This window comes from Pteronotus mesoamericanus, unplaced genomic scaffold (assembly GCF_021234165.1).
Source record: "Pteronotus mesoamericanus isolate MK-2021 breed Mesoamerican mustached bat unplaced genomic scaffold, CSHL_Meso_final scaffold_36, whole genome shotgun sequence".
NCBI classification, from domain to species: Eukaryota; Metazoa; Chordata; class Mammalia; order Chiroptera; family Mormoopidae; genus Pteronotus; species Pteronotus mesoamericanus.
In genome coordinates this window covers 22,683,741-22,736,900 of record NW_026555313.1, presented here as the reverse complement: position 1 = coordinate 22,736,900, position 53,160 = coordinate 22,683,741, and the positions used below count along the sequence as shown (strand labels likewise).

At 45.1% G+C, this 53,160-nt stretch overlaps 1 protein-coding gene across 1 annotated transcript; it reads right to left on the bottom strand.

Moving 5' to 3' along the window:
• Positions 1-15,979: 15,979 nt before the first annotated feature.
• Positions 15,980-39,113, bottom strand: TMPRSS4 (transmembrane serine protease 4). Its single transcript, XM_054592621.1, has 13 exons — positions 39,105-39,113; positions 37,476-37,509; positions 33,956-34,069; positions 30,978-31,133; positions 26,716-26,845; positions 23,829-23,915; positions 22,837-22,877; positions 20,473-20,632; positions 19,028-19,194; positions 18,163-18,261; positions 17,834-17,976; positions 16,465-16,614; positions 15,980-16,031 (listed from the first exon to the last, which is right to left on the bottom strand). The coding sequence occupies exons 1-13, from the start codon at positions 39,111-39,113 to the stop codon at positions 16,020-16,022; spliced, it is 1,302 nt and encodes a 433-aa protein (XP_054448596.1). The 3' UTR covers positions 15,980-16,019.
• Between the last annotated feature and the right edge of the window lie 14,047 nt (positions 39,114-53,160).

Sequence of the window (53,160 nt, the reverse complement as noted above, 5' to 3'; positions counted from 1 at the left end):
CAGGGTTAAATGCAGGTGGGGAAGAGATACTGGAGTGGGAAAGGCTGTGGTAGCTGAGAGAGAATCAAGTGCCCTTTGGATAGATATGAGAGGATGAGATCCAGAGGCCAAGTGGAATGATTGGCTTTAGACAGGTGGGGTCGTACCTCTGCCACTGCAAGAAGGAAAGGAGGTCAAGGGGAAATGAATGTGGTCATATCTGCAGGGGGTTTAGGGCACAAGACTGAAAGACTTGGCCTCATGGTCTCTGGTTCTTACTCCATTATTAGACTGTTTGTAGAGCAGAGTTAGGATTGAAGCCAGAGTCAGCTCAACACTTTCCCAATTTAGGGCCCCAAATGCTCCCACTTCCTTAGGCAGATGGCCAGTCTCTTTCCAGCATTCTAATTGTACATATACACACTGTGACAGGAAGAGCCCAAGCAGCAGGAGGAAGGCGTCTGTCGCAGTTCATTAATTAAACAAAAGCATCGACCTGTGCTAACAGCTGAGTGCAGGTATGGGAAAGAACAATCCTAGAGGGGTCTGGGTTCAAGTTCTCACTCTATCATTTGTCAGCGAAATGGCCTTGGGCATACCACCCCCACTTTCTGAGCCTCAGCTCCCTAAGCTGCAAATGGGGACGGTTATACCAAATACTGGTGTTCTTCTGAGGATCTCATGAGACAGTAGGAATTAAATACTCTAAAACTCCAAAGTGCTGGCCATAAATGTGAGTAGTTGCTAAGCCAGGTAACAGCTTGCACAAACGTTTCAGTACTTAAAAGGGACTGTCCGAGGCAAAGCACCACTGAGGCACTGCCAGTGGGCCTGGAGGCAAGCCCAGGTGTGGCCTTCACTGAGTGCTTACCCTCCTGTTCCTGCCCAGGAGAGGATGTCAGCCGAGTGGAGAGACCTGTGAAGGGAGTGGTGTGTGTGTTGAAATGATTTCCTTGCAGACATGGTTAAGTCAATTGTTTAAAACTAGACTCATGGTCTTGCCTCTGAAGCAAGAGATAGTCAGGAAGGAGGAAACTCCAGAGGTGTCCCAAGGCTGGGATGCAGAACATGGATAAAGGGCTGCGACCCTGTTCTAAGACTGGTAGTTCTTGCTTTCTGGAAAAGCATTGAATCCTAGTGAATCAGGAATGCACCTGTGCAGAAGATGCTACCTGACCCCTGCTTCATTATAATAGCATCATAATAAATTAGCATTGTGGGACCCCCTTCCCGGTAGCCAATCAAGGAAATCATGGGAGACCCACCCTAAAGGAATAAAAGCCCTCTTGCCCCTGAGGTTGGGGCTGTTAGGCTCTGCTCTGCTCTTTACTCCACTCTGCTCAGAGTTGGCCTGCTCCCATGTTCTGTGTGGCTTAATAAGTCTGCTTTCTCTCACCTTCTGCTATAAACTCTGTGTGTTTCGTTCAATTTTTTTGTCTGCAATCACCAAGAACCTGGTTACCTGTGCACACTTGTGGCAATTCCATCCCCAAACCTGCTCCTCCCCAGTCTTTCTTGTTCTCTCAGTCATTCAGGCCAAAAACAGTAGAGTCTACCATGACTTATTTTCTCTCACACCTGAATCCCTTTTATCAGCAAATCTCATCAGTTGTGTGTTCAAAACACATCCTGACCTCAAATACCCCTCAGCCCCACCTTCCCTGCAATCCTGGACCAGGTCACCATTGGCCTTCACCAGGATTACTGCAATAGCTTCTACTGGATTTCCACAGTTGCCATTGCCCATTCTTAATGTAGTCTCCACTGTGACCCTTGAAAATAGAATTAGATGATATCAACTCTGCCTCTGGCCAAGATGGGGATCATTTACTCTTATACCACAAACAACAACAACAACAACAAAAAGGAAAAAAGTATATGACAGTGTTTTTTCAGATATAGGACAATAGGGAGTGGAGGAGGATGAGCTGGCCCTGAGAGGGAGAATCAAATGAGATGAGCCTTACTACTGGCCCAGCCAGGCTGCAGTGCAGGGAGGAGAGCCCAGACTAAGCCCAGAGCATCTCTGAGTTGATGAGAGGTGCTGAGAATCTGGGAAGCCTAAGGCAGTTAGAATTCTCAGGCCCAGAGACCTGCAGAGGATCTCCTGGGTCTCTTGTACTGCTATTTGGGTGTGTAAGAAAACTACCTGAGGTCATGGAAAAAATCACCAGAAAGGATTAGAGGGAACAACCCCTGGAAGTGACACAGGGCAGCCTTTCATCTAGGGCTGATTGCACCCTGCTACTGAGGCAATTCCCTTTGAATACACCTCCTCATCTCCCATGAATTATGAAATTTTCCATTCTAGTTGGTGACAATGTTCCTATTCCTGCGTCTGTATGAACTCCATTGATTGCTTGTGCCTATCCTTTCCAATTGTTCTTCCTTAGCCTCTGATGGTTTCATCACATGTCTACGTTGATTAGAAGCCAAACATCTGAGGCACCCTCTGTAGCTCACTAAGCTCTCTCTCTGTGAAAGTATTCTCCAGGGTTTTGCAAGGTCAGCCTCCCTGACTTCCTACCTCCATCTCCTTGATTCCAGGAAGTTGCCAGGCTCTGCCCTTCCTGTACTGTAGCAGGTCACTGTTCTGTGCTGCCTGATATCCTATGTCTGAAGAACACTAACAACATTTCCTCCAGCTTTTTAGTTGTTTTGGATAGGAGAGTAAATTCATTTCCTATTACTCCATCTTTGTAAGAAATAATTCACAAAAACTTGTTTACATAAAAACCTGTACACAAATGTATACAGAGGCTTTATTTTGTCATACCAAAACCAAGAAACTGTAATGGGTGCATGTGAAAGGAGGTTCAGAACATGGCGTAGGCTGAGAAGCCCCAAAACCCCCCACAAGCCTGGTTTAGAGGCTGGGAAGAGCAGCAGCACAGTGATTGAGAGTCACTTTGCCTATCAGTAACAGCAGGCCAGCTTCATAGTAATGCTGAATAGATTGCCTGGGCCTGGAGATGGGCATGACTTTGACCCCTGATGTAGCTGGGAGGCACCTCCCCCATTTAACTATGGCAGCCAAGAAAGTCAGAAAATAAGGTAGTGCTAGATTTTGGGAGGAAGCAGAAATAGAGTTATAGAGAAGGACACAGGCTGGGACTTAAACAAAAAGTTGAGCCATGGCCCTAGCTGGTGTGGCTCAGTGGATTGAACACCTGCCTGTGAACCAAAGGGTCACTGGTTCAGTTCCCAGTGTGGGGCACATGCCTGGGCTGCAGGCCAGGTCTCCAGCAGGGGGTGTGCAAGATGCAACCATACATTGATGTTTCTTTCTTTTTTACAAACATTTTTAATATATATTTTATTGATTATGCCATTACAGTCGTTCCATTTTTTTCTCCCCTTTATTCCCCTCAGTGCTGCACTACCCCACCTCCCCAACATTCTCCCCACCTTAGTTTATGTCCATGTGTTATACACGTAAGTTCTTTGGCTTCTCCATTTCTTAACCTCCCCCTGTATAATTGTACCTACTATTTAATGCTGCTTATTCCCTGTATCTTTTCCCCATTCTTCCCCTTCCCTCTGCCCTCTGTTTTACTGTTCATAGTTTTTGACCTTTTTCTTAGGTGAGTCCCTTTAACATTTTATGTAATAAGGGCTTGGTGATGATGAACTCCATTAACTTGACCTTATCCGGGAAGCATTTTATCTGTCCTTCTATTCTAAATGATAGCCTTGCCGTACAGAGTAATCCTGGATGTAGGTCCTTGCCTTTCATGACTTTGAATACTTCTTTTCAGCCCCTTCTTGCCTGAAAGGTTTCTTTTGAGAAATAAGCTGATAGTCTTATGGGAACTCCTTTGTAAGTATGCTCTCCTTTTCTCCTGATTACCAGTGTTTAGAACTATGCAACTGAAAGGCTGGCTATCTGTTCATCGTTTAGTTCTATTTTTGGAGCTTTGATTTGTTCTTTCCTTTGGGCCATATTTCCTTGTCTCAGCATGCCTGTTGTGTTGGGAGGGGTGGAGCCTTAGGTATTCACCAGGGTGGGGCAACCCAGGTAGCTGAATTGTGACACTGTGTGTGGGGGAGGAGGCCGAGAGGGAACAATGCTGTTCGCTTGGCTCCCAGCGGGCTTTTTTAGTCATTTTCCCTGTCACCCACAAGCAAAATGTGCCCTCCTAGTCTCAGATGGGTGGGTTTGTGTACGTTCTAGGACCCTGTGGGTCTCTCCAATGGACTCCCCGGTGAGGCTGGGAGTTTCTCCTGCTGCTGCAACCCCCACAGATTTTTACCTCCAGAGGTTTTGAGGCTTCATTTTCCTGCACTGGAAACTTGGATTGTGCAGTCTGTCTTGCTCCCCAGTTGTTCCTCCAGTTTATCTGCATACAAATGTGGAACTACCTGGTCTGCCAGCTACCACCTTGCCACGTGGCCTCTCTGCCTTGGCTGCCCGTCTCCGCCCCTAATGCTGGTCTGGATGAATGTTTCTTCTTTAGCTCCTTGGTTGTCAGACTTCCATACAGTTTGATTTTATGGCAGTTCTGGTTATTTTTGTTTTTAAATTTGTTGTTGTCCTTTTATTGGTTGTGTGAGGAGGCAGAGTGTATCTACCTACACCTCCATCTTGGCGGGAAGTCCCACATCGATGTTTCTCTCCCTCTCTTTCTCCCTCCCTTCCCCTCTCTGAAAATAAATAAATAAAATCTTAAAACAAAAACAAAAACAAAAATACCCAAAAAGTCAGGCTGCCATGTGGGAGGGGACAATGCAGGTCCTTTCAAGACCATGCAGGTCAAAAGGGGGTGAAAGGACTCTCACCAGCCAGCCATGAGAGGGTGCCATGTGGTTTTGGATTAAGAACTGGAGATGGCGGCGACACAGCTGATGGTGCTGGGAACTGGGGGAGGCCTGCCCAGCTGAGCACAGATTACTGGGAGGAACCAGGAGAAGTGAGCAGCAGACTCTTCTTTTTTGTTTTTCTTCTGGAAGGCAGTTCTTCTGACTGGCATGCTCTGAGACTGGCCTGACTGAGCCCAGGGGGAGGGCAGGACTGTGTGTGTTTATGGGTTTCCAAAGGGAATGAGACTTAATGGCAAAATTCTGCCATTACTCTAAACCTGTATAACTTTTAATTAAATAATTCCTTTCTCTTTTACCAAACTCTGGCATTGAGAGCCACAGTTTTTAGAGCTGACAGGCAAAAAGAACCCAGAACAAAAGACCCACGGGTGGTTTCTGTTTCAAAACTACCTAAATGTCCTTCAACTGGTGAATAGGTGAACAAACTCTTGTACATTCCTACTGTGGAATATAATGAAAGTTCCATGTGTCAACGTGGATAAATCTCAAATGCATTGTGTGAAGTGAAGGAATTCAGACTAAAAAATGCACCTATTACGCAGCTCCATTTATATGAAATCCTGAAAAAAAAAAAAAAACAACTATAGTGACACAAAACAGATCAGTGGCTGCCAGGTGTTATAGGTGTGGGTGAGGGGACTACAAAGGGCAAGGGGGACTTTTGGAGGTGATTGAGTTGTGGTTGCATGCTTGTACACATTTGTCAAAATTGGAATAACTCTGCACAAAAAATGGTGAATTTTACTGTAGATAAATGACATCTTAAAAAATTACAAAAAAATAGATTTTATCATTCTTTTGCTCAGAACTCTCCAGTTTATCTCATTTATACCTCACAGTTGCCCAGAAGGCCTTATTGTTCCAGCCTCTGTTGATATCTTCTTTTTCTAACACTCTTGTTTTGCTCAGTCATTCCACTTTTTATTTTCTCATTGTTCTCTTTGCTTTTGCTCAAAATATCAGCCTCCTCCTGTCTCAGGGCTTTTTGCATATGCTTTTTCTCTACTAGAATTCTTTTCTTCCAGATATTCACAATGTTCATTCTCCTATTTCAATCCAGTTTCTGCTCAAATGCCATCTCCTTAGAAAAGATTTCCCTAGCCTCCTATTTATAATAACACCTTCCACAAGCTCAGACACTTTCTTCTCATCCTAATTTATTTTTTTTCAAAGCATTTATCTCTAGAAACATATTTATTTACTTGTTTATTGTACATCTGCTCTAACTAGAATATAAACACCAAGGTGTCAACCGATGGTAGATAGTCCTTGGTGCCAATTCAATGCCATCAGGAATCCTCAATTTAGGGTGCAGTAAAGAAGAAGAAAGAAAACTTTATTTAGTGCAAAACAGCTCCATTGTGATACAGCATGGCGGTGAGGCAGCCCTGAAGCCAAGCCTCTCTGGCCAGACAGTCCTGCTCTGCTCTGGTTTGCTTTGCCCTCCTCTGGTATGCTCCACTTTGTTCTGGCCAGACATTTTTGGTATTTCAGCTCAGCCAGGGAGACCTAGTTTTAAGCCCTCAATGGAAGGGGAAAGCACACCTGCCGTACTAATGGGCTGGGGCTACATTTTCTTCACCTCCTTCTCCCATGCCGTTCCTAGTACTTGGCCCAAGTTTGCACTCAGAGCTCTATCACAGTGTAATGGCTGGCATTTAGGTGAAGACCTTATTATGGAGAGAGCTCTGGACCCAGAGCTGCTACAGCTAGGCCCATGTTCTGGCTTATCTTGTGGGATTCAGCTCCCTCCTTTCCTTGTGGAGAGGGGGATGATCTTTAGCCACCAAACTTCTCTCCATACCCTCCCTTCCAGATATAATGAGGGTCTGCTCTGAGAATCTCTGCTTTAGTCATAATATACTGCCTTGTTCCCTCTTGGCCACTCCAGTGTAATCACTTATGTCCTGATTATGGAATGCAAGGATAGGCCAGGCCCATCTTAGCACAAGCCCAGATCCCAAAACAGCACAAGCACTTCAAGTATAGCTGCTGAACATCACCCTAAAGCATTCCATGGGAATGTTTTAAAGTAAGTATCTATCTATTTATCTATCTATCTATCTATCTATCTATCTATCTATCTATCTATCTATCTATCTTATATACAAGGTCTGTCCAGAAAAAGTCCGTCCATTGTTAATAAAATGACAATGGTTTGCATGGCATCAGTGTAACCTGGCAGGCAAGGAGAGTAGATTACAATGTGTGTCTGTGAACAATGATGACTTCACTGTACTAGTCAATGGGGGTGGTAGATGTTGTTGAGAGAGTATGTGTACTACATGGCTGTGGCATTCAAAGTGACTGAGCAAGTAGAGCAACGAATCTGCATCAGATTTTATGCTAAGGTTCAACATTCCTCCATGGAAACTATTTGGATGATACAGAAGGCCACAGCCTATGGGGAACTGGTGATTGGCAGCTTCATCACGACAATGCACCCATTCATGTATCATGTCTCATGCAGAGTGTTTTGGCAAAACATCAAATCGCCCAGGTGACAGTCCCCCCATATAGCCCAGATTTGGATCCCTGCAACTTCTGGCTTGTCCCAAAACTAAAATCACTTTTGAAAGGGAAGAGATTTCAGACCATTGATAAGATTTAGCAAAATATGAGGGGGCAGCTGTTGGCAATTGGGACAACTCTGTGAGGTCCCAAGGTGCCTACTTTGAAGGGGACTGAGGTGTCATTGTCCTACGTACAATGTTTTTCGTATTTTATATCTTTTGCAATAAATGTCTCTATTTTTCATATTACATGTATGGGTACCTTCTGGACAGACCTTGTATATCACTTTATGTTAAGTAAATTTTTCTTCATAATTTCTCTTTTTGACCTATAAATTACTTAGAAGTGTTTTTAACATCACGTATATCTTTATACTTTAAAAACTATTGTTTGTGATTGACTTATAACTTAATAGCAGTACAATCAGAGAGCTTAGTCTGTTTGATAGTCTTAGCTCAGGTTTCTTAGAAAACTTAAGTATTCTAAGTTAAACTTACTTTTTTTTAAAGAAGCATTTTGTTTTAATTTCAGTGCCTAGAAAATAATTCAGGTTCATATTACATAATATTTGACACTGATGTATTAAGGACATATGCAACATGACAAGAAATGAAGAAGACAGAAGAAAACATTTAAGCAATTTATAGATAAAGGGGCAAAGATACAATGGATTGCTGCTCTAATATTTTCTACTCCTGAAGCCTGAGCTTCAAACAAAGAATGATAGTAAGAAATCATCCATACTTTCCTCAATGTGGAGACAAGAAGAGGACATCAGGACTGGCATATAAGTCTCTGCCATACTTTCCTCTCTATTGCAAATTTAACGTCTAAACACTTTATTACAAGGCTCAATCCCAGGGAAGCAGGAGTAAAGGGGAAGGGCTGCCTTGCAGGGACAGAGAGAAAGCAAACATAAGGCCATGTGATACTGCACTGACCACAACTCCATAAGCAACTAACTGGTTGCTGAATCACAAGGACTGTCTCTGGGGAACCAGGGCTGCTCTGAATAGTTCCATCCTGGGAAAGAAGAATAAATAATTTATCTGTTGGCTCTCTCCCTCCTCTTGTCTTTCACTAATCAACATTTGTTCCATTAGGCAACAATTTCCAGGCAGCCCTGTGGAAACAAGAACTCTGTGAGTACAGCTGCTGGCTCTGGGTGCATGATCTACTGTGGTTCCCACCATGATGGGTGTGATGAAGACCACTCCAGCCAAAGCCCAGCCCTGTTTCCAGGGAAGGTGCAGATCAGTGTGGTGTTAGGAGAAGAGGTGATGGTAGTTGCTACAGTTTTAGAACCAGAGAAACGAAAGGGGCCAGGGCTGGGTCTCCCCAAAGCAGGAAATCAGGCGAGTGACTATAGCCTAGAGGTGGGAGAATGGGGGATACAGGCAAGGTTGTGTGAAAATTGATGGAAGCAACAAACTGGGTCTGGTGGGTGCTCGCACTATTTTTGAAATGGGTTGAGCCATACTTGATGAACTAGTAAGTAGTTCATACTGATTAGCTACATTTTTCTGCAAAGAGGAACTTTCTTCCTTACCACCTTGAGCCAACTTGTTACTTGGTAGTAGATTTCTATGGCAAAGAAGAATGCTTACTGTGTTTTTCTTAAAAACCATTTCAGAGTAGGAAGTTGGTTTGATAGCCAATGCCAGTGGTGACAAAGGGATTGTATTTTCTTTTTTATTCTTTTTTTCCTTCTTTTTGTTTACAAGTTTTAACTTATTTTCTTCCAGGTGAATTGAACTTTTTATGGTTATGTAGTGACTCTTTATCTTAAAGGAATTTTTGCCTTTTTGTCCTAAATCTCTATTTAAAAAAATGTTTATAAAGCTTTGCCAGCTTAAATTTGGTTGGGTAGTTGCTTTCTATATCTTTTTCAACATTTTTAGTTTTAATGGTTCTGTAATCTGATGTTTTGAGTGTGTCTCATAAATAAAAGGCAATTTGATTTTACATTTGTATCCATTTTGATTATATATGTTAGTTTAACATTTATTGTGATTTATTGATTGGTTGATTATTTGTGCTTTTGTTTTTACTATCCTACTTCGTACATTTTATCTGTTTCATTTTTCTGTGCTTTCTCTTCTCCTTCTGTTGAGTTTGTTTGATTTTTAGTTTTTCCTTAATCTATTCCTTGTTATTATTGTTTTGGAAGTTAAACATTACTTCCATTCTTCTGATCACTTAGAATACTGTACCTACACTTTATATAACATAACTCTAATCAACACTTAAACTTCCTTATTGAGCAACATAAGCACTTTAGAATATTTTAACAACTAAGCTCCTACCTGACTTATATGCTATTGTTATCCTGGATTTTAGTTAGATTTTTAAAAATTAACCCACAAAATAGATATTATTTTATGTAGATGAAGTTTGTTTAGATTTATCTACATTTTTTACAGATTGCTTGACTATTCCTTCTTGTATCTCAGTTCTTCCTTTTAGGATCATCTTTCTTTTTCCTAAAGCACATACTTTATATGTTCCTTTAGAGAAGATCTGTTGGTATTAAATGCTAAGTTTTTTTTCTAAAAATGCCTTTATTTTTTAAAAAAGATTTTATTTATTTTTAAAGAAGAGGAAGGGAGGGAGAAAGAGGAGAGAGAAGAGGGAGGCGTAGGTAGATACACTTTGCCTTCTCACACAACCAAAAGGACAATTTAAAAACAAAAAATAATCAGAACTGCCAGAAAATCGAACTGTTTGGAAGGCCAACATCCAAGGAGTTAAAGAAGAAACATCCATCCAGACTGGTAGCGGGGGCAGAGATGGGCAGCCGAGGTGGAAAGGCCATGTGGCAAGGCGGCAGCTGAAGGACCAGGTGGTCCCACATTTGTATGCAGATAAACCATGAGGAACAGTTGGGAAGCAAGGTAGACTGTGCAATCCAGGGTTCCAGCGCAGGAAAAGAATGCCTCAAAACTTCTGGAGGTAAAAACCTGTGGGGGGTTGCAGCAGCAGGAGAAACTCCCAGCCTCACAGGAGAATCTGTTGGAGAGACCCACAGGGTCCTAGAACATACACAAACCCACCTGCCTGGGAATCAGGACCAGAGGGGCCCAGTTTGCTTCTGTGTAATGGGGAAAGTGACTGAAAGCTGGCTGAGAGCCAAGCAAGCGGCACTGTTCCCTCTTGGACCCCTCCCTCACCTTCAGTGTCACAGCCCAGTGATGTGGGTTGCCCCACTCTGGTGAATACCTTAGGCTTCACCCCTTCCAATGTAACAGGTGTGCCAATACAAAGAAATATGGCCCAAATAAAAGAACAGATCAAAGCTCCAAGAATAGAACTAAGCAATGAAGAGACAGCCAATCTATCAGATGTGCAGTTCAAAACATTGGTAATTAATATGCTCACAGAAATGGTTGAGTATGGTTGCATAATGGAGGAAAAAGTGAAGGCTATGCAAAGTGAAATAAAGAAAAATGTACAGGGAACCAACAGTGAAGGGAAGGAAACTGGGACTCAAATCAATGATTTGGAGAAGAAGGAGGAAATAAACATTGATCCAGAACAGAATGAACAAATAAGAATTCAGAAACATGAAGAGAGGATTAGGAACCTCTGGGACGACTTTAAATGCTACAACATCTGAATCATAGGGGTGCCAGAAGGAGAAGAGGAAGAGCAAGAAACTGAAAACTTATTTGAAAAAATAATGAAGGAGAATTTCCCCAATCTGGCCAAGGAAATAGACTTCCAGGAGATCCAGGAAGCTTAGAGAGTCCCAAAGAAGTTGGACCCAAGGAAGCATACACCAAAGCACATCATAATTAAGTTACCCAAGATTAAAGATAAGGAGAGAATCTTAAAAGCAGCAAGAGAAAAGGAGACAGTTACCTACAAAGGAGTTCTCATAAGACTATCAGCTTAGCTCTCAAAAGAAACCTTGCAGACAAGAAGGGGCTGGAAAGAAGTATTCAAAGAAATGAAAGGCAAGGGCCTACACCCAAGATTACTGTCTCCAGCAAAGCTATCATTCAGAATGGAAGGGCAGATAAAGTGCTTCCCAGATAAGTTAAAGTTAAAGGAGTTCATCACCACCAAGCCTTTATTATATGAAATGTTAAAGGGACTTATCTAAGGAAAAAAAGAAAGCAAAAACACTGAACAGTAAGAAGACAACAAACTCATAACTGTCAACAACTGAACCTAAAAAAACAAAACAAAAACAAACTAAGCAAACAACTAGAACAGAAACAGAAACACAGAAATGGAGATCAGAGGGGATGGGGAATGGGGGAAAATGTACAGGGAATAAGATGCATAAATAGTAGGTTCAAAATAGACAGGGGGAGGTTAAGAATAGTATAGGAGATGGAGAAGCCTAAGAACTTATATGTACGACCCATGGACGTGAGCTAAGGGGGTGGGAATGCTGGTGGGAGGTGGTGTGCAGGACAGAGGGGAACAAAGGGAAGAAAAAAAATGGGACAACTGTAATAGCATAACCAATAAAATCTGTATAAAATAAAAGAAAACAAACACTTTAAATACAACAACAAAAAAAGAAAAAGAGAGGAAGAGAAACCTGGATGTATGACAGAAATATTAATCGGTTGCTTCTTGTACACCCACAACGAAGGTCCTGGCCCACAACTCAGGCTTGTGCCCTGACAGGGAATTGAACTTGAGACTTTTCGGTTTGCAGTATAATGTCCGACCCACTGAGCCACACCAGTCAGGGCAATGTGTTTATTCTTGAAAGATTGTTTTGTAGAGTTCGCAATTCTTGATTGACAGTTATCTCTTGGCACACTGAAGATAAAATTCCACTGTCTTCTAGTTCCTTTCTTGCTGTGGGGAAGTCTCCTGTTAGTCTAATTGTGGTACATTAGTGGTACTGTAGGTGATCTTCATTTTCTCTCTTGATGCTTTAGAGTTCTTTACCCCTGTTGTGGTGTTTTGAAGTTTTACTACAATGTGCTTAGGTGAGGGCTTCTTTTAATGTTTCCATCTTGTTAGCATGGGTGTACATATACTCTGGTGGCATATGCTGTATCTGTACATTTATGCCTTTAATCAGTTCTGAAATCTCAGCTGTTACGTCTTGGGATATTGTCTCTTTCATTCTTTTTATTCCCTCTCTCTGGGTCTCTAACTAGATATGTTAGACCTTATCGTTTTAGCTTCTATTGTTCCTAGCCTTGTATTCACATTTTTTATCTCATCATCTCTTTCTGCTGCAAATCTAGTAGTTTTTTCAGTTTGATTCCCATTCAGGATGCATACCTTGGTTGTGGGTTTGATCCCTGATTGGGGTGCATAAGGAAGGCAATCAATCGATCTTTCTGTCTCACATTGAGGCTTCTCTCTCTCTGTCTCTGCCTCTCTCTCAAATCAATAAAAACATATTCTCAGATGAGAATTTAAAAATCACATTTTTTATTTCTAAGAGCTCTATTTGGTTTTTCAAATCTGTCATTTTTTGTCGATTATTAAAATATCCACTTTTAAACAGAAACTAACAAGTGTTGATGAGGACGTGAACATTGAGGACACTATTCTAAGTGAAATAAGCTAGGGACAAAAGGCAAATTCTGTATGATTCCACTTATGAGGTGCCTACAGTAGCCATATTCGTAGAGACAGAAAGTAAAACTGTGGTTTCTTGAGGCTGGGGGTGGTGAGATGTGGGGAATTATTGAATGGTTATAGAGTATCAGTTTTGCCAGGTAAAAATAGTTCTGCAGATGAATAGTGATGATGGTGCACAAAAATGTGAACAAACTTAATATCTTCAAACCAAATGCTTAAAAAAGGTTAAGATGGCAAGTTTTATGTTACGAAGGGGGACCATAAAAACTGGAATTATCTTCTGGAGGGTAGGTCCCTTGTAGAACAGGCTTCCCTTGCTAGATAAATGTTCTAGGAACACATCTGTATCACTGTACTGGCTGGGTTTGTGAGAGGCTGCGCTTGGCTTCAGTGAATTTTTTATTTTTAGGACTCAAAAGATTTGCCCATTTCATAATGGGTGATTTATGAGCTCACCTGCCCACACAATGCTGAACGTTCAGCAGGTTTTGTCCAGAAACGATGTGACCTCCATGTCCTATCCTCCTTATTCACCCAGTCTCACGAGCGACTATTTTTTGTTTTCTCAGATGAAAAAAGTCATCACAGGGAAACATTTTACTGATGGGGAAGAGATGAAACAAAAAAAAGGCAGAAGCACGAAAAGGCATCAAAATTGACGAGTTCAAAAACTGTTTTGAACAAGGGGAAGAAAGTCTCGATAGGTGTATTGCATCAAATGGAGAGTGCTTTGAAGGTGACTGAACTTTAAACATGCAAGAATAATTACACCCTTTTTAATAAATAAATTCTGGTTTTTGGGTCCCCCCTCGTATGTGTATTTTACCACAATTAAAAATAATTTTTTAATGTGGAAAAATCTGCTTTTAATTTATTAAAAAATTTCATAAATTATCATCATAGTGGAGGCCCTATAGTTGATCGTTTATAACATCAACTCTGGAATCAGAATGCTCATGTTCAGTTTAGCAGTATCTAACTTTAGGCAAGGTATTTAACCTCTTGTGTTTTAGTTTTCTTATCCATAAAATGGGGATAAGCGTAATACTTATCTCACAGTTTTGTGTGAATATTAAATGAATCAGTATACAATGAAGCACTTGAAATAGTGTCTGGTAGAGAAAAATATTCTGTAGTTTTAGTAATTATAATAATTATTTGATAATTCTAATATCTGAAGTCCTCGGGATTCTAAATTTCCTATTTTAGTGATCTCTATTCATGGTGGTTTTTTTCTTTTTAAAAAAAACTTGGCAGATCTTTGATTGTGAACTCATATTTGGAGGGTCTTTGTGAATCCCAAGTCTGTAAATTTGAAATATTTTCCTTTCTTATTAGATTTGCTACGTGTGACCACATCTGTTTCCTTTAGTTGTCTCTATTTCATGTGGCATCCTAGGTGCAGCTCTCTTCTCTTCAGTGGGTCTGGGTTTAGTTCTGTTCTCAGTCTTCCTGTAGGTCTTTGTCCCTAAGGCAACACAAAACTTCAGTCAGCTGTTGCTCCCAGATCTCTACCTTAGTTCCAGCTCACGATTCTGATGTATTTACTTATTTATCTGTCTTCGAGGATTTCTATTATTTCCTAAGAACCTAGTAAGGCATTAACAAGTATATTTTATCTAGGATCTGAGTCAGCTATAGAAAGAGGATCCTCAGAATACTGGGGTCTTGCTCTGACTGGAGTGGATCACTGGGCTGGGCATCCTCTTGCAAACCCAGTGGCCGGTTTGGTTCCCAGTCAGGGCACATGCCTGCATTGCAGGCCAGGTCCCTGGTTGGGAGCAAACACGAAGGAACCAATTGAAATTTCTCCCACAAACTGATGTTTCTGTCTCTCCCTCTCTCTCCCTCCTTTCCCTTCTCTCTAAAACAAACAAACAAACAAACAAACAAACAAACAAGCAAACAACCCCAAAACTGGAACCTCCATACAGTGGTCAGAGAAATCCATTGGGGCTTGTTTTTTTGAGTGCAGGAGTTTATATTCCTAGAACCCATCTTGGGGATCACCTCATACCTGGCTGGTGATAAATGACCTTTTATATATATATATATATTTTAGTTTTTTAAAATTTTTATTTTTTGTTCAAATGCATTTGTTTCCACCTTCCTGCCACCACTTTCCCCTGCACCTCTCCCTAAATGACCTTTTTTAAAAAATAAATGATAAAAACCACACCCAGGGCTCGCTAGGTACATAGAAGTTAGGACTCAGAGGTACATTGTTTTTTCCCAGCCACTTGAAGAGACATAACTTAACCTCATCTTTGAATGCCTAAATCATCACCCTCCTGAGCCACAGGTTATCTCTGTCCCATGGCTGATGCCACAGCCAGTAGGAAGGGAGGACGGCAATGGGAGACAGCCTGAGTGGGAAATAGACCTGCTCACTGTGGTTTCCCCAGCCTGCAGCTCACTATTGCTCCCATTCAGCAGCTCTGGTCTCTCTGTTTCCTTTTCTCTAAGCCTCTACTCTGAGAATTAGTTGTCTCCCCAAGGTCTGTCCCTACCCAGGTCAAAGGAGAAAGATTGTGGTTCAATAGCCCTAACTCAGTCCTTATTAAGCAATCCAGTCAGACTACGTCAAAGACTTCACATACCTGTTTAATAAAAGTGGCCATATAGGTAACAGTAGCAAAAACAGTAAATGTGGGTAGTTGTGACAATAGCAGGACAGTGCATTTCACATTACAACTGGTTTCTTGTCCAGATAGACTTGGGGATGGGTGGAGAAAGAGAAGGCTGGTTCAGACCCTTTCCTCCCTCCATTCTAGCTCTTGGTGATCTGGGCTTTCACCAGAGAGTCTACTTCTATTTAGTAGAGCGGGGATGTTCCTTTGAGCTCAGCAATGCCTTCTGAGACCTTGGCTCAGAGACTAGCCAGTTCAGTGGACTGTGTCTCTCTCCTTGGGATACTGGGAGCACCAGGGATCAGCTGTACTGGGCCTGCTGACTTCCTCTTGAGAGTGTGGGCTACAAGATCTCTTTCAGGAATGGAGGCCCTTTGCTACACCAAGAAATGCTGAAGCTGTGGATGGAGAGGTGTGCCCAAGGGGGCTCTTTCTCTGTGTCTGACTTCTAGGAGATCCCCAGCTGGTCACGACAAGGGGGGAAGAAGTTTCCAGCACTGTGGAGGGGCAGCGGCATCATGGCTCAGACTAAAATAAGAGAACAACAAAGAGAGAATCATGATTTGAAAGTGGACAAAGCAGTGATGTGTGTACAATTAATCTTCCTTTCCTGAGCTCTTTGCTCCTCTGCCCTGTAGGGAAGCCTCATAAGCCTTTCTTCCCTTCTTCTCATCAGAATCCATTCTCTGGGACTTACCAGATAGTATCATTTTGTCAGAAAGTACACAATGATAAGGCTGGGTGTGTCCCATATTCTAAAGTATTTGCATTTAATGGGGATTACTGATCTAAGGAATTTCAGCTCTTAATGGTGGAAGCCCAGGCTGTTACTTTCTGGTAGGGAAAATTATTTGGGATATGAATGGTCTCAGAGCCACTGAAATTAAACCTAAGGATGACTGAGTGTCCTAAGAGTAGAGGAAGGAAGGGAGGGCACAATAGGTAGGGCAAACGTGCTCACCTTCCGGACACTGTAGATCCAGTTGAGATAGGCTGTGACTTTGGTGTATACTCCTGGGGTGCTTGGGCCCCCACAGCCATGGCCCCAGCTCACGATGCCCACAACTTGCCACAGGTCAGAGTGATACATCAGGGGCCCACCGCTGTCACCCTGTGAGAGGGCAGAGCAGGGACTGCTGGGTAGGGCAGATGGGGTGAGGTGGAGGGGTGGGCTTCTCCTTCCTCCCCTCCCTGCACTGGCCCATCTGTTTTCCTGCACTGCCCCAGCTCCGTCTGCTGGCCTGCCTTGCTCCCCCTGCTCAGACTGTTCCTGCAGCCTAGAATATCCTCTTTCGGGGCAGAAGCGTTCTGTTACAGGTCAAGTAAGTCATGGGTATGCCCATAGCCCCTCTTGTAATCCACAACTCACACCAACCGACTGAAGGCTCTAAGGGGTTCTGCAGCAAGAAGTCTGGTTTTCTTTGTTTAATATCATATTTCCCAAATGTGTTTAACCACCTATGGAGTGCCTATTTCATGCTAGGCAGTGTTCTAGATAACTGGGTTCAATCAATGAAAAGAACAAAGCTCTCTGTCTTCAGGAAGCTTATAATCAATTGGAGGAGAGAAGGGGAGAGAGAAAGAAAGAGTGAGAGGGGGATAAACAATCACACAAGACAGATAAAAAAATTTCAGATAGTAGAAAGTGTACTTATTTGGGCATCTATCTTTCCAGCTCCTATAGCCCTTGAGGCCTCTTCCCTCAAAACCCAACAACACAGTGGTCAGACTGCTGTTTCTGCACCTCTGTTCCCCACGGTGAGCTCCCTGAGGGAAGGCACTGTCTCCAAGCCCAGCACTTACCTGGCATTCGAGACACAACTAAGAGATGTTGCCTGAGTAAAAGAACTGAATGACTGAGACTGGAGGTGGGAATAGGTTCAGGGGTTTCATGAGAATGTCTCAGAAGATCCTCTGGGGTGGGTCAGAGGACATAGAACCAGGACTCATCCAGCATGAGATAAGTTTTCTCTAGTGCAGTTCAGTAGCTTAAAGGCAGTTACAGAGAAAATGACCTGGAATTCTTATCCTCAAGAGGCTCATATTCCTCTAGATGATGGGGGAATGAGGGTGGGTGGGGAGAGTAACATCGCCTTTGTATGTGAAATACATATATACACTTTAAATCTTTTGCTTGTCTCTGCCCATCTATCCCTATCTGTAGCTGATATAATTCTTCTTCCCTGTTTCTCTTCCTTCCTCCCTTCATTACACATTGAGTGCCAATCATATGCAAGACTTCATGAGGGGCATTCAGCTTTTGGACTTTTGTCTCTCTAGGACCTACTTCCTTACCCATAGGATTCCCTCATGACTGTTGGAGGCCTCACCTGGCAGGTGTCCGTGCCGCCTTCCAGGATGCCTGCACACAGCATCTCCTTTGTAACTTCCCCCTGGTATGCATCCTCTGCATTGCATCGAGTCCTGTCAATGACCTGGATTGATGCCTGAAGTAGTACATCAGACATCTTCCCTGGGAAGTTGAAAATATACTCACATTCCTGTCCTTGCCTTCTCCCCCCATCCAGGATAACTCTCTGGGTTATCAGGAACCTTGGTGTTTGGATTTCCAGGATGGGTTTTTCTGAAGGATGCTCCTCCTTCCCATCACCTTTGATTGCTACTCCCTCTGCCCTGTGGTCCTGAGCCGAAGACTTACCTCCGCCCTGCTCTGTAAAGCCCCATCCGATGACCCACACTGGGGTGGCTGGGGTGAGCTCCTCATCAGGGAAGGGCAGGCAGATGGGTCTGACTGTGTCTGCCAGGAGCAGGGAAGAAAAGGAGACCCAATGTTCAGCACAGCCTGGTGGGTAAGCCTTTTGTAACACACATTCCATAGGGTATTAATAGAAGTGGCAGGAGAAAAAGGGTTCTGTGGTCAAATACATTTAGAAAATGTGGGTTAAGCACCATAAAACCAATTCTTTTAAAAATTAAAAATTCTCACATCTTTAATATACTAATGTGCTCCATAAAAGAGAGCTAAAGTATAAAAATATTTTCCAAATTTATTTGAGAATAGAACCTTCTTTTCCCCAAGAACCAACATTTGGAAATACTGGTCTAAATACAATATAAGCATGAGCCAGCTACCAGAGATGTTCCAAGATTCTATGCGCTGCCTTAATGTGGTGAGTTCCATGACCCTGCAGGAGAGTAAATGGGTACAGTGACTGCTTGGCAGGATACTGTGCAGGTTCTTGGCAATGTTCAGTGGTGGAGGGTGGACTAGATGATCTCACAGCTCCAAGACTGGATGAATTTATGGTCCTCACTTAAGATGCTCTACATGGAGAGAACAGTAGACCTCAGAAGCTCTGGCAGGGGATGGGGTGGGATGTCAGCTAACAGCTGGAGGAGGTGTTTAGCATTCGTGGTGTTAGGCTGGTATATTTGCTGGAAACAAATGGGCAACTGAGGTCTTGAGAGGAGAAGTAATGAGCTCAAGGACACTTAATGAGCTAGTGGCAGAGAGGGAATATGACCTAACCTAAGGGGCTCTGTTTCCAGGTGCCACTTCTTACCTGAGAATGTGAGTGGGTACTGAAGCTTCACAAGAGCAATGTCTTTCTCTTTGGGATATGTGGTGTTGAGCTCAGTGACAAAGATCTTGGTCACAGGCAGGGATGGAAAGTTGCCCATTTTATCTGAGCCAGCCCTCACCTTCCAGTTAGACACATCAAGATGTTTCCTGGGGGCAGAGACAGTGGGGTTAGGGATTGAGCCAAGTATGAGTAGGCTTTGCCAAAGGTTTGGTCCCCAGGTCCCTGGGGGTTGGGGTGCTGGATGTCCCTGCCTTAAGAGGTAATAATGGTATAGGCAGGGTGGTGGAGAGGGGACAGTCTGAGGAATCATCCACTATAGATCAAATTCTAAAAGAGGATTCGATCCTTTTTCCCCAGTGAAACCTGCTCAAGAAAACTTCTAATTGGAGGTCTTTGGAAGGGGCTATTCCCAGTGCCTGAGCTCTGGTGACTTGGCACTATCTTCTGCAATGTTGTTCATTATCATTGGCACTCATGCAGTACTTGCATTGTGACCACTTATGTTATGTACTTGTCTTTCTTCCTTCCAACACCAGATGGTTTTCCAGGAAAGGTTTATAGCTTTTGTCAGATTCTCAAAAAGGTTAAGAATCATTGGCCTAGACTGTGAGTTCCTCTAAGGCAGCAACGACCCTAATAATATAATACTTGGTCCCTAGTAGGGCTCATCAGATGTTCCCCAAATGAATGAATAAAAGTAAAGAAGGTCTAGAAGTGGTCCTTCCCCAGGAGAGGGGGCGGAACTCTCTCTGCTGGCCTGTAAGGAAATCTATACTTTTTTTTCCTTAAATTTCTGGACACAGCAAGGGAGTGGCAATGACTCTAGACCCTAGAAATACTTCCTGGAAGACTAGCAAAGAGGGAGAGAGTTCTCAGACATACGGGAAGAGTTTTGTGAAGTAAATGATATGGAGTGGACTGAGGACACTGGATTTCTGATGGCTCCTAACTTGGAACAGGTCAAGCTTGGTGGCCACCATCCTCTGCTCAGACCCCCCACAGTTAGGGGGATATTATGTCTATCATCTTATTGGGGTGACCACAACCTAGGACATAGTTTTTAAGGGCAGAGTAAGGGAGAGTGAGGGCCACAGAACACAAGTCAGGAGATAGGGAGCCAGGCACTCAGGCCCCTCCATGGTTTCTTTATTTTTTTAAAATATATTTTATTTATTTATTTTTAGAGAGAGGGGAAGGGAGGGAGAAAGAGGGAGAGAAACATTGAAGTGAGAAACATCAATCGGCTGCCTCTTGCATGTGCCCCAACTGGGGACGGAACTTGCAACCCATGCATGTGCCCTGACTAGGAACTGAACTGGTGATCTTTTGCCTTGTGGAATGATGCCCAACCCAGTGAGTGACACCAGTCAGGGCTCCTCCATGGTTTTGGCTCCCACAAGGCCTCTTTGCAGAGCGAGCCTTACCTGAAACAGTGGGCTGCTGTGAGGATCCAGTGAGGGTCCAGGATGCTCCCTCCACAGATGTGTTGTTTATTGTACTGGATGCTGACCTGCCAAGGCCAAGAATCCACAGAGGCCTTCTCCCCTCCCACCACCCGAGGGGCCTTCAGGCTCTTCCCACAGGCTGGGCTCAGCAGGAAGGAGGGAGAAAGTAGGAGTCAGGCTCTTGAGAGATAGGGCTGCCTCTCCTTAGAGCCCAAAGTCTATCCTGAGCAGACTGTTATGAATGGGGCTGGTGGTGAAAAGGATCAGGTCAATTTTGAATGATTCATAGGAAAGCCTAAACCACGGGCTTTCCCCTAGTCTTCTTTCTTTTCAGCTTTGGATGTGCTTAGGAGTTTATATTGTGACCATAGGTATGTCCATTGTGCTGAGAATTTATGACCTTCAAACTAAACGGTGATGCGGAATTATGAAAGTCTCACCCAGGTGGAGTGTCCCCCGGCCACTCCCACTGGGTAACAGCACACAGACACCCACAGGCTGCTTTGGGAGTCAGAAGTGGGAAGAAAGTTTCAAAAACTGGTTCTTCCCATCCTAAAGTCACCTTTCTCCAAGCCTATTTCCCCCTGCTGAGTGAGTCTCCCAATTTGACATCCTATTCTCTTTCACATCTTACTGTCCTGGCTTTCACATCTGACTCTTGAGATCTTATAAAAACCTCCAGTTCCATCTCCCTGCTCTGTTCTCAGCCTCTTCAATCCTCTGGCAGTCACTGCCCTATGGCTTCTAAAGGAGAAATGCTACCACCCATTTTGGGCCTATGCTAGCCAGGGACTTGACCAACACCATTGAATTCCAAACAGTGCTTTCTACATGTTACCTCACTCACTCATTCAAAGTCCCTTAGCACCCCTCTTTGTTTGTAGGGTAGAGTTTAAACTCCTCCTGGCAGCCTCTTGCTGTCCTTACATAAAGTTTCCATTTAGCCAAATCAATCTCCCTAAAGTCCCTAAAAAGTCATTCTGTTTTTGTTCAAGAAAGCCCCTGTCTATGAGATACTATCTCCTCTTCTGTTTATCTAAATCATTGATTCATTCAGCAAGTTTGTAGTGAGTGCCTACCGTCTCTCAGGGATGTTAAGAAGGGAATGATGGAGAAGACAGAAAAAGAGACATGATCCCTCTCCTCCTGAAGCCTCCAGCTCATTCTTCAATATTTATCCTGGGCACCACCTCCCAGCTATCCATTCCTTGGGGAGTTCCCTCTCTTGGACTTACTATAGTCTGCCCTGTGTGTTGGCCAGCCTTTCATTGTTGTCATGCTTCTGTCTTATCTTCTCTGTGAGACCTAAGGCTCCTCACGGGAGCATCTGTGACTTAAGCTTCTTTGTAACTTCAGCGCTATTCAGCTCAGCACATCAGATGATGTGACTGTTCATTCATTCATTCTTTCACTAGTCACCATGTGTTAGTCCCCACATCCTGGCTATTGTGGGTAGTCACACGATGATGACTAAAAGTCTTAATTTCCAACAAGGAAACACATACACTGCTGAACTAGAAAGGCAGTGATGATGGCCTTTCTCTTCTCTGGCTGTCTAGTTTCCATTCATTCTTCTGGGCTTTGCTCAGTACTTCTCCCATGAGGCTGGTATAGTGAGCTGGGCCACAATACCTGTTTTCTCTTCTGATCTCTTCTGTTAGGGTTGGGGACGGGAGGCTCCTGGCATCCTCTTGGGCAGCTGGGCTAAAGGGCTTCTTGGGAAAATTAACCTCAGAGAGGTCAAGTGAACTACTCAAGGTCACACTGGAAGCCAGTAGGACTGGTGCTCAGGTCTACTGACCCACTGTGCAGCTCTCTCTTTAGCATGTCAGCTATGACTTCTCTCAGTTTTGTACTTTCCACATGTGACCTTCCATCTCTCTCTTTGCTTAGTTATTACCTCCTGAGGAGAGTGGCCAGTTCTTTTACTTTTCTATTTCCAACCAGCACCTGAGAGGACTAGAAACAAGCTGACTCTTTGCTAAACTGAATGTGGATAACCCAATATTAGATAACTGAGCTGACTGTGACAAAGGAAGTTATGTGGGCCCTGACCAGGAACAAGAAGGGTAGGGGCCCAGTCCTACCCTTTCCAGTTTTCCTACTCCGTCTCCCAGGTCTCCACTCAGATTGTGGAGCTATATGTGGATGGTAGGAGGAAGTTCTTTAATATCGGTCACCTGAAAGAGCATTGACCTACAAGCCCAAGGCCCAAAGAAGTAAGGCTGGGACAAAAACAGAGTGAAACGTGGAGTCTGAGAGATTTAGGAATGTGGGTGAAGGTCTCTCTTCATGCTCATTGCTAGCCCAGGATCCAAACCCTCAGAGCTGGGGCATACTCACCAAGGCAGTGCAGGGAAACCAGGGAGCCTGAGAGACAGGGTCTAGAAGGGAGACACAGGGCCCTGTGTTTTCTGCTCCTCCCTTGGCTGGGAGGCAGGAACTCAGATCTTCTGGCAGTACTGAGTCAAGTCCCCTCCCAACCTGGGAAATATGGAATCTGCATAGGGGGGCTGTATAGAAGCTGTATCACCACTCAATTTAGTTTGATTTAATTTGCTTGGATTTAACACCCCCAGTGACAAGCATCTACACTGTGCTGGGTCCTGACTGAATCAGAGCCCAAGGTGGGCTCTTGGTAGTCTGAGATGGAAGAAAGTAGAGCCTGGAGCAGTGTCTGCTGCTTTGCAGGCTTGCCAAACAGAAGAATGGGATTTCAATGGAATAACAGACAAATGATCATTCTGCTCCTATCCCCATCCTTTTCAAGATTTACTCTTTGATAAATAAGCAGTACTCAGCCACATCCCTGAATGCTAAGAAGCCAGCCAGCATCCTCTCTGAGCCACTCTGCTGCAGGTGACAGTTTTCATTTAGATATCATGCTCTAATTCAGGGTAGTGAGGCATAGGAATAGATCAAAGACAAACGTCTGTAGTCTCTGCTCCAGAGAGTTGGGAGCGTGGAGAGGTCTTACTGTGGCATGGGTGAGTGGCAGGGAAGGACAAAGAAGCCTTTGGATTGCTCCCTGTTGGGCTTAATAAGGAACATAAAGCAGTAGAAAAATAAATAGTTTTGCTCTTCAACTGGTAGAAAGGCCACCAAGGTGTGGACAGCATACTTTGTCCAGCTGTCCATTGTATTAAAAAAAGAGTCAACACACAAGAAATCTCCTAGAAATGTGATTCTTCACTCTTGGTGTCTAACAGTCTGCCTGGCCAGGAGTTCTACCTGTTGTCTGGCTTACATTGCCCTTGCTGCATCTGTTCAGGGTGGGCTGGCTACAGCCCTGAGGGCACCACCATGTGTGGGACAGAGGACATCCTCTCACTTACCCACTTGAATTTTGCACCTGAAGCTCCTGGCTGTTTGCTGTGATTTCAACAACATCTAGATCTTGGTCTGGGCCAATCTTTACAGCTCTGAAAGTGGGTTTGCTGCTCATGTCAGGAGAGAGAGAGAAAGAGAGAGAGAGGAGAGAGAGAGAGAGAGAGAGAGAGAGAGAGAGAGAGAGAGAGAGAGAGAGATATATATATGAGTTAGGGCAGGAGCTTAGAACAAGATAGTGAGACTAGCCCACACTCAGGAGAGAGGGTGGCAGAGGATGGGCAAACAGGTATGATGGATCAGTAATGGCTGCCTGGAGCATTTACTGAAGAGAAGTTTGAAGCTGCTTTAGGGATGGATGGGAGAGTTCTGTGATTGATTGATGGTGTCTGCTTAGCATTTATTATTTTCTGCCTTGTCTCTGGGTGCAGTTTCTTAGATTCATGAAATTTGGGGCCTGCCAGGGAGAGATTATCCTGCCCTGTGAATGGTGGGGCATAGCAGGGAAGTGGAAGTGCTATTTGTCAGTGAGGGTGGTGCCTGCTTTTCTATATGACGAGACCTTCCCTTTGCACCCCAGGATTCAACTCTGGGCATGATGTTGTCATGGTCTTGCATACTTGGGAAGGGAGGCTTAATCCAGGACCCAGAGCTTTGGAGAAGTTTTAGGGACACACTTTCCCAGCTCTTTCCCTATTTCAAATGTCCCAGCAGTTTCTTCTGTTTCACAGCAAGGGAAACAAGGAGGCAAAGGTACCCAGGAAGAACCCAGGTTAGCTCTCCTTTATCTTGGAGGGAGCTGGAATGTGGATATTTGGTTCTCGAAGGCATGAACTCTGAATTTGGTAGTGGAGGTACATTTACTGTCCACTAGGAGATTATGACAGGATGAGATCAGTCTTCACATGAGTCCAGATAAACATTTCTCTCACTTGGACCACCCTCATTTTTATTTTCTGCTAATCCATGTTTATCTCCTTTCAAACATTGGGTTTAAGTCTTCCTCCTCCAGGAAGACTTCCATGATTAATCCTATCTTTCCAATTGTTCCTGTACTCTTTCCCATCTCTTGCATCTTTCCTTATCCAGTCACACTAGGACAAGCTCTGCATACAGGGCTCAGACCAACCCATGGCACTGGTTGAATGATAATTCTCACACTTCCAGCCAGGAATTTGGTGCTGCTTGGTGGACTACATCTGGGACGGCTGGAGCCTAGCAGTACTCAGGTTTGTGTTAAGAGCCCTCAAGATCTAGGTGCTTGTCCTGGATCTAACACTAGCCTGACAGGTTACACCCTTTCTCTGGGTCTCTCTAAGCCTCACTTTCCCCTTCTGTAAAACGACAGGTGGACCAGATGATCTCTGGAGTCCCCCCCACTTCTCACCATCTAGGGTTTTGTGGTGCTGGGACAAGAAGGACCTCTTATGCAGCTGGAAGAAGAAAAATAGAGAAATCTGAAACCCAGATAGAAGTGGAAAGTCCCAGAAAAGTTAACCTCCATTCACTGATTACATCCTGATGAATACTTCTGACCAGCTTTGATTTTGTAGGAGTTCAAGAGCCAGGTGGTTTGGAGCTCCAGGAGAACAGATTCCAGGAGGCTATTACCTTAAGAGCTCTTAGGGACACCCTATTTTCATGATCAAGCCACAGCCTGCTTGCCGGGTACAGCTGATTCTGCAATTGGCTGGATGGTAGCATGGAGGAGGGGTGGCTACAGGAGAAGGGGAGAATATAGCAGGGGCAGGGCAAGCCTTCCCAGCTGTCCTCGAAAATGAAGGCAGGCTGTCCTCTCCAGAGGGTGCTGGGAGTTGCACCCCATGAAGGGTAGAGAGCAGCAGAATCTGGACTGCCAGAGAGCAGTGGGCAAACAGGTCTGATGGATTAATAATGGCTGCCTGGAGAATTTACTGAAGAGAACCTTGAAGCTGCTTTAGGGATTGATGGTAGAATTCTATGATTGATTGATGGTGTCTGCTTAGCATTTATTTTTTTCTGCCTAGTCTCTGGGTGCAGTTTCCTGGATTTATGAAATTTGGGGCCTGCCAGGGAGAGATTATACCACCCTGCAACTGAATACATGGAATTTTCCCCATCCTCTCCAGTTAGGCTCTCTGAGTGATCAACTGTCCCTCCTACTCCTTTTATACATGAAACCTTAGGGTAAAAGAGAATGATCCAAAGTAGAAACAGAAATGCTCCTAGAACTCCTAATGCCCAGGAATTAGGGGTCTTGGGCACAAATTCCAGCCCTCTCTCTCCCAGCTAGTGCCCAAAGAAATTACTTTCTTTTTCCAAACTTATTACTAAAATAGATAACTACACTTTTTATTTTTGCCAAGATCAAATGAATATAAATACATAATGCTAATTAACTTTATTATAATTAGATACATCTTCATCATTAAAGATCTGGAACTGCTTTTGAATTTGCCGAGAGGGCTGGGATTGCTGATGGAACCCCAAGGAAATCAGGTTTGTTTAAATCAAATTTTAACCAACAAGATTTTCATCTTCTGGGGCAGGGATGCATCGTGTTAATATAAGAAATGGGGAGTGGGGAGGAAAGGAAGGAAAGGATTACAAAGGAGGTGAACTTGTGTGTGTGTGTGGGGGCGGGAGCACACATTCTGTCACTGGCACCTCATATATACCCTATGAAGCTGGCATTATTTTCCCAGTTAACTCTTCAGCAAAATGAGGTTTTAGAGACTGAACTTCACGTTACTTTGTAAGTGAAAGTGCTGGGATTAAAACAATTTTGACTGATGCCCACACCTATATTTTTAGGAAAGAAGGAAATGGGGAAGAAGGGCAAAAGAGGAAGGAATACTGTAAAGGAGAGAGGTCCCAGGGGTGAGGTAACTGCCTCCAGAGGTTTGGGCTGGGTACCTGTCAAAGCCCATCTGTCCACAGGCTGTCTGGGCCAGAGCTTCTGTGAAGTTGTTGAAACAGACAGAGGCCCAGTTCCTTGTGGCTGGGTCCAGCACCTGAAGGGTGGATCGGTCTCTGGAGAGGCGGACTGGAAGGGGAGGAAACTGGGTCAGCTGCAGGGGCCCATCTGGCCCATTTCCCTCAGAATTCCTCATGAGACCAGCTGAGTTCTCCCTACTCAGAACTGGGGAGCATCGCAGAACATCGACCCTTTTAACCTCAAGGGTAGCTCCTCCATTTGACTTCACTTGATTGAGCCTTGTGTTGACAGTAGCTAGGGTGACCAAATGTCCTGGGGTTATCCTTCATTTTGACTTGTTGCTCTGGCATAGTTATTAATAACTCCTCCTTTTGTTCTCATGGCCCTTACCCACAGTTCACACAGTTTTCATGGCTGGGGGAAACGTCTCAGTGAGTGGCCTGCCCCTTCTCTGTGTCAGGGTAGATGGGAGAGGTTGAGTGAGAAGTACTATTGGCAGTAGAGTGGCAGGTACCCTTAGGCGTTTGACATCTGATTTAAAAAGAAAAAGCAAATATGCAAGAAGTCACTCAGCCCTTCTCTTCAGAAGCCCCTCTCACCCATAGCCTGGGCTGTCTTTTTTTTTTTTTTTTCCAGAGCCCAGATGCTAGGTGGATCAAGTGGGGCTAGCTAAATCCAAGAAAGAACATGGGTGTTTATGTTTAAATATCTCATATTTCTTTGAAGGACCAAGCCCAGTCTTGTTATATAGCATGTTACAGTAAATACTTACCCAATGACTAGAAAGATCAATAGATAATTAGTGGCCTTCCTATATTTTCTGGTCTTCTTGACATAACAGACAGGAAGGAACTCGTCAAGGTCATCTAATCCAACTCTCTGCCTCAGTTTCACCCAGGCACAGCAGAAACGCGCAGACTCAGTTATAATTTTCTGTTTCCTTTGGTCCACATTTGTTCACCAAATATTTACTGAGCATTTGCTGCATACTAAGTACTGGGATCTAGTGAACGAGATGTGGTCTTGTTGTCAAGAAGCTTATATTAGGGAGGAGAATCAAAATGGCAGAGGAGTGAGTGGAAGTCACACTGACCTCCTCCCCTGACCAACCTGGAATTAAAACTAAATTGTGGAGAAATCACCTGGAACAAACAACTGAACAATAGCAAGAGAGGAGCCTGATAACCTCGGACAGACAGAAAAATCAGCTTTAGCACAACCTAGCTGGTAAGGAGTGTGGTAGAGACTCGAGCAGGCAGCACCTGCTTTAGCAACGGGTGGCAGCACCAGAAGGATGTTGAAACGGCTAATTGGATCCCCCTGAGATGAGTGAGGTCTAAACCATAAGTGGGGATCTCCAGCCTCCAGCACGAGAGCCTAAAAAGTACACAGATAACAGCCAGCTGTGAAAAGTGGCAGCGTTGCTCTCTGCCAGAGACAGGAGGCTGGAGACGCAAAGAGCTGTTTAAAGGGCCAACACATAAATTTTTATTTGCAGCCACTTACCCTGGGCTCTGACAAATGCGGGGGGCGGAGTGGGCTGGAGACACCTGAGGAGAGACTGGGGAAGGAGGCTTTGGGGAGAGAACTGAGAGAGTAGCTGGCGGGATTCCAGTGCTGACTCCCTGTATGGCAGCAGCCATCTGGCTCAGGCAGACCACGCCCCTGAGTGGTGGTAGAGTGAGAGGACCCAACAACCCTACCCCTAGGAGGGACTCTGCCCCACCCTTAGTGTCTCTAAGCTGGCCTGCTGAGTGCAGAGTTACTAGATTAACAGTTGAAGGAGACAGCCACAGACAATAGATTACTAGAAGTCTTGAACTGACTGTCTTAGGTCAGACAGGGCCAACATCTGACATCATCAGAGGCAGACCCAGAAAGAAAAACAGCGGTCTCCTACCATAGAAGTCCATACCACAAAGTCAGGAAATCAAGACAGATCAACTTAAGAAGCAGAAGCAAAAAAGAAGAGTCTCACAAATAATGGGAAGACAAAGAAATACCCCCTACTCAAAGGGAAAGGAGCAATCCCCACAAGGGGAACTAAATGAAATAGAGCCAAGTAAACTATCAGATATTGAGTTCCAAACAATGGTTCTAAGGAAGCTCAATGAGCTCAGTGAGCTCAGAGAGAATTACAAAAAACTACAGGGAAACTACGAGAAACTTACTGCAAACTATATCAGCATGAAAAATGACATAGAAACTATCAATAAGAGACAAGAGGAAATGAAGAAATGAAGAATACAGTTTCTGAATTGAAGAACATATCAAAAGCAGGCTAGATGAAGCTGAGGACCGAATCAGCGAGCTGGAGGACGAGGTAGAAAAAAGCTCCCTGAAAGAGCAAGAAAAGAAAAAAAGACAAAAAAAAAAAAAAAAAAGAAGAAGAGGCATTTAGGGAAATGCAGGACAACCCAAAATGTAATAATGTCCATATAATAGGGATACCAGAAGGAGAAGAAGAGGAACAAGTGATAGAGATCCTGTTTGAAAAAGTAATGATGGAAAACTTCCCTCATTGGAGGAAAAAGTCACACAAGTCCAGGAGGCACGGAGGGTCCCATTCAAGAGGAACTCAATGAGGCCCAATCATAATTAAAATGGCAAATATCAAAGACAAATAGAGAATCCTAGAGGCAGCAAGGGAAAAACAGGTAGTAAGATATAAGGGAGCTACGCAGCTAGCAGCTGACTTCTCAACAGAAACACCTGAAGCCAGAGGAAATGGCAAGAAATATTTCAAATAATGAAAAGCAAAGGTCTGAAACCAAGACTGCTCTACTCAGCAAGGTTCTCCATTAAAATGGAAGGCAAAGTAAGGAGTTTTCCAGACAAAAGAAGGCTAAAAGAATACACCTCCACCAAACCAGCATTCCAAAATATGCTAAAGGGACGGATTTAAGAAGAAAAAAAAAAGAGTCTATGAAAACCTGGTTCCTTTCACAGTCACCAATATCACTTGATATTACCAATATTTTTAATACTTATTAATCTGATTGTGACAATGATGTGTTATTTTGTTACTTTATTATTTGTTGAAACTAACCTGTTCTTGTATATTTCTTGCCTATTTCTCTTATTTTTAAAAAAAGCTTTAAATGACTTTTTGGTATTCTTTATCCATTTTTTGATTAAATGTTCATAGAATTTTTTCCCCTAAAAAATAAAAAACACAAACTATTATCCCTTTTTTAGATGTGTTGCAAATAGTTTCCTATTCTATCACTTGTCCTTCAATTTTTTTATATGTATATTACTGTATAGTTTTAAATGTTTAATATAGTCATATTGTCAATATTTTACTTTATAGCTTCTGGATTTGAATATGTTACTTCAGGGTAAGAAAAATATTATTTTGTATTTTCTCCAAAAATTCCTTAGATTTTTTATATTGACTTTTAACTCACCTGAATATTTTTTTGTATAATGTGCGAAGTAGGGCTCTATATTTGTTTTATTTCAAGTAATAAATAAGTAATTTCAAGTGGTCCATGCACCTTATTTGTTGAATAAGGCTCACTTTCCCCATTGATTTGAAATATCAATTTAATCATACATTACATTGTTAGATATATACATTTGTTTCTACAATGCTCATTTTATTTCATTGACCTACTTGATTATTTCTGTGCAGCTGTCATGATTACTGAGACTTTATAATGGATTTAAATTTTTAAATATTTTATAATGGATCTTAACATTTAAAAAAATAAATAAAATCAATCTGCACTAAAAAAAAAGAAAGAAAGAAAGAAAGAAAGAAGGAACTCCTACCTTTTGCAACAACATGTATGGAACTGGAGAATATTATGCTAAGTGAAATAAGCCAGTCAATGAAAGATAAATACCATATGATCTCACCTATGAATTAAATCTATTCAACAAAATAAACCACACGCATGGAAACTTGGTACAGACTGAAAGTGACCAGAGGGGATGGGGAAGGAGGACAATGGTGAAAAGAAGGAGAAGGAACTAAACAAAGAACATGTATGAATGACCCATGGAGATGGACAACAGAGTGGGAATTGACTGTGGGGGGGTGGGGTGGGATGGGTGGGGAGGGCAAAGGGGGAAAAATTGAGACAACTCTAATGGAATAAACATGATTTAAAAAAAAGAACCTTACATTAGGGATGGAAACAGTCAGGTGGCAGGTGCTATGCAGTGGAACAGTAGAACCTGAGCTGACTTTCTGCCGAGCCCGCTTACCTGGTTCCTCAGCCCCTGGACCCACCTGCCACTGGAGGCCCTTCGTCAGGGAAGTTCTTGACGCAGTACTGCTCATCTTCCCCTGAGGCACAGTCTTGCTGGCCGTCACACACCTGCCTCCTGGGGATGAAGTAGAAGGGCTTCCCACAGAGGAAGTAGTAGTTGTCCAGGATGGCCTTGACTGGAAGGCAAGGGCAGAGAGGGACATAGAAGACAGGATCAAGCAGGCAGCTGGGGGCAGAAGGGGCTGTGTTTTCCTGAAGATATTGGAGGCAGGTAGATATTGGTTCTGGGCCCAGTTATGCCATGTAGTAGCTGGTATACTTGGTCCTGAGCCTCAGTTTTTTATCTGTAAACTTGAGATAATAAAACCTGTCTTGTTCCCAAAGGTAGCTGAGGAATTAAGAGAGATAATGTGTGTGGGAGCCATCTGGTAACAGTCCCCTGCCCCAGGGTCTCACCCCCAGGTGCTGGCACAGTACCTTTGATGACGGGGGAGACACACTGGATCTGGAGTCTGAAGACCTGAATGCTGGCTTTGCCACCTACTGGGTGATTTTAGATCAATCTCTTACCCTTTTTGGGGCTCAGTTTCCTCATCTGTACAGTGAGATGTTAACACCACCTCACACGATTATTGAGAACATTTGGTGAGCTGGTGGTTGTGAAAGTGGCTCATAACTATCAAGTGCAGTTCTAGGATTAGGTGTTTTTATGTGGGGTGGAAAGACTCACTGAGAGGTTGGTGTTTTGTTTTGTCTTCTGCCTGCTGTCTTCAAATTCTGTTGCTTCTCTTCTGTCTTGGGTGACGGCAATGAGTCTAGTGTTTTTAACTCCTCAGGGAATACAAATCTCAACACTGCTTTAAACTCTCCTGGCAGGAAGTGCTCCTCTTGCCTCCCTGAACTCTCCCTGGCCTGAAGCTTTCCTCTGTAGTCCAGCATCACTCCCAGCTGGCCCCAAGAGTGGTGGCAATAAGTCTGATGATGCCCCCTCCCAACCCTTATCACTGCAAAGAGCTTTCTGTGATCCTCACATAATCCTGACCACAACTTTAGAAGACATGTACCATTATTAATGTGCATTAGAAATCAGGAAACTGAGGTTAGAGATTTAGGGTTTATTTCCTAATGCCACACAGCACTTACGTGGTAGAACCAGGATTTCAATTAGGGTCTGTCTAGCTTCAAACCTCTTTGCTGTCTCTTTACATTTTCCCTGAGGGATCTCAGGATGTTACCTGCTGGCCCTGATTCTCCTGGTTTGAGTGAAGCAAGGGAGAAGGAGCAGGTCAAATATTTCCTAGACCTTCAGATTTAAGTTCATGGTCAGGAGCCTGGGTAAGGCAGAGTCACTCTAGCCTCCTGAGACAAAGCCAGGACAGAATGCCACCAGTTGAGACCCTAGAAGCCAATAGTTAAGGGAGCCTAGCCCAGGCAGGGAGCTCACACTACCTCCTCTGGTTGTCAAACCCGGGGAGGGGGGCTTATGGCATGGAAGCCACACTGGGAGAGCTCAATTCTAAATTATGGACTAGATCTGCATTGGCTTCCTGTGGGTGAATTTGGAACTTCGTTCTCCACTGTGGTGGGGCACACACTCAGAAAGGAAGCTCGTTTTAATATTAGTCTGAACAAAACAGGCTTAGGATGGCAAGTCTGCTACTGCTGCTGCAAATGCATTACCACTTTGGTCAACCATACCAGCCACGGTTAAAAAGAAAGGATTTGGGGTCCTCTGCATCTCATGCCCGGCAGGACTTTCAGGGATCAGGTGGTGTTTGTGTTATGTATTTCTGATTTCTGGATTTCTGGATCTGTATTTCTGTCACCACAGGTGGAAATGGACATGCTCAAATGGGGGTTTGGGGGCCTGTCTCAGCTGTCCACAGCTCCCATGCCTCCTCTCTGAGCCAACGTGCTAAAGTGGAGAGTGAGGTGTTGGACCAGATTATTTCTGAGTGTCCTCAGTGAGGTGGTGGCTGTGGCTGGTGGAACTACCACCATAGTTACAAGTGCAGGCTCCTGAAAAGCCCATTCTGGCCAGTTGACAAGTATGTGACCTCGTTTACATCTCTGGACACTGCACAATGGCCCACACTTCTGCACAACCTGGTTTTTATCCAGGTACTTCACACACATGATCTCACTGATTCTCTGATGCCCTTCTGAAGGAGGCAGGACATTTTATAGGTGAGAAGACCAAGGTTAAGAGAGGTTGAGGAACTTACTCAAGGTTACACAGTTGTAAATGACAGTGCCAGGTTCCTTGTCCCAGGTATTTCCTAGTCTGATCCCTTCTTCTTTACCTGCTGTGTGAAGCTGTGGGCAGTGACCTGCTATGACTATGGGGGGAGGTGAAGGCAAGGATTTAATCACAGGATGTGGGCGCTGAAAGCGGGGGACTGTGGGAATCCCTCCTCATTCACTTTACTTTTTTCTGTCACAGAGTGGCCTACTCAAGATCACATGGGGTCCCAGGCACTGACCCTGATGAAGACAGAGCTAAAGGTGGGAAGGGGCGCTATCTGAGTGGCCCCTGATGCCTCCTCTCTTTTTTTATCCCCTCCTCGTGAGCATAAATGCTCCCTGCTTTTCTAGCCAGTATGGCTGCTCAGATCCACTCAGCTCCCAGTCTGCAGACATGGCACGGAGGAAGCAAGGGGCATGGCTGCCCCTGAAAATGACCTGTGTAGGTTCATAACATATGCAACTGTGCTTTCTCTATAGAAAAAAATCATCTGGGATAGATGGGGGCTGAGTTCATCTTCTCCTTTCTTAGAGGAAGCTCCCTCCAAAGCAGAGGATATATACATGTGGATACAAAGCACTAAGGAGAACACCAGCCAGTGACTCTGATGGGGTAGAAGGGTGGAAGGTGAAGGTGTCACTCTGAGGTGAGGATAGAGGAGGGGTGCATGGGAGATGCCACTTACTGTGGGGTGAAGGTGTAGGTGGAGGCATTAATGAATGTGTGAAGGTGGGGGTAGGGGTTGCCACTTACTGAGGACAGCTGCGATGATGATGATTGCCAGGCTCAGCAGTGCTGCGATGATGGGGATCCTCACTTTTTTGAAGGTCTCCAGGGAAGTGCGGGGTTTGCGCAGAGGGGTAACATCTGTGAAGTGGAGGGGAAGAGCCTGTGGAGAGCACTTGGAGACCTCCACAGGCTCTTCCAAGGCGCACAGTCTCTGCGGCCTCTGGCCCCTGGCGCTGAGCCACAAAATTGCTTTAGGGAGAGTTTTAGTTAGCGTTGTGGGGTTTGCTCCTTCAGAGTAAGCTTAGCTTCATCATCACACGGTCACCTCCTTGCACTACCCAGGCTTATCCATTTCATAAGAGCCTTTCAAAGGAGCCTCCAGACCATGGTGCTTTTATCCTTGTCTTATCTTATTATGTTTAAGGATGTTTCACCCTGTCCATCTGACCTGCCTCTGCCCTAGAGAGGCATGACCCATTCATTTTACTATCATTTACCTTATTTCCTGGCTTATCTTTTGATTTAACTGTAAGCTCAAGGAGGCAAGAGCCTCTATTACATTATGTGCTTAGTAGAGATTTAAATACCTGTGAATGAGTGCATCTCCAATTCAATTCAAAATCCAGCAAGTCTCTAGAATGGTCCCTGTCTTTAAGGAGATTACATTTTGGGGGGATAGGCAAACAGAGACACAATTGACAATACCACTGTGGACACTTTAAAGCACTTAAATGGGCCTCTGTAGGTGGAGGTGGGAGAAGGAGGAGCTAGACCAACTGACAAAGACCTTGAGGTAGGGATGATGAGCTCCTGGTGGGCCTGGGATGTGAGGTGGGTGACAGCATTTGTGAAGGCAGGACTGGCAAAGTCAGTTGGTAGAGTCTTGAATAAAACGCTAGCAGTTTGGATTTTATCCTGAAGACAGTGAGGAGCCCTGGAAAGCTATGAGCAACAGAAACACGTGATCATGTCAATATTTAGCAAGATGCATCTTTCATCAGTGAGGAGATGGACTGAAACAAGAGTCTGGGACCCGGGAGACCAGGTGGGAGCTCACTGATACTTAAAGCAGAGGCCATACTAACTGCATTGTTTATTTCACACGTTATCCACAGAGATGGTAAAAGCTCAGGAAGCATCAGAGAGAGAGATAGGTTCTCCTATCTCAGTGTCCCTATCTGTGTCCCCTCTTCTTGCAGGTAATAAGCTGGGGAGGTGCCACGAGGACTTTTCCAGGGGGAACTGAGGCACGAGTCACAGGAAGACTGAGAATCCCTAGAAAGCAGTAGGTAGGCTCTCTTCCTGGTCACTTCCACATGGCTTGCTTCCTCACTTCTTCCAAATTGTTCTTCAAATGCCACCTTCTCTATCAGGTCTTCCTTGACTTCCCTATTTGGAAATGTTGGAAAAGGCAATCTTCCAACATTTCCTGTCCTCCTTCTGTTTTTTTTTTTCTTTCCCAAAACACATATCGCCTCTAATATACTGTATATTTTACCTATTTTGTATCTTTTCTATACCCTCCCATTCCTGCCTGACATGAAGACTCCATGAAGATAGGGATTTTTCTCTGTTCTGTTCACTGCCAACTCCCTGGTGTCTAGAACAGTGCCTGGTTTGCAATAGACATTCAATGAATATTTGTTGAATGGATAAAGGAATTATTCTTTGCTTATTCTCCTAAGCACATCCCTTCCATCTTTCTTACAGGTCTGATTTTATTCTGCCTTTAATCATGATGGTTAGTTATGTCTGTCTCTATCTCTTTCCTCAGCTCTTCACAATCAGGGAATGGTACCCTTTCAGAGCCCAGTGCCCAATAAGTACTGATATTATTGAACCTGCTGATAGGGAAAGCATAGAGAATTTTGTGTTTTCTCCAAATGGAGAATTTAAACCTCAGATACAGAGCGCAGACCCTGAGGGTGTGGGCTGGCATTGCCTGTTGTTATCAGAACCTGGCATATAGTAGGTTACCAATAAAGTTAGCAGATATTGCTTTTAAAGTTCCAGCAGTCAGTGTTCAAAACTGTCCTCATTTTTGTGGCGATGAACACAGTGACATTTTATTCATTCATGCATGCATGATTTATTTATTGAGCACCTGCCTCTGGGGACAAAAGGTTGACTCGTTTTCTCAAAGATCAATGACCTTTTGGGAGCCCCTTGACAAGTTCCCGTGTCTAGGGCCTAATGTCTCTGCCTTTCTGATGTTCTCAGGGAGAACATCATCATGAAGTTCCTGGTATATTGTCTCATACTTGGTTTAAGTTAATGAACCCTCTGCACTATGAATAGCCTTCCTTACTGCCACTGTTCCTTCCTGTAGCCAGTCCTGCCCAATGCTGCCAGATTTTCATCTCATCACTTCCCTGCTCCAGAACTTTCAAGGGGTCCCCATGACCTCCATATCTGGACCACCTCTACTCAGGACTTTCAAAGCCAGTGGAATTTAGCCTGACTCTCCTAGCTAAGTGGGCTTCCCCCTGCTAGTCCTTGTCAACCACCAGTTCTACGTAGACAGGTTTACTTCTTGTTTTCATGCAGCCTGTATTCATTCTTTCCTCTGAGTTTTTGCTCCCACTCTCCCCTCCACCACTGAGACCCTCATCCCTTCCTTCTGTTTTCTCACAGTGTACACCTATAGGGCTTTTGTCAAAATCTGTCTGACCCATGACACTATCTCTCATCACTTGGCACTGATCTCCCCTTTCCGAGCACCCTTCACCACGGGCACTGGTAGAAAATTTAACTTGTTTTCTGGGTTGGCAGTTCTCAGGCCCACCCAGGTAGAGGAGCACTAGGACATCTGGTGTACTTTAGGGAAACTTTGGCCTACTGATATCTGAAATTCCAAAGTATAAAACTTGCTGAAGATTACATCATTTGTGATCATTAATTTGCATCCCTGAAATAAATAAGCTGTCAAAGTAAGCGAGATTGGTCATTTCCTTACTGATCATCTAGTTTGTTCTGCCCACTCATTTTGCTGATGCAGCAGGCTATCAGGAGTAGGTGTCAGTGGTTTAAGAAAATGAAATGGGAGGGAAAAAGAAAACCCTTAAATTTGGGAATACTTTTTCTATTCACTTATTTTTTTTCCCATAAATCAGACAAACCCTGACATTTTCTATTCTACCAGTGTAAACACTTTTGTCCAGTTTGTTCATGGGCAGCATGATCAGATGTAAACTCCCCAAGGACAAGGACTTTGGCTGTCTTATTTACTACTGTGTCCCTGGGCCCAGCCTGGGGCCTGGCACAGGGCAGACTCTCACAGTGTTGTTGAATGAATGTGAGAATGAGCAACTGAATGAGTGAATTGAAGAATCATTGCCCTTGGGGTTTTAGGTTTGTTGGTCCTTTCTCCCCAGAGACCATGCCTCCTAGTTCTAGAATGAATTCTGGATCTTATAGTTGTTTAATAGTGCTGTTGAATGATGGACGGATGGGTAGATGGATGTCTCCCACAGCATTTAGCACTTGGAGGTAGTAGTGAGGGCCATGCAAGAGGGGTTAGTATCTATGTGGTAGCTGAGCTTACCAAGGCCGTTCAGGGGTTGATCACTATCAGGATCCTGTAAGTGAAGGAAAATCAGTTAGTGAATTGAAGGAGAAACCTCTCAGCTTGAGGTTAACAGGCCAGGGGAGGCTCTGGGTTCTTTGCATTCCCTTCTCCCTGCTTGAATCTAAGTTGGAGGGTCTCTGTGATATCCAAATAATTGGTTCAAAATATAAAATTCAGTTATACATCTATATATCCTGGTACAACTAGTTTACTAATTGTAGCAAATAATTAGCAATTGTAGAAATGACTGGTTGCTGGCTTGTTGTGTATATTGCTGAATTTCTTAAGATGATTCTGCTCTACTGTTTGTTTTGTCAATCATTTGTCCACTTTTTAAAAAATCCTCACCCAAGGATATGTTTTCATTTGTTTTAGAAAAAGAGGAGAGAGAGAGAGAGAGAGAGAGAGAGAGAGAGAGAGAGAAACAGAAGCATCGATTGGTTTCCTCCTATACACACCCTGACCGGGGATCAAACCTGCAACCTAGGTAAGTGCCCTGACTGGGAATTGAACCTGCAACCTTTTGGTGTTCAGGACAACATTCCAACCAACCAAGCCATCTGTCCAGGACCATTTGTCCACTTTTACAGATGTGGTTCTGTAAACACTTAAATAGTACTTCACAAAAGAGTTACTCCAGTGATCAATTAGTGCCAAAAGATGCTCAATGTTATTACTCATCAGGCAAATGCAAGTTCAAACCACAATGAAATATCTCTATACAGACACCAGAATGGCTAAAATTAAAAAGGCTGGCAATACTAAGTGTTGATGAGGATGTGGAGTAACTGGAATTCTCATGCATTGTTGGTGGGAGTGTAAATTAGTTTGGAAATGCTTTGGAAAATAGTTTGGCTGAATCTTCTAAAGCTAAACACATGACTATTCTATGATTCCATGACCCAATAATTATAGCCAAGAGAAACAAGTACATATATTTGGCAAAAAAGCTGTACATGAATGCTTGTAGTAGCTTCATTCATAATAGCTAAAAATTGGAAAAACCCTAAGACATCAACCACTGGTATATTCATACAATGAAATACTATTTGACAATGGACAAGAACAAAAGAACGCAAATGCAATGACACATGGATGAATCTCAGACATAATAATGAAGGAAAGAGACTAGACACAAAAGAGCATTGTCTGTATGATTTCATTTATATAAAGTTTAAATGTTAAAGTTAATCTATGGTGACAGAATTCAGAATAGGGGTCACCACTGGGGAGGTAAGGAAGATTATTGGAAGGAGCATAATGGAGCCTTCTGTAGTGTTCGAAAACTTCCAGTTCTTGATCTAAGTCTTGGCTACATGGGGTATATAGATGTAAAAATTAATCGAGTGGTATACTTTAGATTTGAATACTTCATTGAATGTATATTACACCTAATAAAACAAACAAGCAAACAAACACAAAAAACCACCAGAGCACAAAGGCATTTCTGTGAGTGTAGTCTTATGTCACCAGCAACACCTACATACACAAATACATGCGAGACTTTGCGCTTCCACTTAGTCACACCACTTTCTGTGCACTTAGCATACACACAGTCACACAGGGGCACATATGGGAAGGTGCCACACACAAAGGCTTGCATACCGGGTACATGTACCCCTTTCTGCAAGGGTAAGGGTAAGGGAGAGGGTGCTACCAGTAGTCATGCTTTCTGATAATACTTCCCTTGCTCTTGTGTCTTCCAAAGACCTCTCTTTTCTCTCTTGCCTTTTCCAATTTGGCACAGGTCCTGGAATCCCCAGGCTGGGGAACAACAGATCTGCCCAAGCTAGGTCTCCACCCAGGGATTTGCCTGCTGTTGTGTTGAAGACCTGACTGCTCTTGTGCTAGGTGGAGAAACCATAGGACCCTAGACATTTCTGGGTGGGGATTTTTCCAATCCCATTTGGGAGGGAGAGTATGTCTGCTAATCCATGGATGCGTGCCCCAGATTAGATATAGGGGGCCCCCGGGTGGTGCTTGCTCCCATGGCTGAGCACAGCAGACAGTCATCGGGAGAAGGGAGGTCTTTCTTCCAAAACTCTGTAGTCTGATGGAGGGTTATGCCTGGCTTTGTCCTTTGGTGACACTAGGACATGGTGGCTAGGGGATGCCTCAGAGACAGCCAGGCTCTTAAGTCTGCAGGGGCTGAGTTGTAATACAGGCTCTGTTTCCTATTAACTGTGAGCCTTTGGGTAAGATAATTAACCTCTACGAGCTTTCGGTTTACCATCTGTAAAGTGAGGAAAATACACCTACTTCGGAGTGCTACTGTGTGGATAGATAGTTTCTATCTCACATACTGAGTCCTGGTCCTGTGCCCTTCCTTCCTCTGCTCCCAGAGCATTGGTATGGACTTTATTACATTACTCTGGCATTGGGTCTGTTTCTTAGTGCCTTTGTGCCCTCAATGTTTTGCATTGGGCTTGTACCTGGTAAAGACCTGGTAAGTGACTACTGCATGGAACTGAACTCTGGTCTCTGCACTGTAGTACGTTTCCAGCTATTTTCCTCCACCATCACCAGGGCATGGATAGGCGTCAATTTCCAGAATAGAGATGAGAATGAATTGGGCCATTCTGCCTTGTTATGGCTACTAAGTCAGGTGATAATACCAGCAGTAATCTACACACAAATGGCATATAACAGTTTACAAAGTCCTTTGTCTAAGTCAAATTTAAGGGTTAATAAGATTGATACTGATTGTCTGATAACCAGTATGTGTAGCACTGAATAATTAAGCACTTTTTAAAAATCCTCATCCAAAGATATATTTATTGATTTGAGAGAGAGAGCAAGAGAGACATTAATCAATCGCCTCCTGTACATGTCCCGACTGGGATCGAACCCTCAACCTTAGGTATGTGACCTGACTGGGGACCGAACTCACAACATTTTGATGTAGGGGACAACACTCCAACTGAGCCACTCAGTCAGGGCAATATTTAAATATTATATTAAACAAATATTTGTTGAGTGCCTGTGTTGTATCAGGCATTGCTCTAGGAATTGTGGATCCAGAGAGATGAGAAATAATTGCAGCAGGATGAGAGACGTGTACACGCAAGACAGGTGAGGTCCTGCCCTTACCTCAGGTAGGGAAGGGATTGGGGGTGAAGGGGAGTAGCAGGGGAATGACAAGTCATGCATGGATAAACAAGAAAAGATCAGAGAGTGATGGGTGCTATGCTGAGAGGAAAGCAGGTTATAGGAGACAGTGGCTGGATGGTTAGAGTGGGAGGTCTAGGACAGGGGCTAGGATGGTTAGGGTGGGCCTCTGGGCTGAGGCTTGAATGACATGAAGTAGCCCGTTAGGCAGGGAGGCAGCTGTAAGCTTGGTGTTGGAGGAGCAGAATAGAGATCCACATGGCTGGATAAAGTGAGGATAAGAGGAGGGAGAAAGAGACTGGTCGTGGAAAGATCCAGCATGTGAGTAGATAAAGGCAATAGGCTTTGCCAGTGGATTGGATGTTCTTGGGTTTTCAGTGAGCAGGTAAGAGGTTATTTGCTGAAATGCGGAAGGCTACAAGAAGGGCTGGCTGAGGGGGTATCACGGACATCCATTTAGTGGCCCTTCCCCTGTCAACTCATTCATTCTCACTGAGTCTTCCCCATGGTTGCATTGGTTGAAGTAGGGAGGGCAAGTCCCCTTTGTTTATTACTAATTCAGCAAATATGGACTGTATGCCTTTGATGGACCTGGAATATGCTAGAAGCTGAGACACAGAGGAACAAAGGATGCTTACAATTTACATTTTCTGGGGCCTTGAATTCCTTATCTTTGAACTGAGGTGGGCTCAGTACTTCTTTAATTAATACGTTTTCAACTGCTCTCCACTGAATAGTGGTTACACAGAAGAATGTCATACCTTTTTGGAAACAAAGGAGAAAAGAAAGAAGAGAAAAGGAGAAGGAAAGAGAAAATAATAAACTAAACCAAAACTGCAGGCTAGAATTAGAGGGACTATGGCTATCTTGATAGTTGCTGTATCCCTGGGGTCTCCTACAATGCTTGGCACATAGTGGGTATTTAATAAATATTTGTTGAATGAAAGAATTAAGGAAAATATCTCAGTTTCAGGATTCAGTCCCAGGCCAGCCTGGAAGACACTGACTATGGTATATTCAACCAATGGAATATTATGCAGCAGTCAAAACAATTAGAGTATGGTGCCACAAAATAATGTAGACGGGACTAGCAATTCAATCTTGGAGGATAAAGTAAGTCCCAGAAGATTACATAAAACACAGAATCTTTTCCATAAAGAAGCAAGGAAATGATGAACAAGGGGTTCAGGATGGTGCTGATTTTGGGAGGGCTTTCTAGCACTATTCCCTGGCCTATTACAAATACATAATCAAGACTTGTCAAGATGTGCCAACAAAAGAGACTAGCTCACCTACCTAAGCAGAAGGATCTCATGATTAGATGTGGGTTATTGTTAAGTCCTAGCTTTGGTTTTGGATGCTGGGTTTATGGAGGCTTATCACATTGTTAAAACCTCTAACTAGCTGGTGAGTTACAAGAGGATCCTGTATGAACCAATAGTGAAAAATCAAGGATTATGACCCATTCAGCGCCATGCACCTGCCGATCAAAGAGAAGATAAAAAAGCAGCTGCCTGGCTACACTGAGGATTGAAGGAGTCCAACTGCTGTCCTGCTTCTGCTCTGCTTCTTCTGCTGCCTGACTTCTTTCATTCAGTGGCCCACTCTTTGGCTTTTCTTGAAGCCTCTCTGGGAAACATTTCTGACACAGGGATCAGAGATAATGAGTTGCTGAATTTCTGGGAAGGGGAGTTGCTTCAGGTCATGGGTACTGGGGAAGACAGGCAGGGAAGTATGGGTACATTTATCCCCAGCTTGATTCAGACCCTGGCCACCCCCGTGGTGGCCAGGCCCAGCACTGACCATGGGAAGGCATCAGCCTTTTCCTTTGTGTTGGGGCTGCTGGCTGGGTCAGACCTGTCTGCTCTATTGATTCAGTCTGGGCAGAGTCCTGACTCACAGATCCAGCCCAAACAGCGTTTGACTTAGGGCACATCTGGGAATGAAGCTCTTGCTGTCTGAAATACTGAGGGGCAGCAATGCCTGGACCCCTAGAGCCCAGGAGGGCCTGAGCTAGAGGAGATGGGCAGTAGGCCGGGAGGTGAAAGTGGGCAGGTGGGAGGATGCCTGGAAAGCACCTGCTGATTGCCTGGTCAGAGAGTCATCTTTCCCTGCCTCTCAGTTGTTTACTGGTGGCAGAACATTAATCCAACACCCAAATGTGGAGGCAGAACAATTAATTACTGCAGCTGGGGATTGTTATATGGCTTACAATATATTTCATAAATGCTATTACAGCTAATTCTCAGAACAACCCTGGGAAATTATCCCCAGTTTACAGGAGAGAAAACCACTATGGCCTCAGAGCAAGTAAGTAATGGACCCATCTCCTGGGGCCAGGCTTTTGGACCCAGTGGACAGTTGTTTTCATATCCCCACAGTTTCATATCCCTATAGGACCCTATTTGGGTAAGTGACACTAGCTGGTGCTGGGTCTTTTGATTCCTTACTCCTCTGCAAAGAAGTCTAGTTGCATATTAATAGCATGCCATCAGCATGCAGAGATTACACCAGTTTCTTCCCAGCCCTTCCTCAGTCTGAAGGCAAATCCACCTCTGCTTGGTTTCTGGCTCTGCTGAGACCTTCCAGAACAGGGGTAAGATCACCCTCCCAGAGTGTATGGGGAAAGGGCCTACTGCAGTGCTTGGTACCAAGCAGGGTCTTTACTCATACCAGCACTCCTTCTTTCTCCTCTTCCATTAGGTTTGCACGTCTCTCACCTGCTTCTCCTTTTTGTTTACCAATTATGCTGAGGTCCTGGTACTTTAGATCCCAGAGAAACTCCTGGCTAGGCTTAGCTCTGCTGCAACCTTCCAGCTCAGGGATGATGAATCCAAACACATGGAGTGAGGGAAGTGCTTATGTTTAAATGGGGGTGAGGACTATGTGTGCTGCTGACCCATCCTGGGGAATGTGGTTTATCATCTTGCCTAGTCTTCTGACTTGTGTGGCTTTGGCATGGCCCTCAACCTCTCTGAACCTCAAGATCCCTTAGGGTAATGGGGAACTCTCTTTCAGGTTTGGTGAAGCAGATAAAAAAATTAAAAAACGGCAAGGTGAAATAGTGTGCTCCACTATGCTAATAAAGTGATGAAGAAGAGGTGGTAGTTCACAGAGGCTAAAGGAACAGAGAGCCCAGCCAGCTGCTTTGTCTACTTTCTTGCCAAGCAGCCCAAGCAGCCTGTTCCCAGGGCCTTATTTCTCTCTTCCTCTCTGTAAGGCTGCTACTGCATTTCCTTGTTCTGGAAGGAAGTTAGTAGGGGATAGAGCTGGGATGATTGGGGTAGGGTGTAGGAGAAGACTTGTTCAGTCTGTGGCAGATTCAGGTTCCTGTGGGGGCTAAAGCCCTAGCTTCCCATGGTCTCCCAGGGAAAACCTAGAGCCAGGGATGTTGTTGTTGCTGGGTGATGAAATAAACAGTCCCTTTGTGGCTCTGGCAGGTGGCAGCTAGGTTGCCAAGGCCAGTGACACAGCTCGGGGGAAACCCAGGGGAGGGAGGTAGAGAAGGATCTGGGTGAGCCAGGAGACCCAGAGGCTGCTCCCGGTCAGCTGGCAGAGTAGAGTTTGGCCACTGGCCACCTCTGGCTCAGCTGTTCAGGGGACTGTCCTGAGGAGGCCTCACACTGCTCTCTGATCCCTGAACCTGCATCCTACCCTCAACCTGACAGCAGGCAGCTGTGTCCTCACCACCTGCAGCTGGGATAGGGCAATTTGATACCTTTGCTCGGCTGGAGCAATAACCTCTCTCTTGGGTGCCTCAACCATGACAGGTAAGGAGATGAGAGGGGACATGTGGGCTGGGCAATCAGGTGTCAGGAGAGGAGGGCATGAGTTTCCTGAGGTGAGCCTGGCTGTGATGCAGCAACCTTCATCCTAGATTTCAGGTATCTTCTGAATTGTTTCTGGGTCTCTAGACAGATCCCCCCATCCCGCCTGTGCCATGTGCAGGTGGGCATCCAGGTCCTCCTGTGCAGGACCTCAGGAAATGTCTCTCTCACTCTGTGTGATATTTAGGTGTCCTACAGCAGCACATCTTCCTTAAAGACTAACCTCAGTCTCGGCTGCTACCTTAGGAATCATTGTGACTTGTTCTAAGCCACATAGGTGCTGACCTGTTGGCAATTTGAGCTGAATACCTTGGCCTCCATCCCAGAACATAGTGGCTCAGGGTAGGGACTTGGGCAGAGAGGAGGTGTCAGGTAGCTCACTGTTATCCTGGTGCCAGCCTGCTGCCCAAGATGCCTTCATTTAAGAATCGGCATTTGTGTTTCATCATGGCTCTTAACTCCAGGTAGGGCCAGGAGAGGGAGGAAAATGAGACACAGGCACAGAGCCACCATTCCATCTGTCACTAAGTCACATGTTAAAACAGTGTGGAGGGCAGGAGTGAGGGACATGCCTGTTGGGTTGAGTGGAACTACAAGAAGACCTGGTTCCTCAGTGGAGGCCCTTGACACCAGGTGGTGCTGCTGTTAGCTGTAGCTCTTATAAATCCCTCTGACGCCCTTCTCTTGGTCCCAGGAAGGCAGCCTATTCTCTTCAGCCTGAGTTCCCAACAATTCTACTTCGCTCGGCTCCTTTCTGTCCCAGGGTGGTAGCTCAATCTGTCTTCCCTGCCCAGGAGAGTCAGAAGGGAAGGAAGGTGCTCCACCTTTGCACACTTGAGGGCAATGCTCAGGCAGTGGCTGAAGGGAACATGTAAGAGCCATCAGGAGTCAGGACACTGAGACTGCCAGGGTCTCTCAGGGGTTTGCATTTAGGAAGGTGGTCTTCCCTCGGGTGGTCTTTGGAGTGAGGGTGGTCTCAGTTGCTCCTCAGCTCTGAGTCAGGAGCACTGACTGCAAACCAGCCATGTGCTCCTGGGCAAGTTACTTGGTTTTTCTGAGTCTCAGTTTCCTCATCCTGTAAAATGAGAATACAGTTTGCTTCACAGGGTTGTTGGTGAGGATTAGCTGAGAAGATGCATGGGGTGCGCCTGGCTTGGTGCTTGACACATGGGGTTTAGCATGTGAAAAGCAGTCCCCTCAGGGGCAGTTACCCTGGAGGCTTGGGGAGTGAAACTCCACACAGCCTTGGAGAAGGGTGTGCCTGCATGTCTGTGCAAGGGCAGGACTGAGCATTCTCACTTGTTCTGGCTGCTCTCAGAGCACCAGCCTCTGGGGCACAGTTTGACAGCTGCAGCAGAGCTGCCATCTCCTGTCAAGGTCTGTGGCGACTCTGGGGTTCTCGTGTGAACGGAATGCTCATCCTCCAAATAGTGCTTCAGTGGTGTTCCAGTGACTTCTCTGCATCTATCGCTTTGCAATTGCATAATCTGAAGCTCCTTTACCACTTTCTTGTCACTCACATACTCTGTGAGCACCTTGTCAATGTTTCCTTGCTGGGCTGCCATCTGCCATGGGAGGCTGGTTTACAGTGGATGGAGCACAGTCCTCAGGCAAATTACTTAACCACTGGGAGCCTCAATTTCATGAGGAAGAAAAAAAATTTGATAAGCCTTCCTCTAAATGAGATCAATGTGCTCATTGCTTGGTATATACACAGTATGAATACAATAAATGTTAGTAACAATAATGAAAATTAAAAAAATAATACTTTATTCATTCAACCAGGCACTGTTCTAGGGGCTGAATATACAACAGTGAACAAAAGCAGCAAAGTCTTTGTGCCCATGGAGCATATATTCTATTATTTTTATTAATAATTAATAATGATATTAATACAGAACATAGCAAGTGCTTGGCATACTAGATACTAAAAAAAGTCATTAATTATTAATGGGAAAGAGCCTAATAGAGTGTCTAGCATGTATGTAATAGGAGCTGAACAAATGGTGCTATTTTTATGGTTTCACTAGGCCCAAGGGCCTGATTTCAAGAGGGGAATTGATGGGCTAGAGTGGACTGGGGGAGAGTGACACCCAGGCAGTGAGGGGACCTGAAGTGATGTCATGTGACCTTTATTCACCTCTTCATGAACAAAGAATGGAGGATGCAGTCCAGAGAAGTGAAGATCTACATTAGCATACATGTAGTACTTTAGAATGAGAAGGGCCACCCTGACCAGTGTGGCTCAGTGGCCTGGGCATCATCCTGCAAAGTGGAAGATCGCAGGTTTGATTCCCGTTCAGGACACATGCCTGGGTTGCAGGTTCAGTTCCTGATTAGTGTGTACAAGAGGCAACCAATTGATGTTTTTCTCTCATATTGTTGTTTCTCGCCCTCTCTTCCCCTCTCTCTAAAAGTAAATGAAATTAAAAAAAAAAATGAAATGAGAAAGGCTATCTCAAGAAAGAGACAAAGATGATGCTGGGGATTAATGGGGGAGGTAACAGAGGGACTGCTTTTTCTTGGCACAGGGAAAATTATTTTAAGCAACAGAAGGTATGTGAGCAGAAGCTGGATGGTGAAGGAGATTTCCACCGACAAAGGCAAGGCCACACAAGGGCTCCACAGCCCGCCAGGGTGGGAGGAGGGGCAGAGGCTGCTGCAAAGGGAGGGAGGCAGGGCAGGAGTGGGTAGGGATCACAGTCCTTTTAAATACTGCAATTCTTGTTTTTTCTATTTTCCACATGTTGGTTCTACATTAGACGCCTGTGGGACAAAGGCCTCTGAGGCTGAAACAAATATAGGGAAACCACTTATATAAAAGACCCCAGAGGTCTTTTTCTAGGGCTTGTGACTCTGAAGGGCTTGCTTTAGCCTGGAACTTCTGTTGAATCCTCCCACAGATAAGACTCCTTTCAAGCCTGGTTTGCTTACAATGTTCTCTCTTTAAATAAGTTTCTATCCTTAATGATCTCTTGGTAGCTTGGTTTCTTTTTCCTAAGCAACACTGGGTGGGAACGTTTATCTCTATCTTCATAACTGTCTGTGTTTTCTTTGTCTAAGAGGGTTTTTTCTTTCTTTCTTTTCTTTTCTTTTTTTTTTTTTAAGTCTCTTTAGTGACCATTGGTATATTAGCGAGGGATGCAGTGTCCTTGCAAAAACATGGCCTTTCCTCCGCTTGGCTGTGCCTGCTGATGCAGTATTCACTCAATGAACATTTTATTATAAAATCCATCAGCTTATGGGTAAGGAAGTGAGGACTCCTGTTTCTGCAGTTTCTAGTTCTATTTCAAATTTAAGTTCTAGTGTCAGTTCAGGTCTCATAGTTACACATCTTGGAGGAGAAGGAGGGCATAATGGAAAAGCAGGGCACTTGACATTGAAGTCCTAGAGCTCAGCCCTGACTCTTGGTGGAGTGACCCTTTTCAAGTCACGTAAGCTCTTTGAGCATCCATTTCCTCATCTGTAGAATGAGGATCACAATGTCTCACAGAGTTGATGTAAGACTGGATGATTCTGGAAGTGAATGTGCTTCCCAAGCCTCAAAATGCTGTATTTGCTGCATTGAGGGGGAGATGAGTTGTTGCTGCAGTTGTTATTATTCCCTTTAAGACCTCTAGTGATTTCTACACACCAAGATAGTTCCTCCTGACAGCGTGGAAGTACCCTCCTCTCTGGGGATGGGAGGATGAGATCATTTGTGAGGTCCCCAGTGTCAGGGGTTAAAGGTAAGGTGGGGTGACCTCAGCTACATTGCCCCCGTCTTGTCGACATCTGTGGGTGAAAGTTTCCATTGTGCCTGGGGTAAAAGAACAGATGCCTCTGTTCCACCTATGCATTACACAGAACTGAGGGCTTCAGTGCTGTGTATTCTCTGAATCTCCCAGTGTCTTGTCAGCATGTAGCACATAGTATATGCCCAGGGAACTCATGCTGACTGCATGAATGCATATTATAAAGGAAGAAATTGAGATGGCAGTAAATGCCTAAAGCATTTGTGAACTCAGCCACACCAGCAGGCAGAGCCCTCCCCTACCTATGTGCAGGATATTTTGTGACAAAAGACATTGCTGCCACCCCTAGATAGATTCTCATCCTGGACAGCTGCTGTCTCTGGTTGCATGTGGATTAAGCTAGAAAGTGGAAGCTGCTCTGGGAGGGAAGGGCAGGGGAGAGGGGTTGAGGGATTGAGTCTTGTCTGCAAATTTTTCCGCTGCAATCATGGTAGAATTACAGGTTTTGAGGTAGAGTTAAGCGCGCCTCGAGGTTTGCCGCATTGACTCTGCTCATACTCTCTCTCTCTTCTCTATCACTGGGGTTTCTGGGTGGTCTCAGGCCTGTCCCTTCCTCACCCCAGTCCTGTCTGAGATGAAAACACCTAGGTAACACCTCTGGTAGAATCTGGCATTTTTTTCCATTCAGTCTTGGCTAATCTTGTTTTTAGTGTCAGATAAATCAGACAGCTGGTTATAGGAAATTTAGTCTTGGTCACTTGTTTGTCATTCATTCACAAACATATATCAGTTGCCTATTGTATGCCAGCCCTTGCTAGGTTTGGGACTGAAAATGGAAAAGACATAGACCCTGTCCTAAAGAAGGTCACAGCCTGGTGGCAGCACGTTTATAAAAATATGTAGCAGATGAACGCATTTTAGGTTTGGGGGAATTCACTGTTTTGGGCAATCATTGCTTGGGAATTTGAGATGTTTTACAGAGACAGATGTTTTCAGGTGAGCAAGAAGGAAGGCTGAGGGCGAAGAGCTCTCAGGGGAATCTGAGAGGCCTGCATTTGTCTCCTGCTGCCCTGCGTTCTCTCTGGGGCTTTGGAAAGTTTGTCCAGAACTCCTGAGCCCTGGGCTCTTTTTCCTGTTTCCCCTCTCTACCCTGGACTCCTCTCCTCGTTTCCTGTATTCAGCTCCTCCAATTCTCTCAGGCTTTGTTACAGGGACAGGCTAGGGACATTTGCTGCGGGTGACTGCTGGCTTTCCTAGCAGCACAGAGGAAAGTTGAGAGGAGGAGAGAGGCCGGGGGCAGCGGGGAGGCCTGACTTCTCTTTTCCCTTTCTACAGCCAGGCATGGAGCTGACCTCAAAGTAGGGGAGAAGAGCCCTCAGATGGAAGAGGGCCTGAGGGTAGTGCTTCCATCTTTGCATATGCTGTTCCCTCTGCCTGAAATGGTCCTTCCCCCCACCTTCCAAGCTCCTATGTAGCCCTCAGCCTCCTCTGACCTCCAGCAAGACCACAGGCCCTGGTAGAGAACTCTCACAGTGCCCTGTGTTTCATTAAGTTGCTAGTTAAACATGAGTTTATGTGATTGTCTGATAACCACCTATCTCTCCCTATGCCCACCCACTCTGGACACTGAGAGCTCCACAAGAGCAGGCCCCTGTTTTCTCTCACCAGGAGGCACGCCGCCTATTTTGTGGAATGAAAGAACCAAGCTAGATGCCTACTGCCCTGCCTAGTGGGGAAAGGATGGCCTGGGCCAAGTTCAGGAGGTAGCCCAAACTTGAGACCCTGGCAACTGCCGGGACCCTTCCCTGGCCCAGCCCCACTGAGCTCCAGGGCACAGTAGGGACTGTGACCCTGAGCTCGATGTAGGGGCTGTATGACTACCCTTGGGCCCAGACCTCATCCATGGCCCCCTGCTCCCTGGGCCTGTTGCTTTCTAGCTACAGCACTGTCCCCTTTGTCCCCACTGCCACTCTTTCTTGCTGCTCACATAAGAGTTCCCTCTGCCTAGAGAAAGCCTGCTCCTCTTTCAAGGGCCAGAAAAAGTACTTTCTTTTCTGGGACAACTCTCCAACCACCCTAGGGAGAATTTACTCCCTTCTCTGCCCCAGGGGTACTTTGTGTCACCTATGGTATTGGACTTGTCACACTCTTTTAACATCCTTTACTTAAGGAGTTGTTCTACCTCTGGATTCTGAGCACCTCCAGGAAAGAACCTGTGATTGCACCCTTTTGCCCCCAAGCCCCTCCAGCCATCTGGAGGTAGTCAATAGCAGGGACTGATTAAGTGGTTTTTGGAAGGATGAGGTTACTCTGGGGGTCACAGTGGCATCAAGCACCTCCTCCCTATACCCCCAGGTAGGGGGAGGGGTCCTGGAGAACAGGCAGGGACTAGCTTATTTTGCCCTCTTGGGTATTTTACTGTCCAGCCTCTGGTCTGCTGCCTAAAAACCAGGGATTACACCACCAGGCCTGAGTGGGTTCCTGGACTCTGCCTCTGTCTGGGGTGGCCCCTGCCTATGTTCCCAGATCCCTGCTCCTAGCAGGCTGGCCTGCTGACCTGCCACATTCCTTAGTCCCAGCCAAGCCCAGCAAACCCCTTGGTCTATACAAGCTGGCAAGGCTGGGGGAGAGGCTAGGAGGACCTGCTTCCTCCACAGCAGCCAGAGGGTTAGAACTGACCTCAGGCATTGAACATTCTACTCTGGTGGCTCCTGGGGTGTGTGAGGCCTCCTGGGAAATGCTGATCAAGACAAAGGTGGCTGGTGACAGTGTCTGGGCTTCCCTTCAGGGCTCAGCTGCAGCCTAGATGTCAAGAGACACATTCCCTCTGGGACAGAGATTGTGTTCAGACCTCCTCCCAGACCTCCACTGAGGGCCTTTTCCACCCCCTGCTCTCAGTGGCCATGCCCAGTTGAATAGGCTCCAGGGAGAACCATTGTTAAGGAAGAGCAACTATGCAGGACTGTGACTCTGTCCTGGGAGGCACCTGTGGGTATGGCAGGAGGCAGGGAGGGGAAGGGGAAGAGAGGGCTGGGCCTGGGCAGGAGTTGTCCCATCTTTTCCCAGCACTGGGAGCTATGATTGTCCTGGCCTCGCTAGAGGAAGGTGACAGGGTAGTTTGGCACAGTGGTTTCATGCCTAGCTTGGGGGCCAGAGGCTTCCTGGTCTTAGCATGGCTCCTGGCCATGTGGCTGCCTTGCCTTTGATGCCTCAGGTGTGGCCCCTCTACCATGTCTACCTGCCTTCCCTCACTTATATAGCTCCTTTCCTGAATGGTGAAGTGTTAGGGTTGGCCATGCCACTAGCCTGTCATTCATTTCCTGGAGTGAATCCTTCAGTCATAATCCTTACATTTGCGCAGGCCTTCATGGTTTACAGAGCCCATTCACATACATTATTAGCCCATTCAGTTTTTCCAGTGATTCTGTGTATGTGCATGAGGGGATGTATGGATAATATTTGTATTTTACAGAGGGAAAACATGAGTCTCAGAAAGAGTAAAGTCTCAAGACTAGTAAGCTTCCAAGGGAGCTGGCTATTTGACCTTTTGATTCTATAGTTAGTGCTCTAGTTATTTGCCCTAGAAACTACCGCCTTCTATGTTGCTCCCCCAAGAGGAACCCCAGGTTTCCTCAGGGCAGCTCACAGCCAGGCGGGTTGGCACTGCTTCCTCTTCTCTTCTGAGAGCCCCAGTGGGATGCAGCTTTTTGGCACGTGGGCTGGGCTTCTGGGAGCTTCCTTGGGTGGGGACGTGGGCAGCTGGTATGACTCAGGTAAGCCTCGCTCCTTTCTGACCCTCAGCCATCCCAGCACTGGGGCTAGAACTTCACCAGACTTTTCAGATGGAAAGTGCTCGGGCCAGGAGTCACTTGAGGGGCCCCAGTAGTCACCTCTTTTCCCCTTGGATGGGACGTTTCCCCTTCCCTTCTGGTCCCTTCCCTCCCCTCTCACTTCCATGTTAATTGTTGGGCAACTGTGCATCTTAGCCAATGATTGGAGAAGGAAGATTCCCTGGGCCCTCCCTCAGACCCACCATTTATTTTATCTCGCTCCTTTGTGTCCTCAGCTGTCTGGAATTTATTCTCTTTGCCTCGAGACAGTGAAGCAGCTCAAGTATTCAGAGGAGGAGAGAAGACAGTCAAAAAAGAGACCAAAAGGAAGATCTCCACAGACACTCTAGATAGTTTTTAGGCAGCTCTCCGCTGTTTTCTTAAAAAAGAAAAGGAGCCAGTTTCTCCAAGGAAGTGGCAAAAGGCCTCTGTGGCATCAAAACAGCCCCTCGCACTTAGAAAAGTACCAGCCTCTAGCCAACAGACCAGGAGACACTGGGTAAGAGAGCAGGCAGGATTTTGTGGGGGGAATAGCCAGAACGGATAGCCCTGGCCTCTGTGTTTCAACTGCCTCGCTGCTGGTGCAAGGGCTGTCAGTGGGGAGGGAGAGAGCAGGGCAGGTGGGTGCTGATACAGATAAGAGGCTGGAGTGTGTCGGCAATGCAGGTATGACCTCTTTTTAATCTGGAGGGTGTTATAAAATTCTTAGCTGATAACCTCTCAGGCTGCCTGAAGGCTCTTTATGTGGAGTCTACCCCACCATCCCCTGCAGAGGACTCCCCACCCCCGACCCTGACCCCAACACTCACCATGCTGGCTCTGAGATTTTGATTTCTCTATGGCCTGGAGCTGAGGTCAGCAACCCAAATGAGGAGTAGGGCCTCTCCGGATGGGGCCTCGGCTGGTCAGCAGATCAGAGACCCCCAGCAACATTGGCTGGTGGAGGCCTAGGGGCAGAGCAGGCCTTGGTCCCCTGTGTCCAGTATCCCTTTCCCCGTAGTGATATGTCCAGCTCCCCCTGCAGTATTACAGGAGTGACTTGGGGACTGTGGCGCAGGTTAATTAGAACAACCCTACAGGTGAAGTTGCCAAACTGGAATGATTATGTGTCTTGTAACCTGACACCTGTCTTAGGGTCTGGAGCCAGAGTCATTCATAGGCC

Bases quoted from the DNA above. Each gene is read 5' to 3' on its own strand.
- TMPRSS4 (XM_054592621.1), bottom strand. The intron at 34,070-37,475 runs GTAAGCTCAGCT...TCCACTTCACAG, and splicing joins TCAACCCCTGAACGGCCTTG to ATGTTACCCCTCTGCGCAAA. The intron at 19,195-20,472 runs GTAAGGCTCGCT...CTCTGCCCCCAG, and splicing joins ACAGCAGCCCACTGTTTCAG to GAAACATCTTGATGTGTCTA.